The sequence below is a fragment of the Larimichthys crocea genome, chromosome I (genome assembly GCF_000972845.2).
Source record: "Larimichthys crocea isolate SSNF chromosome I, L_crocea_2.0, whole genome shotgun sequence".
NCBI classification, from domain to species: Eukaryota; Metazoa; Chordata; class Actinopteri; family Sciaenidae; genus Larimichthys; species Larimichthys crocea.
In genome coordinates, this window is record NC_040011.1 from 3610465 (window position 1) to 3682553 (window position 72089).

The 72089-nt window shown below is 43.2% G+C and overlaps 2 protein-coding genes across 4 annotated transcripts; both read left to right on the forward strand.

Annotated features, from left to right (window-relative positions):
* Positions 1-6251: 6251 nt before the first annotated feature.
* Positions 6252-15977, forward strand: arglu1a (arginine and glutamate rich 1a). Of its 2 annotated transcripts, none has more exons than XM_010756963.3 (4): positions 6252-7033; positions 10061-10337; positions 13127-13210; positions 14257-15977. In XM_010756963.3, the coding sequence occupies exons 1-4, from the start codon at positions 6702-6704 to the stop codon at positions 14419-14421; spliced, it is 858 nt and encodes a 285-aa protein (XP_010755265.1). In that variant the 5' UTR covers positions 6252-6701; the 3' UTR covers positions 14422-15977. The 2 variants fall into 2 exon arrangements, with proteins under 2 accessions (XP_010755265.1, XP_010755266.1); XM_010756964.3 differs by having other exon boundaries at positions 6257-7033; positions 10112-10337.
* Positions 15978-18783: 2806 nt separating this feature from the next.
* Positions 18784-45800, forward strand: efnb2a (ephrin-B2a). Of its 2 annotated transcripts, XM_027281046.1 has the most exons (6): positions 18784-18943; positions 19068-19737; positions 30047-30330; positions 38376-38468; positions 39658-39765; positions 41630-42033. In XM_027281046.1, the coding sequence occupies exons 2-6, from the start codon at positions 19625-19627 to the stop codon at positions 42031-42033; spliced, it is 1002 nt and encodes a 333-aa protein (XP_027136847.1). In that variant the 5' UTR covers positions 18784-18943; positions 19068-19624. The 2 variants fall into 2 exon arrangements, with proteins under 2 accessions (XP_027136847.1, XP_027136844.1); XM_027281043.1 differs by having other exon boundaries at positions 18784-19737; positions 41630-45800.
* The last annotated feature ends 26289 nt before the right edge of the window (positions 45801-72089 follow it).

Here is a 72089-nt window from a genome sequence, read left to right on the forward strand (position 1 = left end):
TAAAGACAGTTTGCGGAGTGTCTTCTAAAGGATGTTGTGATGTGTTACAACACTAACTTCCTCTCTCTCAGAAATGTCTTGAGGGAAATCACAAAAAGAAAGTGCAGCTTTACAAAAAAACTTTATGGTTATGTCGTGATACTAGACTTCTTATTTTCATTTTGCCTTCCAGCAACTTTCTGTAGTTCTGACAGCAAAAGATGTCCTTTGAACATTTTGAACCTCCTGTACACCAGCTGCATTTGATGCTTTGTTGCTTGGTCTTAAATGTGATGGTGCTTGCAGTGTAAGTGGTACAAACAGGCACACTGGTAGAAATATGTGCCATAATATGGATATATGAAACCAACTGCTCATTCTTGAATGTCAATTTTGATTGCCAGTCCACATTGACACCAACCAGTGCAGCTATTACTCCTTGGACTGGTTCCTTCTCATACATGTGTAAAAGCCAAAATCAATATGACCTGCACTTTAACAATACTCATGCATACAGATGTTGGTCCCCAAAGATAGAGCAGATTTAGCAGTAAAAGCTTTTGAATACAATGCTCCTTCCTAAAAGGCCTAAAACTGTCAGTGAAACTTACCTGGTTAAATAAATTATATACATTGACAGGTCTGTTTCATATTCGGTTTGAACCCAATCCAAAGGGGAACTGTGGAAAAGCTTCCAAAACCCAACATGCATCATTTAATTTTCAAAAGAAGACCCAATCCAAAAAGCACCTGAGGACTCAAACCTGAGACAAATACACTCAAGAATAGACCATATCCAAAATGGTCCAACCTGAAATGACCCATTTAAAAAGACAACGCATTTTGTCAGCCACACCAGTTTTTCTACACGTCACAATTCCTACTTTGTGTCTCGACTCAACCCACCCCCAAAAAACACCCAATGCCTTACACATATTGCTTATTGCTGAACCAGTGTTTATGCTACCATATTGGCCAAGTCACTCTTAAAAGACTTTTACCCAAATCCCACATGCATTAATTCATTCTCACAAAGAGAGACCCAATCCTAAAGGGATAGGGTTAGGTTAGGGACCTGAGGACAAACCTGAGCACAATAGACTCAAGAATACCTTATCAAAATGTCCCAAAATGACCCATTTAGAGTGACAGCACTGACAGCAACATGATGCTCCAAAAACTAAATCACACTGAATAAATTTGGATCCAGCTCAACACAGGTCCCAGGTCAAATCTTGGTTTGTAAGAACTGAGTCGACCAGCGAAGACCTTCAAACATTTATCCTGCATGTACTGCACTTGTCACGATAAAGTGTAGGAAACAGGAGAGATACATGCATGACTTTAGCTGTACAGTGTGATGAAGCTGTATGAAGCTCTGCTAAGTTATATACTTACAGTGGTTCATGGATAATTACTTTAACTTCAGACATTAAATACGTAATTGGTTCCCCAGAGACTTGTGTTCTGTTGGAATGAGGAAAAGTCATATACAGTGATTTATATCATTAGTCTGCAGTACAGACTAAAGGTGACTCAAGGAAAGTAATGAAAACTTTTAATAAGTCAGTAATGATCGGTGCAGAGAGGGCGGACCAGGGAGACTAAACTTCCCCCTCCCTCCTTTCCTTCACATCCTCAATCTCTTCCCTCTTCTAAAATCTCCACCTCCACCGTCCTCCCCTTTTGTCTCCTTCTCCTCCTCACCTCTCCCATACCCAGCCCGAGGTGAAAGAACTGTTCTCATTCAGGGCAGTGGAGGGGGAAAGCTTGCTTTCAGGTCCCCCTCCTCAATGGCTCTTTATACCAGGACCCCTGGGCCATCAACATGACAATGTGACAATGTGGCGGGGCTTTTTAAAAGAGATCCTGTGTTTGTTAAGTGTTTTTCCCCCTCAAGAGCAACCACGGGGCAGGGTCAGGAGACCTGAAAAGTGCCCATGAAAGAAGAGGGCCAACTTTGATCACACTATGTGAAAAGGATGGACTTTTTTGATTAACTTGAGCCGGCAGATCTGAGTTCTGTTTCTTCACGTTTTAGAGTGTAGTAAATCTGAGTTCTAAGGATAATCTGTAATTCAAAATTATTCAAGCTTAAATTTTAAATGATAAGAATCGTGTAAAAGTTAGACGTTCTTAGCGAGTCTTACCAAGACTGACTCACAGCGTGCTGAAAACGCTTTCATGGGATTTGGAATTGAGGGGAACTGTAATATTTTCCAGACTCATGAATGCCTTTTGAGCTGCTGTGTGCAGTTTGAAATTGTGTTGACTGGTGAGATTACTGAGGTTTATCTCAATTCATGTATGTCAATGGGATCAGTGGAAACTCCCCCCAGAAGTGGCAGCATATGCACCTCCTTTGTAAGCACTGTTTCCACCGTTGTAGTGGTGGGTGCATGTAAACAGGAAGTGTTGTAATCCTATTTAATAGTTCATAATGAAATTAGCTACTTTATAAATACCTAAATTACAGAACATAGTTTCTGTTCTGTGACCTTGGGAGAACATTCCCAAACTGCTGAGTGCTGTGGATTACATCAACCTTCCTCTGAGAGCTCCATTGTTGTACAGAACTTATTAAATATCACATCAGTGTCAGAGTGTTGCCATCGTTACCATTTAACTCACACAATGTAATTTATTTTAACCTGATCCCACACACACCGTCTGTGTGCTGCCCCAAATACTCACAAAAACACCAAATGTAGATTAATCCACATCAGAAAATAGTCCCTGAAATGCACTTTCTGCCAGTTGGATTAATAATATAATATAATATAATATAATAATAATATAATTAAGATATATAAATATATATAATATAATCACTATACCTATATACTATACTATACTAGACTACACTACACTATACTAGACTAGACTGCACCTACTTTACTATAGTAGTATGATGTAGCCTATACCAGACAATATTCGCCAAGGGTTGGGTTCAGTTACTTTAAAATGTAGTCAGTTACTGAATACAAATTACATGGTCATTTTTGTAGGTCGATTCTTTTTTTATTATTATTATTCTACTTTTAGATAACTTTAAAACAAAACCTTTTTTTTATTTTTTACTAAAAAACAGACACAGCCACAAAACCTTGAGTTCCATGAATATTCTTTTATTTACATGTAATCTATTACTACCCGATCATGCATTTGCCATATCGCATGACGCTATTGTCAGACAGTCAGAGAAGTAACGTGAGAAACCATTTTGGATTCGACACCACAGATAGAAAATTGTTGCTGTTTTCTGACTTTTAAGTCACAAATCACCTGTTGCACGTTGAGGCAGTGATGAATGGATGTCTTTAATGTAACTTGATGAATATTAACAAATTAGATGTTAATTCTCCTCAATTCAAACTAGATTTTATATTCATACCTCAGATTTTGACAGCTAATTTGACACTGATTAACACTAGCAATCAGTGAGACATTATGTGACCAAGTCAGTCACCATTTTGGTTCAAACGTCTCTAGTGACACATGCACCCTTAATCTTTGACTGACATGTGATTATTAGTGACATATCCAAATTGTTTCTCCTGAGATTACCTCTGCATGGCATCCTTTCAAATACGGATTAGAGAAATACGAAACCTGCTCTTTGAAACCCTCTCCATAACAAGCCCATCTTACTCGCTCATGTTATAACCTCTCCTTCGACATCCACCCCAAAAACCACCCAGGAGCAAAGCAGTCAAACTCTTCACTCTTTCATTTACACATCCACTGGTTCTCCAGTTCAGCTGCTTTTTCCCCATCAGAGCTGCACTGAAACTGTTTTCCTCTCCACCTCCATGAAACATTTTCTATTATTCATCAAAAGGGACTTTAAGCACTTTCTCGCTTTCCATTACATGAGCGAAGAACAAGACATCTCTGGCTCTTTTAATGCCGATTCCTCTCATCTCAGGGAACAGAATTTGCGGATCATTAAAATAAAACACAACCACAAGTTACAGAAAATTGATTCTTTGGCTTCGAGCAGAGGAATAAGAAAGAGAAGGAGGGAGGGCAGGCGGGGGGAAACTGTTCCTGGATGGATGAACTGAGACTTGCCCTCAATTTCTGGCAATAAAATCACATCATTTCTTTCTTTGCTTTAATTCTGAGGAAATGTGTGTTACTGTGGCGGTGCTCACACTCAGTCTGACAATACAGGCTCTTGGATGAATGCACATTACTCAACATAAAGGCCTTTTTCATCTGTGCGAGAAGACGAAAAGTGAGTCATCTGACAACCGTTATCAGCTCACAACAAGCAAAAGTAATCTTGATCCACAATCTGAGCTGCACACAGCGTGACTCCATGTGAACGGATCATCGTATTTCTACTAAAATTAGACGCAGAGACTCTGAAAGCTTCAGGTAATTAGAAAAAAAATTAGATGACAAAAACAAAATCCTTATGAAGCTGGAGCTTCTTTCATTGTGAGCTTGAGTGGTGTGACCTTTTTAAGCTGATTCACTGGGCTTTTGAGTTATGTGTTTTTAAATATAGTAATGCCAGTTTATTTCGAGCGCAGCACTCCGGGGAGAGTTATCACAATGGCCTCATTTTACCAGAGTGGCATGGCAATCTTTTAGTACAGGACTGTGTCATTGTCATGGGTTTTTTTTTTCTCTCCCTCGTTCTGTCTGTTGGTTGGTTATCTGATGTTCTTGTCACTATATTTACAAGCTCTGATAAAAGCGTCATTTTAGCCCCTGATAGTGCATGAAAACAACTTTTAAAAATGGACACAGCAAAGCTAAATATAGGTCAAAGAGGGACAAACATTGAAATCAGTGTAAAGTCTACTCTGCTGGCTGTCAAAAGAGGCACTTTACACTTCTGAGGCTCATCTTGCTCAAACGGCTAGAACTAGTTGGAGATTAAAGATGTTTCTCTCTTCATTTTGGATGATTTGCACGGCAGCAGGCCTGCCACGATATGGACATGACCTTGATCACTTCTGCTGACCTCAATGTTGCCCATTGTGTTTTACATGCATGTTTATTTACACAAGAATGTCACCAGATTTCAGCCAACTCAGCTCAAATAAACAGCCGGGTTTTCCTTACCACTGTAAGACTTCTGCTCAGTGCACAAGCGTTATATCAAAGCCGAACGAACAGAAAAGAAATTAGTTGAGACACAGCATTTTTTTACATTTTAATGTCAGAATATTCTAAAGAATTAATAGTTTGTTGCTCTTTTAAAAGGGTATACTTGTATTATTCTTCTTTTCATTTCATCAGTGAGATGTCAAAAATCTTGAAACTTCTTTGGCTGTCTTGCAGAGTTGGGGACTAACCTTAAGAACATTCCCAACGTTTACTGGTTCATATTGAGTAGGAGGGCTTAGATACAGTGTACAAAGGCTGGTGTAGTTACTCTATTACATGTGACTTCAGCAAATATACATGACAGATTTTGTGCCATTGACAAATGTATGGGATATATTTAAAGCAGCTACAAGGAACTTTGATTGAACCTGATTCTCGCGATACCTGTGGACAAAAGCGGTTCAACCCGGTTGCCGACATTAAGAATAACTAGATAGACATAGCCTGTTCTTTCACTACCACTACATTAAACATGATGATTAAACACGATTGACGCTGTTTACTTTGCACTGAAAAGGTTTATGTGCACTTCATAACAGCCAACGCTGACCAGTATCTGAAACAATGTCCAGTGTGGCACAGTGGTGGAAGAGCTGTGCAGTAAAATGAATAACAGTGTTACAAGTAAGTTCTGTATTCAAATTTTGACTTCAGTAAAAGTACACAATATCAGCGTCAACATATAGGCTTTTAAAGTACAAAAAGTACTCATGCAGAATGACTAATTTCAGAATAATGTGTATAATTGCGTTATAATGATTTATGTGTACATTACTTTAAGATAAGATAGGGACATTTTCCATATACGAAAGGCTGAGCCCTTCCTGCAGTGACCCGGTTACAACTCTGGATTAGGGGTTATGTTTTATTGTATATAATGCTGGGTAGCTTGTGAATTTGACTAAGAGATGAATAAAGTCTTATCTTTATTTATAATAACACACATCATCATTCATTTGCAGATCATATTTTATATTATTAATCTGAATGTGCAAAGTAAACATAGTGGAGTAAAGAGTAATATTTCCAGGAACAGTACATGAGTACTCCCCGTGTGCTCCTCTGTAACTGACCCGCAACAACCTGTAACTTCAGTTCCTACTACAGTTTACCCGCGTACAGTTAAAATGTTGTGTTACCTTTTAATTTTAATTACTGTTATGTTAATGTGTGCACACATTATTAATTTGAGAGCACATATTAAGTGCACAAAAGTGTAATTTGTATTGCACACGGATTTATCAATGCATTATTATTTTCCAAAGAAGTTTGCGAGCTTCGTGTTTAGCTCGTGGGTGTTTGGCTGGACAATCCCGAAGACTGCCGAGAAAAGCCGAAAGCCGCGGTGCCTTCTGGGAGACTACACACTCGTCAAACCGCCATCTTTCTTTATATCGAGTTGGTAGGGCAAAATAACAACCAGCTTTTAATGGTTATTTCTCCAAAAACAGAACCGCTGAGGCAACTCCACCTGGTCCGTTCTTGAAAATAACAAGTTTAAAGGGGAGCGAGTGGGGCTGAGTCACAGATACTGTTCACATATCAGCCATAAGACACAGTAGTTTGGTGTAAGCGCTCGCCTGGTGGAGGTGGTCAACATGGGCCGCTCTCGGAGCCGCAGCTCGTCCCGGTCCAAACACTCCAAAAGCAGCAAGCACAGCAAGAAACGAAGCCGGTCTCGGTCGCGGTCCAGAGACAGGGAGAGGTCCAAGAAGCGCTCAAAGTCCCGAGAGTCGAAGAGGAACCGCCGCAGAGAATCTCGCTCTCGTTCCCGGTCCACCACAGCCTCGTCCCGCAGAGAGAGAGCAGCCTCGCCGCCGGAGCGGATCGACATCTTCGGCAGGACGCTGAGCAAGAGAAACGCTCTGGACGAGAAGCAGAGGAAGGAGGAGGAGGAGAGACGGGCGGAGATGGAGAGACAGAGGAAGATGTGAGTATAATTTTTTTATTTAAAAGGACGCCTGTGAGGTTATGTAACGAGTCTGCAACGCGAGCTAAGCTACATGCTAGGCTAGCTGCGCTCAGTCGTGTATGGTGACGTTAGCTCGGGAGGCTAATGCTAACCAGCTAACGTCAGGCTGCACGCAGGGCCTGCACGCGCACACACGCACGCACACGCACACACACACACACACACAGCAGACAGCTGCACCGCAGGCACCAGCTCACCTGGATCCCACCATCAAGTTGTAGTTTAATTTCGTCGCCATTTAGATTGACTATAACGGATGCATTAAAATGATCAGTGCTTTAATTATGAGTTATGACTTCCCAAATGTGATGAGGGTGTGATCAGTTTGACCTTATAACCTGTAAACAACAAAGTAGTCAAAGTTATTTATCTGTTCGTTTGATTTCAAAGTGGTCAGTTATAATAATAATAATGACAATAATTAATTGTGCAGGTCGTTTATTGAGTAACTGTACCGATGTGCAGCCTCATAAAACAAACAATAAAACTCATAAATTGAACACCGAGGTTGTTCCAGGTCAATGCATGAATCAGTCTGGAAATAACAGTGGCATAGTCTTGCATACGCACAGGAAAATAATAATAATGCAATTTAAGTGCACTTATAATATCTAATCTGGTAAGTTAGCCTGTCGGACATGTACTCCGACTCATTTTTTTAAATGGTCGAGCGTCTGACTGAGCAGCAGTGGTCGGATCAGCTGCTGCAGTGACTACTCTGCATCTTAAAGCACTTCAGTGGTCGCCACACACAATGACCGCAGCCTGTTTATTGTCTGCTGGCAGGTTGTATCTGTTGGACAGGGAAGCCGCTATTGTGAAAGTGTGTGTGTTAGCCAGAGGCAGCGCAGACACCCGAGATCCGAGCCGCAGTCCCACACCTGGCCTTCTGAGTGTCTCTTTTTCTTTTTCGCTGCCTAATAGCCACAGGGCCACTTAACCAGGTATACAAATGTAAATGTCACGACACAGACACTCTGTAGATAAGGGGAAGAACCTGGACCTGGAGTCGGGGGTAAGGTCTCTGGTTTCCCAGTAGCTGACGGGATGAAATCAAATCCAGGGAGGGGAGTTTGTGTGTTTACAGTCGTGCCAGCAGCGCTGTGACAACACGCCTCCCAACTCTTAACGGCTTCCTGTTCCGAGTGCAGCCAAAGAGAGAGAGAGAGAGAGAGAAAAGAACAATTTAAAAGCATTTTCAGCAGGTAAACAGGATGACAGGTGACCTCCGGTCTGCTGCTGTGTTGGAAAGGCTCATTCATCCCTGCAGGGGTTGTAGGATGATAAAGTATCTGCAGTATGCAGTAAACCCGTGATTTGGCCGCGTCTTCACTGGGTGAATTATTACCAGTTCACTCAGATTTAATAATTACTGTTACTACTTCATTTTTTTAAGCTCCTCATCATTTTACATTTCTTTTAATATTTTGCACACTTTTGCTTCGAGACAGTTCGTTACAGTAACATCTCTGAAAATGTCACAATGAAGTGGTAAGTAAACACAGGTGTTACCAGTGATGCTAATTAAGGTTTGCTGCTGTGCATGTTGGGAATGCAACACAGTCTTAATTAGTGTCATTGGAAACACCTGTGCTGACCCTCAGAATGTTACAGTGACCCTTAAACAATTCAAACGTTTGATTCTAAGGCTACGTTTACACGTAGCCGGGTATGTTGAGAAACGAATATTTCCCTCCCTCCGTTTTCCAAAATAACATCGTGCACATAGCATCGTTTTCAAAAAGAGAATAATGCTTCCATGAGCATCGTCATAGCAACAAGTAAACATTGGTCGCACTTTTGGCGCATCCGCTGCCTAAAACTCTGTTTATCTCAGTTTCACACGCAAACACAAAACCGGAGTTTTCCAGAATCTACTCGGCGAGTTTTTAGAAAGATTCGTTTTCAGAGGCGAATTCACCGTTTGCGTGTAAAAGATAGGTACAAACGAAGGAAATGTTACAGTGACAATTCAAACATTTGATTCTAAATTCACCAAATATTATGTCCCTTTTTTTTTTAATTGACACCAATACTGTAGAATTCATACCATAGATGAGCAGTACATGTTTTCAGTCTTCATACCACAGTTTACCGCTGCCACACTGATGAGCAGCAGGTTTAGTTTGCATGCAGACTTTTCCGGTATCAACACACTCTGAAAAAACCTGCTCAGAATTCACACGTCGTCATGTTTGGCTCCGCTCGTCTCCATACAAATCATTTTTTATATGACAGGAGTTGGCTAACCCCGATGGCTTAATGCTTTGCGCCGCTCACTCGGGGTACATGTCTGATTTTAACTGAGCATTATTTACACCGTTTGTGCCCCCCTGAACACGCATCTGTCCGATAATATAATGCCACTTTACAAATAACACGACTTGCTCTTAGTTTGCTGTAGCTGCATAACGCACCCACACAGTCGACTTTTATACTCTGGAGCAGCTCAGGAGACCGGAAACAAGAACAAAGTGCGTTATTAAGGAGCTGCTGAACTACTGACAGCTTAATAAAGTGAAAGTTAAAAGTTAAAGTTAAAGTCTCCTTTGTGACCGCACATATTGAACCAATCATTTTGTCTTGAGGACAGATCTGGCCCAGGCCCTTCTCCTACGCAGGGCCTGACCGTGAGCTCTTTGACTCGATGGGGAGTGACCACAGTGACCTGGAATATTATGGCCCTGTGGTTAGCCCCGCTGTGAGGGCGAGCACGGAGACAACACTGTTTAAGTGCACTTTACCAAACCAGAGGAAAAAGTGCACCAGACTGACTGTAGACAAAAGTCCAACATGTTGTTTGTACTGACTCCACATGCAGACAGAGATCTTTAATGAAGAGACAGAACCTGAGCTGTAAGCGTCAAAGTCATACCTCCTTGATTTTGAGGTATGTTAGCGTCTGCATGCCTAACAGGATTTAAATAAAAGATCATCTCTGTGATAAATCATTCCATCCCCGATTTCCTATAAACTCTCCTCTAGTGTGTCAGCCATCTTCCCTCCTTTCATCTGTTCCCTTCCCCCGTCCTCCAGCCGGCAGCAGGAGATCGAGGAGAAGCTGATCGAGGAGGAGACGGCGCGGCGAGTGGAGGAACTGGTGGCCAAGCGGGTGGAGGAGGAGCTGGAGAAGCGGAAGGATGAGATCGAGCGCGAGGTGCTGCGGCGCGTGGAGGAAGCGAAGCGCATCATGGAGCGGCAGCTGCTGGAGGAGCTGGAGAGGCAGCGGCAGGCTGAGTTGGCGGCGCAGAAGGCCAGAGAGGTAACGCTCGGTCGTTTGGAACGCAGCCCCTCCTTCCCCTACATACCCCACCAACCCCTCACCCCCTTGTCCCCATCCCCAGTCACCTGCTTTGACAGGTGCTTTTCTACGGGACATAGTGGAGGGACCTCCCACCCCTCCTGATTTGCTTTTCAGAAGGCAGTCTTGCCATGGCACAAGTTTCACTGCAGGGAGGGTAGACGCAGAGCCTGGAAGTGGTCACGCTGCAGGGAAATGTGAGAAATAACGTGATCTATAGAGCAAGAGGAACCATCACATGTTGGTCTGTTTCATCAGTAGAACTGTGTCAGTATTTATCTGGTTATTTCTTAGAAATGTGTGAGTTGGTGTAAGTCCGTTACCTGGGAACGAGGCTGCAAATGAATCAGAATAAAAATAAATCTGCTTCCTTCTTTATTTTCTTGCAGCAGCTGAACGGGTTTTGCTCGAAGCTAAAAGTGCTGGAAATTTTCACAGCAGGAGTCTCGCTGGAAGTGAAGGGGCAGTTTAAGGATGGCGTCTGTCTCTGTTTCACATTTAAATGTGGAATGTAAATATTGCCTGACTTGCCAGTGAGAGTTTTGCCATGGCGAGGTTGCAAAAATTGACTGACTTCGTTCATTTTCCTAATATTTTTTTGTTCTCCTGGATCAGCTCTTGGTCTTTTGCTTTTTATATTTGTAAGCATCTCTGTTGATGTCTGTAATAAAGAGCTCTCTCTTTTTATTTAATTTTTTTTACATTCACAGTCTCTGTACATCACTGGCTGTCCCCCCCGCCCCTCCCTCCAAACGACTAAATCGATTTAGATTCTTCAGATTCAGACTGTAGTTCTGTTTTATGACAGCGTTTTTAAAGGAACCTTCTTGTTCTTTAAAGTACTAGTCGTTTTGCTTTTTTTGCTTTTGCATTTTAGAGAGTAAAAGTTTGACACCCGCCCAGGCGTCATTAAGGAAAGGTGTTTTGTTTACACTACAGTACTAATGTATTGTGAATGAGAGGCCCAGCTAAAGCCCAGTGACCCTGACTTGCACAGGGAGCAGCCAGTGGCTCGGTACTAATAGGGTGAGAAATGTAGTCTTTACCTACTTGGACTTATTGGGTCTCCTCTGTCCTGCTCTCCTCCTGCTCTGTCTATGCTACCCCACTTACTCTTTCTCAATCTCCCACCCACTCTCAGCCATAGACCCTGTTTACCAGCAGCAGCCGTAGAGCTAACAAGGTTCTTGTGGAATCCAAAAGGTCGAGGTCAGATTTAAAGTATTTAGCCGAGAAAGCCCGAGCCAGGCGCCGGTCCGCTCGTTCCTGTCTGTTACTCTGACGTTTGATGTGTAGAAATGTTTTATCACATTTGTTTGATTCACAGGCAGTTTGTCCTGCACAGATTTTCTTTACCACTCCACGCCCCCTCTTTGACCTTTTCTTTAACAAGCCTTGTTTTGAGAATCTTTTGCTCTGGGATTCATAATGATGGACCGCTACATGTCCTGTTTCCTGTTTGACACGGTTAACTATCTCTGGTCTAACCTCTATCTGTTGCTAAATATTTTTTCATGAGCTTTTTCTCCCTAGAAACGAACCAAAGCCAAATGTACTGTGTTCTGTACTCATGACTTGCTTCTCCTATAGGGTTGCTGCTAAGTTTTGATATTGTTATTTGTAAAACATATTTGTGTTGTTTTTTTTTATTTTTTATTTTTTGAAACACAACTCACCACCTTCCTAACTAGCACTTGACCTGAGCTGGCCTGCAGCCTTTCAGCTCACCTGTGACTTGTGTCCTGTTACTGTAAGTGTACCGTGGTCCGGCCCTCGTCGATCACATGCAGACACACCACTTTGTACTGTGCTCTCCTTCACTCTGCTATCGTCTCAATGGGGACTGAGCCACTGTAAAGAGAAGGAAACTTAAAAAAAACAATCAAGCGAACAAACAAAAGCAGAAAGAATGTGAGCTGTGGCTGCAGGCGCAGGTTAAGCAATACAGAGATCAGAGTTATAAAGAGGAATGCCGCGGGCGCGGTACGGCAGAATCCCCCCATACCTACCTACCCACCCACCCACCCCAGGAGCGCTTCTCTGTCTCTGCAGGGGCCACACAGTCCGGACGAGACAGTAAATATTCAACCGTTTAATGCCGAATGCTTTCACCAGTTGTGTAGGTACACAGGCAAGGAAAATGCGTAGGTATACGTGCATTGGTGAGCCAAAACTATTCCCTCCTTTATTTGTATCCTTTTTTTCTCTTGCTTATAATGATGTTAAAAAAAACAGCAATTGTATTTTCTTCTAGATTGTATTGTCTGTCATTTATATCTGTCTTCTACTGATGAATGTGATGAATGGGATTTTAAATTCTTGTGTTTTTTAAAATTTGAGTGCCCTAGGTGTGGCCTAGCTTACATTTTTTTCTAGGAGGGTATTAACAGCAGTCGAGGGAGGGAGACAAAAAACATAGCGGGTTCACCCCCCCCGCCCCCCCACACAGTTTCTTTAAGGCTTTTTGCCCCCCTCCCCCCCTTCCCTCTTTTTTTGTATTTTTAAAACAATTCAGGCTGACTGCAAAGAATGCCACAGTGTGGTCATGTGCGAGAGGCTAAACAAACTTCTCTGTGGTGTTATGAGTTAGAGGTGTGTGTGTGTGTGTGTGCTGGTGGTGAGCGTGTGACAATTAGAGGGCAAGCGCGTGTGTGTGTGCGTGTGTATGTGTGTGTGTGTATATGTCCATAAAAGTGCTTTGTGGCCGTAGCCTGTTCGTGCGCTAACATGGAGCCGTGTCACCCGTTTAGGAGGAAGAAAAATCTAAGCGGGAGGAGCTGGAAAAAATCCTGGAGGAGAATAACCGCAAGATCGCCGAGGCTCAGGCCAAACTGGTACGCCCTGCTCCGCTTTTCTGCCTGCTTCTGGATTCATTTCATAACCCTCAATTTCACCGCCTATTTTATTTATTTTTTGCACAATGCCCTGATCACACACGAAATGACTCGCAGTGTTCATCGTGTTTAACGCAACACTGAAATGATCGGCTCTATTTTTCCGTTATAACACAAGGATCCGCTTGTTTTCTTCTGCCATTCGCTTTTGCATTGTTTATATCTCAAATTAATTTTTGTCAAAAACGAACTTCAGGATACACTTAACATATAGAGGACTTGCATTTTTATAGTTCTGTTTAAAAAATGATAAATCTGCGCAGCTGTGGAAACATTCAGTCACACTTCACACAGGTTTTGTCCTAAAAAGTTTTGTAGATGTTTATGCAGAAATGAAATTACCGGTTATTCAAGCCATGTTGGCTGCAGAAATAAGCAAGCCAGCCACGGCTTTTTGTTTTTATCAGAAAATTATTTCATTTTTGAAGTTATTGGAACTTGTCAGCTAATCCATACAGTCTGTGCAGCACAGAAAGGATGTTTGATTTGGGTTCATTTCTGACCCTGTTCTTACATTAGATTAGTTTTTTCTACTCCAACATGTTACTACAGTAAGAAAACCAGACACACGTCTGGTTTATGTGCTTTTAATGTCACTTAATGTGTCTTTAATTACAAATATCTGTCCCCCACTGATTGAGACCTCAAGGCTCTCGCCGCAACATGACCAAACAACGTGAAATTCCTTTTGGCAAGAACCGCTGCTATTTTGAATTGATGCTTATCGGCCGCGGTTCACAATCCGGTGGCTTTCTGGCCCCAGTTGGCTATATGATCTGAAGTTTGACGGAGCTTCAGCTGAATCAAATAAACACCGCTTTACAAATTACACAGACAGCCGCACAGAAAAGAAAAGACAAGCAGACGCTGTATCGCTGCGTCCTCAGAGAGGGAGAGAGAGAGAGAAAAGGGCAGCTGGCTTTCAGGCCGTCGTTTCCTGTCCTGGTCTGACCTCATTGTGTTTCTCTGTGCGTTTTGTCCGACAGGCTGAGGAACAGTTGCGTATTGTGGAGGAGCAGAGAAAGATTCACGAGGAGCGCATGAAGCTGGAGCAGGACCGTCAGAGGCAGCAGAAGGAGGAGCAGAAAATCATCCTCGGCAAGGGCAAGTCCAGGCCCAAGCTCTCCTTCTCCCTCAAGGCCACCGAATGAGACTGCTCCCCCTTTCGTCCACATGTCGCGCCCTGCCTTCATTCCCCCCAACACCCCACCCCATCCAGCTCTCCCTCCTCACCGTTCGATCCCCGACTCCTCCTCTGTGGAGCGCTCGCTTCGTTTTGGAAGTGCTGAAGGAAGGCCGAGAGGGGGGGGGAAAAAAAGAGAGAGGGGCGCAACAACCTGGTGTGTTAACTCGCTCGTCCCTGTGAAGGCCCGTGGTGTCCCCTCCCGGCCTTGAAGAGGAGGCAGCTCTTCGCCCTCGAAGGACCTGACTGCTCCCTCCATCCTTCCTCATCCCCCTCCGCACAGATGACTCTTGTTTGTGCTTTTTTTTTTTTTTGTTTTGTTTTGTTTATCCTCCTCGGTTTTATTAACATTTTTAGGGAACTTGAACTTTTGATGTAGAATGCTATAACATGTCCCCTCGCCCCCCCTCACCCTGCAAGTCTTAACAGCGAGCAACTGTGCGCCTGTGTGCTCCTCTTACATGTCACAGCCAGCAAACTACAATAGAACGCCAGTCCCTGACATAGAAGAGTATGTGTGACTTTGTCTAGTCCGATCTTTAAAAAGCTCACGCGCAGCTTGGGAGTTGGCCTGTGGTTTTTTTCCGTTTTTTTTTTTTTCATTCTTGAAAATAAGGTTCCTAAAATGGCCGACGCAGTGGCAACAAATGACAGCACAGCGTTTTAAAAAGCACAGTTAACATCCCGTCCAGCTGACAGGTTTGTGTCTTCCACCCCCCCTTACTTCCTTTTTGCCCCATGACGCGCTCTCGCTCCATAAGAAATCCACGGCTTCTCTTCTCTCCGCCTCGGCTGTCTGCCATGTAAATATGTTTTTTTTTTCCTTTCTAAAGGACACAGCAGCACGTTGAGAGGAAATTGTAAAGCTCGTGTTAGATTTGAAGTTGCCGCGGCGTAGGTGATCTCAGCCTCGACTCCCAAGCTGCCCACGAGTGAACCGCGAACCTACACAAGGAAATCTGTGATTTTTTTGGGGGTGAGGGGGGTACTGTCGGTAACGAGAGAGAGAGAGAGAGAGAGAGAGAGAGAGAGGACATTTCCTGTGTGATGTAATGTTATTAGCCTTGCTGTGATGTCCTGACTCTCACTCCTACCCCGGGTTCAGATTGTGTTATGAAAATTGATCCACGATTTAGATGACAAAAAGTCGCAGTACTGGTAAACACTAGTTTTGGCTCTTTGTGGGGAAAATTGTACGAAAACCACCCGACCACACGGTCCATGTTCTGTCCACTGTTTGTAGTAAAGTAACTTGGTAAGGCGCCTGCCTCACTTGGTTGGTAAGTCTTGATTCGTAGAGGATGGACAAGTACAGGTAAGATCAGGTGTGAGGTCAGCAGCTGTGAGAGAGTGTGTATGAGTGTGCGTGAATGTGTGTGTGTGTGTGTGTGTTTGTGACTGACAGGCTGACCTCAGGTGGGTATAATGACTTTTTGTTACGTCTTGGGATTTCTGAATTTGTCTTGTAATTTCCCCCCCAAATTGTCAAGGGACTGAACAGTTGAATAAATCCATTGAATGCCTCCTCTGGTGTGTGTGTGCAGTTAATCCACTCATTCATTGTAACCTGAGCTCTGTCCACCAGGCCACAAACTCAACTCATGACCTGATCAATGACACATTTTATTGGCATTACTGGCACCTTATTGTGTTTTGTCAGCGGGTTATTGCACACTATACAATCCATTTCCTTACTCTTGAGTGTGTGCGGGTCCAATACATCAACGTCAAGTTAACGCAGCCCCTGTAATAACAGAGACTAATTAGTTGGCAGCTCCGGTTTGAGACTCGTTCAGCCGCTGCCAGCGTCCAAGCGTGTGAAAGCACGGCGTGACAAAGAGTGCAAACACAGCGGCCACGCCTCGGAACAAGTACACATGCATGCATCTGAAAAGTGTTCAAGTCTGATGAATCCAATTGTAGCTGTCGACCTCGTTTAAAGGCGCCGGTGAAGCGTTGATGGATGAACATATGAAATATTAATGGCATGAATAATAAACCATATTAGAGGACTTCATCTTTCTATCATGAACCTATGAATCCTGTGTGAACACGTGAAGCTGTACCGTCACTAAACATCCTGTCGATGAACGGAGGTTTGGCAGTCCCGGATCCCTCGGTCACCGCACCCGGAGCCCCGGTGCCCGACGCGCTCCAGCGCCCTCCTGAACAAACAGCTCCACGGCGGCCTGTGAGCTCTCTGTCAGCTCCGCACAGCTGAGTCAAGTCATTAAAACAAGCAGGAATCCAAGCTGGCTTTGGAAACTTTAGAAAGAAATGTAACCGAGCTGGCAATTTGGAAACGCTTTAAAAAAAAAAAGGTGTCATTGTGACTAAAGTTATTTATTTATTCATTATTTGTGAGGCTTCTCAAACACAAATCATCTGTCTGTCATCAGGAGACTTTAATCCACTTTTATCTGTGAACACTGCTGGAACAACAAAAGTTTAAGTCCTGTCCAAACTGTTTTTCCTGTTTGCAAGTGTCAACCACAAAGATCCCCAGATAAGTGTGTGTGTGAGAGAGTGTGTGTGAGAGAGAGAGAGAGCCCCGGGCTGATGTTCAGGAAAGACGCTCCGCAGACCATCATGAGCCCGACGGGTTGAGGAACTTGTTTTTTTTTTTTTTTTTTTAGCCGCACGGAGAAGCAGGAAGGAAAAGATTTAAAAATAAGGACACTCAAAACTTCCTCTGCGCGATCATCCACTGATTTGGACTAAAAATAAAACAAATAAATAAATACATTTAAGGAGACGACAAAAGTGTAAAACTTTATATGTAATAAAAAATGTGAGTGACAGTTAAACCAGAGAAAGGTCAGAGAAGGATTCAAAACATTTTTACGCATGAAACTCAAATACAAAAAGTCACAAGAGATCATTTCAATCTGTCACAAAACTTACTGTTCATATTGTAAGAACGTATAGAAATATAATAAAAACATTTTAGGGATTATTTTTCAGATAGTAAAAAAAACAAAACAATACACTTTAATATTTAGAAGGAGCTCCACAGCCTGTGCGCACACACGCCAGTCCCCTAATCTAATCCATTCATTAATCTACAATCCACGCTGCTGCAATAAACATCCAGCCTTGTGCCTCTTTTCTTTCTTTCTGTGTGTTTATTCCAGAGGCGAGGAAGAAGAAGAAGAAGAAGAAGTGAGATCGGACTCCTCAATTATCTGTCCGGTGTTATATGAGCCTGGTGATCAGCTAAAAACCAAACAGCCTCAATCCACAAAGAAAAAAGAAAGGGGGAAAAAAAAACTCCCTGATCGAATTAAGTCGTTAAAAAGTGTCAAAACTTCACACGTTAGAGTGTGTGTGTGTGTGTGTGTGTGTGTGTGCGTCAAATTAGAGGCCATTGACTGAAAACTTCAGTGTTTGCACAGAGTGTGAATGTGTGCCATTTAAATTAGACTCTGAAGGGACTGTAACGTTTACGTTAAAATAATGTTTTAATTGTAAGTACGCAGCACAATAAAAGCTCTAATAATGTGATTAATAATAAGTGAATTATTGTCCTCGTTTGGGCTAAAACAATAAATCTGTTTTAACTTTTTAAAAGTAAAAAAAAAACAAAACAAAAACGTGACTGTCTGTTTTAAACGTGCTCGCTGTTATGAAACAACGTCTGTTTCGAACACAACAATGTTTTGATTTGTATTATAAAAATGAATAAAGTCAGTGATTGTGTTTTCATATCTTTATTTTAGACTTCAAATCAAACATTGCTCGATCGTTTCTGACTTTGCTCTTCATATCTCTGAAGCGGATTTTCCGCTAGTGGGCGCTCTTGTCTTTCTAAAGAACTTGAGGTTGCACTCACATGCAGCGCTACAGCCCTGTAGTTCATATTTATTTATTTATTTATTTATTTATTTATTTATTTATGTATTTATATGTGAGCCTTATCGGAGCGCGTTCGTTGTTTTCATTATTCCACAGAAACAGAAACACGCGAGAAGTTATTCCTTATGCTTTCATACACTTCATTTAAATGCAGTCTGCTCTGTTTGCCTTAGAGCTGGTGTGAGTGCATCATCTTTACGTTCATTTTTTTTTTGTCTTATTAGATGAATTATATTTATGCAAATCACGTGTGATGTCATAATTAGACCATAAATAACATTAAATGTGCTCCATTCATCCACCTGTCCGTTTGACACAACTGTTAATTCCTCCTCATTTTTTTTTCTGCTCACCACTAGTCACCGTGCTGAACCAGTTGCCCTCCTTTTGACTGACAGCACAGCTCGCCCAGGGACCAATCAGCAACGACGGAGGGCGGGGCCTGAGCAAAACAAGCTACACCAAATGCCCAGTCGCGCTCTCTTGCAGTTACTTTCCATCCAGGTTTCGGAGCAGCCGCTGAGGCATCACCCCACTAACGTTTTGTGTGTGTGTGTGTGTGTGTGCGGGTGTTTTTTCGGGACGGATCTGCTAAAGGGAAGCCGCAGCCAGCTCGTCTTTGGGGATCCTCTTTAGTATGAGAACTTCCATTCCAGCTCCTTTGATTTCTTTCATTCTCATATTTGATCATTTTCTTCATTTTGACCATCCGACCTCATTGTTTCGCCCTTCTCATTTTTCTGCTGCTGTCACCCACAGTTTGTTGCTCACCACCACCTCCACCACCAGCACCAGCTGAAAGGGGAATATCTCACCATTCCACCTTCAGACATCACTCCTTTTTCTCTGCTGCTGCTGCTGCTGCTGCTGCTGTTCTGGATTTCGGCGTGCACTGCTGGACTATAACGCAGGGGGATTTATATTTGTATTGATTTCCATCTGCCGCCCGGTCCACAGCGGACACCAGCACTTTTTTTTTTTTCTCACTGAGGGATGTACTACAGCGGGGTGAAGTCTGCGCTCTGAACAGGGGAGAATATAAACGCACTGTCCGCTGAATGAACTGCTGCCGTGCGCCTTTGGTTTTTTGGAGCAGGTCTCTCATCTGGAGATGCTCTAGTACGTCTGGTTTGTGGTCCGTGCGCATCCCTACTGGATCGGGATATAAGGTGAAGAAATTGCCACCGTCAGCCCTTTCTGGAGCGCGTGTCCTCTGATTTATATATATATATATATATAATATTATTTTTTTGTGGACATTTTTGGTTATTTGTGAGAAGGATTGTGCACCCACACCGGAGGCGCGCAGGCTAACCATGGGGGACTCGATGTGGAGATATTATTTTGGAGTTTTGTTTATTGCCTTCAAAGTGGACTTGTGCCGGGCGCTCATCCTGGAGTCCATCTACTGGAACACAACAAATACCAAGTAAGTGGAGCACAAGCCGAGCTGATTACTGGCCCCCGTAGTGCCGTAGCGCTCTCCCGTGTGGAGACGATTTCATGCCAGACTCCGTTGAAAAATCAGGCGATTTTAATGTTGGCGTAAAATAAAACCAGATACACGTTTGGTAGTTTTTTAAAAAATATATATATATAGAAGCCACCTTTCAATTCAGCGTACACTGAGTGGAACAAAGAGCTCTCAGAGTAGCGTGATTTCAAATGTGAATTTATCTTCGGCTTATTTTTCCACGACAGTACACGGGTGGCGATGAACGCGTCTCCAAAGTAAGATCCAAATACACAAAGAAGCCTCACCATTCACTTAAAAAAAAAAATCCTCATTGTGTCTCCACCCGCTCTGCAGCTCAGTCACACATTTTCTTAACGGAGTTTGGTTTATTTTATCTCTGGGAAGTATCGGGGGTAAACCGCACGGGATGAAAAGCCGTGAACGATAAAGCTATCATCCATAAAATAGAAGAAAAAACAAAATAAGACACACACACACCTGTCAGGATAAAGTAACTGTATTTAGCTCTGCTCTCATCTTTGCTGCTCAGCTCACAGATTTACTGCTCGTGTCTTGTCACCGTTGGGGGAATATTTACGCGCAGTGGACAGCGAGGGCCGCGCTCGGCCGTGCGTCATGGTGGCGCTCGGCACACAAAACCCGCCTCAGAGAAACGGCTCAATGCTGACTGTGATTCATATTATTTGTTGTTTGTTGGCACATTATTGTTGAGTTACTCTGGTGGGTTTTTCTCGCGCGCTGGTTGTTTGGAGCCGAATGGAATTTCAAGGCAACTTTACGCTTCGCCTCGTCGCTCGATAATAACTTGTTCTGGGCTCGTTTTTGTAATTCATATGTGACTGTAACAGGTCCGAATCTGTTCTAAATAGCAGAAGCTTCAGAAGCTGCGCTCAGCTCATTAGCAGGCCAGTTTATTCCCTCGCAGACGTGTTTCCACGGGATCAAATATTGGATGTTATTTTTAATCCTCCGCTGTGGAAATAATATTAATGAGAGAAAACTGAAGAGGGATGAAACCCCTTGTTGTTGTGCTTAACATGACGAAGCGGAGGCTTCGTGGAGCTGGTGGGACGCCTTCCTCCGGGCCCTCTGATGCTCTGATTCGGTTGTTTGGATCAGAATTCAATAATTAACTGAAGAATGAGACACATTTTAGGGCGGATTATGTTGAAAATCTGCTCGATGTGATGAAAACTTTGAATAAACCGTCGTGCGCCTCCAACCGATTACCCTGCATCAGCCTGAACGTAAAGGCGTCACGGCCGGGGAGCTGGTTGTAGGATTTCAGGATGTCCCATGCAGTTGTGTGTATGCTGGTCTTGCTTTAGCTTTGACTACGGGGTTGGTGACTTATAGGAAATAGGGCGAACAAACGCAGGCCTGTTTGTGTGTCACCACCCTAACATCATCTATACCCTCCATTTGCCTCCTAAATATTCCTACAGGCCATAAAAGGCGGTTAAACTCTTTTCTCTGAATTTAAAAAAAAAAGGTGTCTTTCTCCTCCTCTACACCCCTGGTCTCAGCCCGGCGGGGGGCGCCCCCTCTTTGTGGCTCTTTCGTCACGGCCAAAACTCCCAACTCGCTCAATAATTCAGCGTTTACAGCCACAGAGAGGCACAGAGAGAGAGAGAGACCACTCTCCCCTCTCGTCTGTTGTTTCTCCCCTCAGTGAAACACACACAACGGACACGTCAAGATAGTCTAACAGGTGTCTATTGTTGCATTTGGTGATGTGCGTAACCGTGCGCTCTCGGGCCTTGTCTGCGTGTTGTTTCGTGTCTTTCACTGTACTCGGGAGATTTCTTTCTTTTTTTTTTTTTCTGCGTTGTTTGCGGGACAGAGCTCCGCTGTTCTACACGCAGCAGCCTCGGCCTTCTAGCCTTCTTTGACTGCCACGGCCATCTGTGTCCGTTTGGACGCAAGACTGTGACGCACTAACGTGTAGTTGCGCCTCATGTTAAGATAGATGAGCAGCAAAAAAAGTAAAAAATAAATAAATAAATTTAAAAAAGGCGCATTTTTAAAGGTCAATATGGGATGAGGTTGCATTTTGCACACATATATTTCAGCACAAAAGGTGCTGTGCCGTGATTGGGTTGAGTCACGTTTAGGTCACTGCGTATTTTGTGCCATTTGGTGTCTAAAAATGGTTCTAGCAGCAGCAGCAAATGTCAGCAAACATATATGAAATATCGTTTTCATATAACTTTCTCTGTATAGACACACTTCTGGGAAATCTTTCCTTCTATAAAGAGATCACCCAACAAGTTATTTTGTGCTTTTTTTTAAAAATACCCTCCTCATAGAGCCAGAACATAATGAAACCTCCTCCATTTTGGAGCTGGAGCTCTTGCAAATTAGTATGTCATTTCACTTGGCGCGTCAGTTCTGATTTTGAAAAGAGAGAAAAGAAAAAAGGAAATGTGCCTCCAACCCTTCAGGAGCAAGTATAGACCTTTGGGGTTGCCACAAATGTAGCGGGCATTCCGGGAATTAGTGTGAGCTGCATTCTTTGCGTTTTGTCTGGGTGAGGAGTTCAGAGGTAAAAGGCCAGAGAGTGATATGATGTGTGTGACCGGACACCCCTTTGTTTTTTTGTTTTGTTTTTTTTGAGGGGCTGTAAATCCCCCCCCTTTGTGAGTCAAGATAGAACAGTTTGTAGATGAAGTTCTGTGGCTGAAATCGACCCATGCAAACTGATTTATGCCCAGATCTCTCCTCTTTTTTTATTGATTCTGGAGAAACTGACGATCAGACAAGTTCATTTCTAAACTTCTGAGATAAGTTTTCGCACAGCTCCTCTCTGACAAATAACTTGTGTCAGACACACAAACTTTATGCATTTGTTATTATTTGACTAATTCTTCTCGCAGCTTCTTGAAAGTCTTCCTCCTCGGTAACAGAGAACCCCAAAGCGTGAATATCTTTATTCAGCAGGTCAGCAATATGCTCAACAGCCCAAGTTTGTCCCCTGCCTCTGCCGTCTCTCTTTTAGTTCGTGTTAGTCCTCCTCTTTGACTATTCAAGGGAGGATGAATGTTAGAAATGTGAAGGCTGCGGGCCAGTCTAATGCCTTTGTGTGTGTGTGTGTAGGCCGGGGGAGAGTATAAAGAAACAGCTAGCCTCTCTCTCTCTCACTGTGCGTGTGTGTGTGTGTGTGTGTGTGTGTGTGTGCACTAAGTGTGTGTGCATCTATCCGAAAAAAAAAAAAAAAAAAAAATCCCTCCACAGGGCCCACGGCTGTGTCGATTAAACCTCATTGTTGTTTTGCGCTTTACTACTTTACTGCCCTTATGCATGAACCTCCGAAGAAAAAAAACAAGAGAATTACATCCCCCCCTCCTCACCACCACCACCACCACCAACACATTGACACATCACATCACACACACCTCCTTCTTCTGGTAATCCATTTTGTAGTTGGGAGGGAGAAACAAAAGAGAGGCCTGCTTTACATGGTTTATGTAAAAGGAGCGCTCCCTCTCCTCCAATGCAGTTCATTAAGAGATTACATAGAAGCCCAAAGACCCTTTGTGACCGGGCAGTGACGGGGGCACCTCTGTGGGTCCTTTTGTGAATGTAGGAGGGGGTTACAGAGAGAGAGAGAGAGAGAGAGAGAGAGGAGGGGGAGGCATAGAGATGCAGGTCCATCATGAATGACTGACGAGGCCTTGTGCTGAATGTCGTAACGTTGCCCTCCCTCTTCCTCCAACCATCCCTCAATCCAAAATCCCCTGCCGTGCCTCTGATTTTTTTTTTCTCTTTCTTCTCTTTCAGACAGAGAGAAAGATCAGTTGTTTTAATTTAGCTACATCGACCGGGCAGCGAGGGCGAAGGGAGGGGTGGAATGGTAAGGAGAGAGAAAATGTTGGACACAAGAGTTCACGGCGGCGGGGTGACGGAGGTGGACGTTTTTTCTGGGTTTTTTTTTTAATGATTACAGCCAAGAGAAAAGTTTGACGATTAAGATATCGGGCATAAAAGAACAGGGGGGGAAAAAGTGAGAGAAATGAAAGAGAGAGGGGAGAGAAGAAAGCATCAGGACCCCCTTGGGGGTAAGGAGGGTAATTATGTCTAGGCCTGCTTGGATCCCATAGGCATGGATTACTGGATGAAAGGTAGGGCCGAAGGCACGGAGCACAGACAGAACCGGAGAGAGAGAGAGGACGAGGGGGGTTAGGGTGACGGTCAGGCGTAAAGACCTCTGTTCCCTCGGCCGACAGAGGGCGAAAGCTGGGGCGCTGCAAAGAATCATGGGTGGATTAACCCCTCACTATGCCTCGGCTTGGCCTCTTTGTCTGCTGCCTTAATGAATCCTTGCATTGCAGCTGGGATTCAGAGTCAAACAGTTGCTCTTGATCTGCAGTAAATATTCACCCTGCCCTCGTCTCGCTTTGTTTTTCTCATAACCTAAGGGCCACAGGAAGAGAACGGAGGGGAGGGGATTAGGCCGGGGTGGCCACCGCGGACTGTGTTTTGTCGCACACAAATCCAACAGGTTTAAACAGAAAGTCTGAAAGAGGAGAAACGAGGGAGGGGGAAGAGGAGCGGAGGGGGGCTCACATGGAGATGTGCAGTGAGACAGACAGAAAGGTTAGAGACTCACAGATGAGTTGTTTTACTGGCGACAGATGCGGCGGTCATAACCTCTCAGGAAGTAGATCTACAGTCCTCCTCCTTTTTTTTCCCCCTTCTTTCCTCTTGCTCCTTTTGCCCCCAAACACTTCCTCTCCCCTCCTCCACACACACACACACACACACACACACACACACACACACACACACACTAAAAAAAGACAACAAACTTAAAGGTGGTTGGAAGATGAAGAGAACAGATGTCACCCTGCAAATCTACTCTCCAGTGTCACCCACCTGTGCGTCTGAATCAGCAGGGTCCGTCACGTGTGGAAGAAATGTGGATTTCACTTTCACTCGGTTTAGAAAAGTACCTTCAGCTTCAGATCTACGGCTCCACATTTCACCGAAAAACAGAAAATGTGTTTTTTAGTCTCTTTCCAGCCTTCACAAAGCAAAAGTACGGACGGCTTTAAAAGAAAATTCATGAGGGCTTTTTGTTAGTCGACAATTGCGGCTGTCTGATTTTGCCATTTCATTATGAAAACCTTCTCAGTGTTATAAAAGCCAACCTCTAACCCCCCCCCCTCTGGTCCACCCCGCTCCCTCGTCTAACTCTGACACAGACGTTGGGATTGTGCGGAGAGAGACTTCAGGCACCTGTAGCTGTTCTCACCTTCCCACCAAATGTCCTGACAGCGCCGTTAGGGAGACGAGAGAAATGAGGCCGGCAGATCGAGCCGACAGCTCCGCTCAGCCTTCTCTGTTAGCTCCTCTGCCGGCTTTGTCGGAGCAGTTGGTGCGTTTGTTTGTAGGGGAGGTGGAGGAGGAGGATAAACAGTGATGAGAGAGGGGAGAAGAGGAGTGCCACTGCGACTTCTCTCTCCCGCTTTCTCCCCTCGCTCCTCTCCCCCCGCCGTGCTCTCGTCACCTCCTCTGATTATGCATTCTGCGGGGTTACACTTTTCCAGGAGAACTGTGGGAGGACAAATGGTGCGTGACAGGACAGAAAACTGTAAAAAAACAAAACAAAAGACAGCAGCAACTCGCAACGATTTTATGACTTTTTAATCTGTGTTTTTTCAAGTAGTCGATTAATTGCCACAGTCAAACATCTTGTTCTGTTCGACAGTGCAAAGGAATTCAATTTGAAATGATGCAAAACAGAGAAAAACAACATTTGAGGAGCCAACTCTGGCAGATGCTTGTCATTTTTCAGTCATAAAGAGTCATAAACTCGTACATGAATGTTTTTGTCTTTTAAATTCGCAGGAATCAGCTGTTGCTTTCTTTGTTTTGGCTTATTTAATGCTTTCTTTACATGCACACACTTTTTATCTAATTATTAATCGATTAGTTGTCAACTGTTGAACGGATCACCAACTATTTTTTATAATCGATTAATCGTCTTTTTGTTTTTCATGTCCAAACGTTTTGATTTCAGCCTCTCAGACGTGAATATTTTCGAGTTTCTTTGTTTCTGGACACAACACAGACATTTGACGTCATTTTCTGACACCAAACAACTCATAGATTAATCAAAAAAATTAGCTCATTAATGAAAACAATCATTAATTACAGCCCTTATCAGAGTTGCTGATATATGTCAAGTCCAGTATATGCAGATATTTCACGTTCAGTCATCTCTCAGACAGATTATTTTTGATGAACGCATTTTCACATTCATGTAACTTCTCACAGCACTAGAAGCAGTCCATTAAAGCGGTACATGCTGCAGCAGTGGGTGTTAAAAGGTTAAATCTATTTAATGAAACAATCAATACTGTAAAAATGACCCTAATGTGTTTAACTGCTCACATTCAAGGAACGGAGAGCTCTGTGATAAAATGCTCTTTGGTTCAGGAATATTTACGGTGTAGGGGGGTGTGGGGCTTTTTAGTTTGTGGAGGAGGGCTGAGGAACAGGAGGGGTGAAGGGGACAAGTGTGCCTCAGAGCAGGCTGGTGGGGGCGACTAGAGGCTTTGGGGGTCAAATGCATTTACAATCATGAGATGGCGGGGCAAGCTTTTATTTGTTTTCCGCCCCGCCCTTCCTTTATTCACCCTGCACGAGCTGAATCGGGCTCCTCAGACGGTCTTGCGTGACCTCGTGTACCTGGTGTTTTGTTGTAATGGCTGCCATTGAGCCAGGTGTCTGGTATCAGACACACTCATTTACCCACGGCGCTGAGAGGGAGGCGCAGAACAAATGAACGAGCGCCCAACTCGACAATCTCTCTGTCTCCATCTCTCCCTCTCCTCCCTCGCCATTTCCCCGTCTCGTTTTGTGTGTGTGTGTGTGTGTGTGTGTGTTTTTTTTTTTCTTTCCCTCTCTGAGAGACAGTCCAGAGTAGCTCATATTTGCCCCCTAATCAGCGTCTTGGCAGCTTATCTTTAAGAAACCACATTTAAACAGTTTGATTCTTCTTTGTCAGCGATTATTGAGTGCCTTCATTACACAGCACTTTGCTGTATATCAGCTGGCTGGCTTAGATACAAGAGTGTAATAGAGAGGAAGGTGTGTGTGTGTGGTTCTTGTTTTGTTTTTTTTTGCCTCTGGCTAAGGCAGATCTCGTTTTTTTTTTTTTGGAATTGTAAAGACAGTGAAAGAAGAGGATGCAGCCATTATGACACAGTATCTCGTATTGTGTTAGGAAAACATGTTCATATTGTGTTTGCATATGTGAGGAGCAGGTGACAGAAAGAGACGGGGGCCGCGTTTCCCTTCGGCTCTTTACCTGTGTGTTGCGTAGGTTTAGTTATGTTTGTTCTCCACTTCCTGCACAGATAGCATTCATGCTGGCGGGGCCAGGAGTTCCGACGCCCCCGGGTCGATAGCATTGTCAGAACCGTGTCGATGTAATTTGTCATCAGGAAATGAAGTGATTCACCTGTTCGCCTACGAGCAGTAGGTGCGCCTGTTTGTGCACGACTAAACTTTCCAACGAAAATCGGTGCCAGCTGTCTTAATTTTAAGGAGACACTTTGGGAAATGAGTTTCTTTCAGAGGGCGGGATGAGAAGATTGAGAGCCGCCTCATGTCTTTGCTGGCATGTGTTTAGCCTAGCTTAGCAGAAAGACAGGGAGCAGTGGAAAAAAAAAAAAGCACCATAAAGCGGTTTAATCTGTTATTTCTTTATTTGTTTAACTTGCAAACGGATATAAATATAGAAACAACACTTTGCGGTCTTATGTTGGAATGATCCACTGCTTGTGTGCGGCGATAGCGTGGGTACTTCCAGCTCATAGCTGCCTTTAAAACCCCCCCCAAATTTACTCATGTATACATTTCTGTTTGTGTACGGGTAAACAAACACGCTACAACATATCATTACGTCAGGTTTAGAACTGTTGGCTTCAGCCCGTGTGCTGCAGCCAGGTTCCTGACTTCAGCTTCCGCACAGACTGGTATCAGTTTTAACAGGATGGAAGAGTCAAAACACACGCAGTCTTTAACAGTGATAACATCCTGAAGCGGAGCACGAAGGCAGTCAGGGATCTGTTGTTTGCCTCATTATAGAAGCTGGACTGAAACACCGCTTTGGATAAATAATGGCCGTCACACACACACACACACACACACACACACACAGTAGCGTGCACACAAAATAAGCACACACATGCATGCTTTCACTCCTGTATAAACACACGTGACCACGCGTGAATGGACGCTACCAACACACACATAAGGTTAATGCACACACATAATCATTGCACAGTGTTTGTAGACCCCCGAAGGCTTCATGAAGGACCTTTCCACTCTGTGTGCTCTACTTCTCCCCTCTCATCCCCTCCTTCCTTCCTCCACACACACACACACACACACACAGATGATGCCAGATGGCGCTGCAATGCATAGATGTACATACCCTTCCTCTCTCTCTCTCTCTCTCTCTCTCTGTCCGTCACTGGACACACTGTACCACCGCTGAGTGTGTCTCCAGGGGGCATAAAAAATATTCGCTCGGCCTAGTTAGCTGCTGCGTGCGCATGTGTGTGTGTGTGTGTGCTGATGCCGAAAGCGAAAGAGATGATGCGCACTGTTGGAAAAGGGAAAGAGAAATAATGTACGTGTCTGTATCTGCACGTTTCAAAGACTAAGAGTATGTGTGTGACAGAGATAGAAAGAGGAAAGGCGATTTTTCGTTTGTTCTGCAAAAGCTGGCAGCCATAATGTTTATATATTTATATATATGTATATATATAACTGATTATACTAGGAATTTTTCTCCCCTCCTCACTATTTCATTTAGCGCTCTTTGTTAATTATGAATCGACAGTGCCTTGCCACCGGTCCCCCGTGTGAAGGCTCCCCTGCTGCCCTGCGGTGGCTCTTTGTAGTCAGAAAAAAAAAAACAGTCAAAGCCTGACGCTGGTGCTCAGTCCTCACTGTGAGAGCAGAGAGAGAGGGTTTCAGTCTCATTGCTTTTCAATCTCAGCCTTTACCTTCCTCGAGGAATTGAGGTCAAAGTTCACTTGGAGATGCTGTGTCTGCCCGCGGTTGTATTTACAGTAGATACACTTACAGAGCAGGTCTGGACAACGTTATATACAGAGGCTCAAGAATTCACACCATGAACAAGCACTTGGTGACAGTGGCAAGAAAAAAACGTCCTTATTAGTGGTTTAATTAATGGTTTATGAAATGTTACAGTGGTGATAAATGTCCCCCAAAATCCAGGCTGACATCATTGAATATCCTGTTTAATCCAAAGACGACACGCACAAACACCATACCACAAAATGCACACATGATCAACGTGTCAAACGGTCCCACTAGATCTTCCCGTCATTTTCATTAGCCTGGCATCTGCAGCGCGTTCCCGTCTTATTTACTCGCACCAGTATTCACAGCGTGCCATAAAAAGCCTCCTGGGCATCCGTGGTTAACATTTCAAATTGTATTCAAGCGTGGGGGCAAATTCGTTTAGCAGATAAATACAAGGTTTCACCTCCCAACTCAAGCTCCAACTGTGAGTGTGTGAGAGTGTGCGCAATCACAGGAATGCTGCAGGGGCTCTGAGTACTTGGAGACTAAATGTAACATTATTTTACTTTTGGGAAGAATTTAGGGAAATTCAACTACACTCCCAGACAAACCCCCTTCAGGCTCTGCGTCTATGTGTGTGTGTGTGTGTGTGTGTGCTTCTGCTGCTCCGCCATGTTACGATTGTGCTGGGATTTTATTTTGTGTTTTTTTTTGTTGTTTTTTTTATTATTGTATTTTTTTTTATTTTCTGTTTTGTATGCCAAACTTAGTTCTGCCATTTTCCTTCGCACCCGGGAAGTGCGGCGCCTTCTCCTCGTTTATCCGCTTAATTGTTCTTCCTTTTTCTGTCGCTGCCACAGCGCAGAAGAAAAGCTCCGTGATTTCATCTTCAGATATTTGGGGGTCATTTGGCACCCAGCACACGCACACACATGCATACATCACTCACACACACACACACACTCCGCCATTATCCTTCATCATCTAAAATTAATGGACACAATCAGTAATTACCACATCAATAATTAAGCTGGCTTCTCTCTCTCTCTCTCTTTTTTTTTTTTTGCAAGAGATGGAGAGGCTCGATGGCAAACACTCCAATCCGAAATGCATAATGAATGACTTATCATCGGTTTTTCTGCAGCTAACTCATGTCCTTCCTTCTCTGCCCCTCTTCCATTGTCTCTTCTTTCAGATTCGTGCCAGGCCATGGCGTGGTATTGTACCCCCAGATCGGGGATAAGTTGGACATTGTGTGCCCCCGCGTGGACGGCGGGGTGCTCGATGGCGTAGAGTATTACAAGGTGTACATGGTGCCCAGGGAGCAGCTGGAGAGCTGCACCATAACCAAGGCCGACACGCCGCTCCTCAACTGCGTCAAGCCCGACCAGGACGTCAAGTTCACCCTCAAGTTTCAGGAGTTCAGCCCAAATCTATGGGGCTTGGAGTTCTTCAGGGGGAGAGACTACTACATCATCTGTAAGTACTTGTCCCTCCCCGAAGGGATAATAAATTAGAAATTGCATTATTTAAGGGGGGAAAACAGCCATAAACAGTTTCAGTGAGGTTTAAGAACCAGCTGTTGGTGAGATATCTCGCATTTCTCATACAGAGAAGCTGAGTTGTTGTGCTGACATCAATTTGGCGGTATCATTCTTTCAAAACTCACCCTTTTGTGCAATTGCTCATACTTTACATTCAATATTTCATTCACCGTTGCTCTCTCCGCCTACGTACAGTTCAGTGCAAGTTCATACACCTTCCACAGATGTTGCTGGTGGACACTCGGGAGATATGCAGGAATTAAACTCAAGGAGTTGAAGCTGGGGAAAGGTTGAGGGGAAAGTTGATGGCACTTCACCGGCAGATCGCTCTGAGAATTCCTTGAACATCACGGATTGAGGCTATCCAAATGATGATTTGTCTCTTGAGATATAAGTAAACATATTAGGTCCATTTGAAGTTATGCTAAAAGTCCATCCAATGGAATCTGTAGTGTTTTCAAAGACTCTCCCGGTGGGATTTGCTTCTTGTAGAAATCGAGCCTCTGGCAAGATTCAAATGAGAAGATGATCTTAACATTCATAGTTGTAGGAAAACTGCTAGGAGTAGTTCTGATGTTTAAAGACCTCGATATCCTTAAATGAAGTCCTTGTCATATCAGGAAACTACATCTGAAGCCCCCTCATCCCACACCATCCTGATACTCAACCTTTATACATGTTCAGACAACCATTAATAGAACGCTCAGCTATGAGACCCTTTCATGCTTTTGGCTTAGAAATGACTCATCATCCAGTCTCATGGTGCAGGTGTGGCCACTCCGCTCTGCTGATTGCCTGTGATGTACTAACGCCATCCTGGGAGGAAGTTCTGATGGGGTTTAGTGACGGCCCCCTGGTTTGAAACATGGGAGGTGGACTGAACCATCTGTGTGGCGCTGATGGGGGGTGCGCCGCAGATAGGACCATCTGTGAGGCTCTGCCATAGCCATCTGTGAGCTGTCACAGTAGTGGAAGGCCATATTTCTGACTGAGTACAAGGAAGGGGAAGAAAGGGGAGTGAGGAGAGGAGGAAAGACGAGAAGGAAATAGCGCTTCTTATCCAAACGCTATGGGAGAGGAAGTTGAATTTTGCAAAACAAATGTGCAAGGTAACAACGCACTGTACTGTATAAATCCCACTTCAAACCGCCTGCAGTAGACGACTCCTGCGAATTTAAATTTTCCTCTAAGCTCCACAGCACTGCGAAGTCCCGCAGAGAGATCTGTCAGGCAGCTGTTTCAGAAAAACAGGTTCAGCGACACAATATGCTCATTCAGTTCTATTTAAGTTACCCTAACGCCAAACAGGCAACAGTGACTGCCCTGTCACCTAAGTGTCATGGCTGCAGGATATTTGCATGGGGGGAGGCTGCGTTTGAGTCTAACAGGTACTTTTGTGGTCCTGCAGGTGCATGTATTCTGGCAGGTTAAAAGGCTCGACAGTGGCTCATAGACAAAACTACACTAATGTTTGGTGACAAATAAAGTACCTGCACGTACAAATACGCCTGCGCAAACCTCCACGGAAGCCGCTCTAGGTTTGTGTCGGCGTGTGTGGAAGGACTACAAAGGCTTCTGGATGAAGAGGCGCAGACACGATCGCCCTCCCCGTGTCTCCACCTCCACCCCCCCCCGCCTCCATATTCACCCAAACGCAGCTGTTAATTATTGATGAGGCGGTGCTGGTGTTTACTTACCCCGGTTCTCCCGGTGCTCTGCCTGCACTCCCTGCTGCTGATCACATCGTGGTGGATCAGAATCAGAAGAGAAGAGAGGGTTAAGTCCAGGTTAATGAAGGAGCGCGGATAAGAAAGCGCAGCCGCCGAGAGCATTGTAGGAACATGCGGACGCGAGAGAGGCAGGCAGGAAGAAACATGCTGATAATGCAAACATAAGACACCGAGCGTCCCTCAGGAGTCTTGAGCTGCATGCTCGGAGCAGCTTCTCTATGCACACACACAGCCACATACATCCTAGTGACAACACTCCTCACTTTATCCGTCTATCTATAATATGTATTTCTCTGTGGGGCCCTCTATCACAGCCTGAGCAGACGAGAATATTCAATTTCCCCCACTAAAAGCTCTCCCCTTCATCGGCCTGCCGAGTCGACAAGTTGGAACAGAAAGAGCGGTGGGAAAGTTCAATTCGCAACTTTAAAAAGAGGGTTTGGAAAATCCAATTTTGCAGTTCTTGCAAATTCCCTTTCCACCGACATCCCTACTCCTCTAACTCCCCCCCTCCTCCTCCTCCTCCTCCTCCTCCTCGTCCTCCTCCTACCCCCTCCCTCTTGCCGCCTCCCTTTACAGCTACCCAAAATGCTAATGTGTAGCCTAAAGAGGGCAGAGAGGGAGCTGTTTCTCCATTGGAGTGTGTCTCGTTTTTTTTTTTTTTTTTTTTTTTTTGCTGTTAATTGCCTCTTCTTGGCTAGCTCTGTCCTCCGGTTCTGCAGCTTTAACAGCCCGCTGCAGTTGCATTGTGGCGATATACGTCGTTGTGTACTTAGTGCCGTTCCCTCTCTGTTTTTGTTTTTGAATCGGCCCGCTTGGAGAAGCTCCAGCCTTGCATGGGTAAACACCAGGAGCGAAGCACAAACAAACAAACAAACAAAAAAAAAAACGTGACAGAATGCACAGAGAGGTGTGCGTTGGTGGAGTCAGATTCACGGTTGTTTATGCCGTGCAGAGATGGAGGGAGCCAACATGAGTGAGTCTTTGCTTGTGTTGGGGCGGATAGCATATGGGAATAAATAGATAGGCCACATTAAGGCTTGACTTCCACCCCGGTGTGAAAGCATCTCCATCTTGTTATCTGTGCCTGCGTGTGTGTCCGACCCCCCCACCCATCCCTCCTTCCCTCCAGCAGCGCTGTCCAAGATCCATCGGAGTGTGACACCGCCTCAGAAAGTTCACCGCGAGGATTTCATTAGTCTTTTGGAGTGAGCACTCGATACGTAATTAATTAACCGGCGTTTAATCCTCCATTTCTTCTCACAATTGCCAAGGCCCCCACATCAATGCTACGGATCTCAACCAATTGGATTAGCACTGCCTTGTATTGAGTATTGTGCCAAGGCTAGACCTAGATTAGATGGGTATGCTCGAAACCTCCATCCTCCCACCCACCCCACTCCGACTTGAAAACCACCTCTTTAGATTCAAACTGTGACATCAGCATCGAGCGTCTGACTGTCTCATCCTGTCCTCTCCTGGCGGTCAGATCTGTTTCCTGTGCACGAGTCGAAAAAAAAGAAGAAGAAAAAAAAAGGCCTGCTCGTACATGTGTGTGTGTGTGTGTGTGTGTGTGTGTGTGTGTGTGTGTGTGTGACTGCGTGTGTGCGCGTTTTAAAGCGGCCGCGCACAATGCTGCTCCAGTTGAAAGCAGATGAGTCTGATGTGATTGTTTGCGGCAGCATGGCCTGCAGCCCGAGAACCTAGTGGGCTAGATGATTACATGAGCTAAAGAGGGAGAGAGAGAGAGAGAGAGATGAATAAGGAGGGAAAGGGGGCAGAAAGAGTGACGAAAGCAAAAGAGAGAGAGAACGAGACAAGAGAGGAGAGAAATGGAGCTAAAGGGAATGGGGTCATAGCGAGAGACAGAACGAGAGAGATGAGCTAAAGAGGACAGGAGAAGGACAGGGTTGAATTTACAGTCAGAGCAGACATGCACAGAGAAATTTCATCAGGACTTTAATCACCGCTCGCCTTAGTCACAACAGAAAATAGTCCCGTCGTCGCCTCCCTGCAATGTGAGCTCTGAGAGGGAAAAATTCATCGTATTAAATTTGACACCGATTGAAAATTGCACTTTCAGGTTTCTGTCTTTGCCTGATTGAGACTTTATTCACCCCCCCGATACATCCAGGATCATGGTTTGAAACAGGTGGTGGCGTTATTATCACATTATGAAAATGGGTGGCAGCATTAATCAGCAATAATCAATGCTGCTGTCTGTCTGCGTGGGAAATATGAGTGTCAAACTGTGCCCGAAATTGTAATTAAAGCACTTATCTTATAAGTGCTTTAATTAATAGATTTTATTTATTTATTTTAGACAGCTTTGGGTATTCGCGGTGACCCAGCTTTGCCCTGACCCGTTTCCGAACGGTCACCCTAAATGGAAAGGCGCCCCCTGTCACGGGCGATTAGGGCACTCGGCGGGTGACGGGTATTAACCAGCCCGTAACCCCGACGCTGTGATGATGGCTTCACGCTCCACAGCAACCCCCGACGGATGGCAATGACGCTCGGAGTTTAGATCATAGCTTTGTGTTTGTCTTTCTTCTTCTTCTCTTTCTGTCATCATTCTCTCCATCCATTCATTCTCTTAATTGCGCTGTGTTTTCTCTGTCTCTGTGAGATGTTGTCTCTTGTTTGGCTGGCCACTGTCTTTCAGGGCAACGCATCGTGCTTTAATTATACAGACAACAGAATTTTTCGCTCTAGCCTAAACCACCAACTCTAAAACGAGTCCTTCTGCAATATTGGAGCCTTCTGCTGCTATGTGCCGGTCGCATTAGGAGAAAGCAGGAAACGGAGATAAGAGCTCGCAGCCTTTATCTGGATTGCAGCTCACAATTGACTGTCTCGTTAAACACAGGGTGATTTTCCACTCGCTTGATTTGATAAACAGGAGAAAATTCAGTTAAGGAGAGTAAATTAAGTTAAGGAGAGTAAATTAAGTTATGGAGGGGGGGGTGGGGGGGCCGGGTGAGGGAGGATGGTCGGTGGGTGGGGGTGACTCGCAATGTGTTTACAGAGCGTGGGGGGGGGGGGATTGCGGTTGGAGGGCTAAAGTGTTAATTTTCACAGGTGGCGCTGACACTCACAAACACAGGCAGACAATCAAAGTGACCACACATCCCTGACACACTTCTATAACATTTGCTTGAGCCTGCATGTGACTTGAAGGTGTGTATGTGTGTGTGTGTGTGTGTGTGTGTGTGTGTGTACTGGAACATTTCGTGCAAGCCCACTCAAGCTGTCACTTTGGTCTCAAGCGGTACTTTGTCACAGCCGGTGAGTGATTTTTCCTGATGGCCCTTTTCCCCTGTTGCGGAGCCTGTTTTTGCATGTGTGTGTGTGTGTGTGTGTGTGTGTGTGCGTGTGTGCGTGTGTGTGCATGGAGCTCCCCCTCCCCAGGCCATCGCCTCCCCTCCATCTTAACCACATCGGCAGTTCGAGAAGCAGTGAGAAAATAGACTCTGTAATTCACAGTCGAGATGGAGAGAACGGTGAAAGAAATTCAGACGTAGCTGTTCTTTTTTCTTGTCCTTTCTCCTCCATTTATTGTTTCTCTCTGGGTCCGTGCTGAAGGTCACACACAGGCTGAAGTAATCTTTCTGCACTCCCTCCCACCAGCACCACCAGCACCACCTCTCTATCTGTCTTTGAGTCTTATCTGGGTGCTGTAATGCCAGTGGTAGTTGGTGACTAAATCCATTTGTGAGGGTTTTGTATGAATCAGGTCTATCCCACCACCAAATGTGTCCCCCTCACCCCACAGAATTACGGATTAGCCGGTTAACTCTAGCCGGTTAGTCCATCAGCCCGGCCTTGTCTGGCCCGGTCTGAGGAGGGCCGAGTCATTCAACCAGCCTTAGCCGATTCAACAATCACATTCTGTTTAAATCCAAGTCAGGCTTTCCTGGACTGCAGCCTTGGCATAGCGAGTGTGTTTTACTCGGCATTTAAAGGAGAAGAAGACTTTAAAGTTTAAAATGACTCCAGATTGAAGGATTTATTTTCTTTTTTTTTTATTTCTTTCTTTTAAATGTCAAGAAAAATGTTGCGGCCAAGTTTCAAAGAAGAGTTGTTTTTGGAGGCTTGACACGGAGGATGTTCTTGTTTTTTTTTCTTATCCTCGCTGTCGATGGGTGCTGATGTGTTAAATCATTTAATAGGGCAAAGGGAAAGAGGTATAGGGGAGCGGACGAAGGAAGGAAGCGACACGAGTGGCGAAATGTGTGGCAGATGAGAGCTAAAAACACCGCCCCGTGAACTCTGACCTCTCTCCCCATCCGCATCCACCTCGACCCCACTACCCCCCCCAAAACACACCTGCACACAGACGCCATCCTGCCAATCACCCCACAAAGTAAACAAGTGTTAAGATGGTTAATGACATCCTGCAGGATTGTGATATTCATGTGTGTTGTGCTAAAAGGTTTATGAAATGAACGCATGAGCGTACACACACACACACACACACACATACAGGAGCACAAGCCTTTAAGGAGCTTTGTCTGTAATGTGCTTTTCGGCCTCCACTGGAAAGCCATAGGTCAGTTAGAGAAGGAGACGAGAGAGGGGGGTGGGTGGGAAGGAGGGGAGGGAGTCCTTGTTAACATGCTCTTTGTGTCCGCTCCCATCACCGTCTTATTGAAGCAAGGGGATTCGGATCAAGATGATTGGTAGCAAGGAGGGCGGGGGGGAAAAAAAAGGAAGTGAGAGAGAGAGAGAGAGAGGGGAAGAAAGAGAGGGACTTGGAGGAGGAGAAATAGGAAGTAGCAGACTATGCGCGCCGTCGTTTTTCAAAGCTATTGCAATCTGAATCACGACCCGAGCACCTGCCACCTGCGCTCGACGGAAAAGCTTCGACTGCAGCAGGACCGAGGGCCGGGGGCGGGGAGGGGTACGAGCGTGTTAAGAGAGGGGTAAAAGAGTTCAGGGGAAGAAGGGAGGAAGGTAGGGACTAGCATGCATGGTGGCCACCCTAGAGGAGGAGGAAACTGGGGGGGATGATGGGGTGTTGTTCAAGGGAGGGGTGAGAGGAAGCGGGGGGGGGGCAGTCGTAGTGAATGCGGGCCACTGCACACTGGCGGGAAGCCAAGCCGCTAAGCCCTGGCAGCTCGTTAGCCTCTGTGTTACTGACCTGATAGACCACAAGCCCGACTCCCCCCCATCTCACCCCTTCCCCCCTCCTTTTTTTCCCCCTTCTCCCTGTCCCGCTCATCATGAGCCACGCTCGCTGCACTTCTGCCCAGCGGCCTCCAGGGGCAGTGCAGATAAAAGCAACACGGCTCATGGGCTTGAAAGCATTCAGCTGATTGAGCTGTGTGGCACAAGTTCCACACAAGTTTTTTTTTTTTGATCAAAGTGCAGTCCCTCTTTTTAAAAAGGCCCTCACAGCATCTGCTTACAGGGCCCGTTTTGTTCCTCCTGTCACACGTGGAACTTCTTGCACCGCCCATCCAGATTCCTCTCTCAACATCTGCTCCCGTCCCTTAAACACAGTGTTTAGCGGTGCACTTCTGTTTTCTCCTGTGTTTAAATGTTGTTTTTTTTTTTAGATCCTTCAAGCTCTTTTCATTTAAGTGCCATGGAGGTGTTTATCACCTCCCTCTGTTCCCTTAATTTCACCGCCTCTCCTGGAAAAAAAGCCCTATTTTTTTTTTATTTTTCTCATCCCTCCTGTTGACATCCCTTAAAATTGTTTTTCATCTTGTCGTCTGCAGATCTCTCTTCTCTCTTCTTCTTTAAGCCTGGCAGCAAGTTTGGCTTTCAGATGTGAACATTTGAATCCTTTTAAAAAAATCCAAAAGTGTGTCCTTTAATAACTGGCTACCTCGTTAGCGGTAATGCCGAATGCCCCCCCCCCCCCTCCCCTCCTCTCCTCACATCCCTTAACTGCATCCTTCACAAGGCCCATCAGCACAGTTAGAGATATTACAGTCACAATTACTCAAGCTAATTGACTTTGGGGATGTGAAATATTCCGCCGGAGTGGAGTGGCTGAGGTGATGAACGGGTGAATTGTGATTTTATTAACGGGGGTATGACTCATATCCCTCCTCAGGAAGGCTTTTAGTGCCTCTGTTGTTGTTTTTTGGGAACTGGCTGTTTTTCCGAGATAGGCTTAAGGCGTATATATACACAACACAATGCTCATCTTCTCTGTAGCAGATGCTCGCAGTGACAGTTAATTCTAACCATGTCCCTCTCTCTCTCTCTCTCTCTCTCTCTCTCTCCGTCTCTGTAGCTACATCTAATGGTACCATGGAGGGCATCGACAACCAGGAGGGGGGAGTGTGCAAGACCAAGTCCATGAAGATAATCATGAAAGTGGGACAAAGTGAGTATTGTGTTATTGAATTATGAGCGCCCGCGAGGCATGAGCGGGCCCGTCACGACGCGGCGTCCGTACATTCTGTTAAAATTGTGTGAGACTGTGAAAATGCCCCTAATAAGGTCAGAGGAGGATGTGCAGCACGCAGCTCCATCGTCTCCATGACACCTGGGGCTGCGAAGGGGGCAGGAGATGTAATCTAGCGGAAGTCCTAACGCACTGAAACACACACACACACACACACACACACGATTGCATACGCTTGCACGCACACGTGCACCTGAGGCATCTGCTGTTACACACTCTTTCAACCGCAAGGCTTTCTACACGTGCAAGGTGCACACAGACACGTAATGCTTATGAATTATCTACACGCTCCATCTGAAGCACACACACACACACAGCAGATAGCCCAGGCCCTATTCTTAATTATAGCGATAATTATTCATAAATAAGTTGCCCGGCTGCCACCCATGGTGGTAATTTCCCGGGGTCGACCCTCTCGTCAACACCAGCTTCAGAGCTGTTCAGAATCCCCTGAACGTCGGGGAATTAAATCGAAAGCTGCTGCACCCCGAGGAAGAAGAGAACAGGTGCGGAACGCGGGCCTGGAAATTAGCTCTGCCGCTTAATAGTTCTGAAAATCAGCTCCGGTGTGTTGAGAGGAGTTGCTCACAAATTAGTGGATTTATTAAATAAAATGCTGTATTAAGCGTAGCTGAGCTTGACAAGTGCACAGTTCAACCTGAGCAGTCTTTATAACAGCAGATGCTCGGTGAATTAGAGCACAGAAAGAAGAGAGACAGCATCTTTTGCCTTTTTTTTTTTTTTTATGTGAATCCAGTTGAAGAAGAAGTCAAGGGAAATGTTTCTGTTGAAGGAAGCTCGGAGGAAACGACTATGAAATAATCAATGGTAGCTTGAAGGGGATCTGTTTCAGTACAATACTCACATGCTCGTGTGTACGTTCAAAGAGTTATTGACCGCTGTAATTGTTCCACCGCTCCATTCTTATAAAACCAAGACAACTCATGTCAGGTGAAATTCATGCCTGTATGAGGCTCAGGAACTTGGAACTGTTGCAGTCATCAGGAAATACCCACCTGAGTGACTCTAAACACGAGCGTAAACAACATGGACGTACACTGTCGCGGAAAAGAACTCCCTGTTAACTCTGTTGTGCATTTTCTTTCAGATCCCTCTGACCCTTCTCCACCCAAAGACAAGCCCACCAAACTACCCTTCCCTCCCAAGAACGACGGCAAGGAAAGCTACAACCCTAATGAAGTCCTGGAGAAACCAGGTGAGTTCACCTATCTGCACCTTAAATCCTGGGAAAAGTGGCCGTTGAGCTTGAGGATTTACTGAAACAATTTGGCATTTGTACGGCCAGCTAAGAGCTGATAACGCTAAGTAAACCGCGCGCGCACGTCTGTGTGTTTTTGTGAGAATCACTGAGGTGTGTGTGTGTGTGAAAGTGAAGGAAAGAAAGGTCAGCGATTCATCAGCCAGTAATTGAATGTTGCCCATAAAACTGATAGGCATCTCCGGCCTCTCAAGGACTTATAAGGTATCTCCACGCTGGCATTGTTCCAGCTTTACCCCGCCGCTTAAGTGACATTTTCAGGAAAATGATCTGATCGCTGTCTGCCATCTCTTTTAACGACCTGTTCTGAGTACAGACACACACTTGTTTCTGCGTCGAATCACAACTCGGGCAGGCGTGCGTCTACGTGCACAGCGGCCTTATCTCTTAGCTCTAATGCTGCAGTTGAAAATCTCCCAAGGAGAAAATCCTGACCGGCAATTTCCGCAATGAATTGCTTTCAGAAAAGAGAAACAGGAAGGGCCTCAAGAACAAAAACAAGCTGACCTATATATTACCGGTCTTCCAGTCCTTCACCCTTGTTCGCTGAGGGCGTGGCCTCACCTGACACCTTTCTGTTTTCACTTCCAAATCCGCCCGACGTACAGCATGCAAATCTGACATCCCGCCCGTTAAATCCATGCTGGCACCGTTCTCTGCAGACATCAGCATCTTTCTTGTCCTCTCTCGTGCTTTTTTAATGTCTCATCCCTCCATCCCGGCCGCTAGCACGAACATATGGACGTCAGAGTGCTATGGGCAGAGCGTCTGAGGCAGCATAATCCCCTTGTAAAACAACGGAAGGGTCCTTGCTTTGGGCTGCTTGCCATCTCGTATCCGCTCCCCACCACACCACAGCAAAAGCACTTTTTACGCCCTCGGGAGAACAGCGGCAGACGGGCGGAGACACGGTAATCCTGCCTGCGCTGGGGACTACGCTCTCTCCCGGAGACAGAACGCACAGGCCCTTGAGTGTTGGATGTGAACCAGAATGTCCATCGCTGGGAGTCAGAGCACAGCTTGGCTTTCATAATTGATGTCTCATGATGACATCAAATATTTCTTTCTTTATTTTCTTCCCTCTGGGGTTGTTAGTTAGAAAATTAAGTTACTTTTTTATGTCTTTTCAAGATGCAATCTATCTAAGTGCAATGTGCCCGTATCTACCCCCAGCCATTGTATCTCCTATCGGGCTGCTCATGCCCTAGTTTCAAGGTTGCAGTCTTCACCGGCTGAATTTGAATAGCCACCGATCGAACGTGACCTTTACACAAAAGCCTTCTATAGGCCACTGTGCTGCCGGCCTCCTCCCTGCACCTTCACTGTGATGTGATGAAAAGATAGTGAGGAAAAGACACAGTGAGTCTGCCTCCCAGTCTTTCCTCAACCACCTAAACCCACACCTTCCAGATGCCAGAATTGCGGACGCTGTCAGAAGCACATTTTTATAACCTTCCAAAACTCAAAATTGCAACCAAAAAAAATCACACCCACTTCACACAGCGATCCGATTTCCGTCAATTTTTGTGCCTTCAAGGAAAGTTTCCAAAAGTGCGAGCTGTCATCCTTTTTCGGATGATTATCGTATCCATAATGGCAGGTTTTTCCCGCTGCACAGTGTCGCCTTCAGACGTGCTCGGATGTCACAAAAAAAACGAGTTTGTTATGAGCAAACCGCGACTTCACCAGCTCAATCTGTATTTCTGATGATCCAAGTGACAGGTCCTCACAAGTATAATTAGAGCCAAACACAGAACTCATTTTGTCATCATACTCACTTCTGTTTCTTTCTGTCTTTCAGGTGTAGCACCCAGAGAAAGCGAGAACGAGAACGGCGGAAAGTCTTCAAGCGCCATCGGCTCCGAGGTGGCCATCTTCGTCGGCATCGCTTCGGGCAGCGTCATTTTCATCATCATCATCATCATGCTGGTGCTGCTGCTGCTCAAATACAGGCGGCGGCACCGTAAGCACTCGCCACAGCACGCGGCCACGCTGTCTCTAAGCACCTTGGCCACGCCCAAACGGAGCGGAGGCGGCGGGAACAATAACGGCTCGGAGCCCAGCGACATCATCATCCCGCTCAGGACTGCTGACAGCGTCTTCTGCCCGCACTATGAGAAGGTCAGCGGCGACTACGGCCACCCGGTCTACATAGTTCAGGAGATGCCGCCTCAGAGCCCGGCCAACATCTATTACAAAGTCTGAGGTTGGAACTTTTTAAACGCAAGAGACAAACTGGAACAAACCTGGGGCAGCGGGTTTTTGGTTTTCGCCTGGCGCCGCCAGCATGCCCGCAAACGCTCTCGCTGTTTCTCTCTCTGTCTCTCTCACTCTTGTCGACTCCTCCTCCTCTCCTCTGATGTTTTGTCACTATTTTTTTTTTCTTTTTCCTTTCTCGAAGTTTTGCTGATACCTTGTCGCTCTGGTTTGGTCACAGTTGTTGTGGACGGGGTGGGTTAGGAGGGCCGGAGAGAAAGCTGCTGCTGCCCACTGCTGCTGCTCTCTGGGGAAACAAAGAGGACGATCTCTTCTTTCCCCCCAAATGTTGCTCCCTTGTTTTGTCTCGTGCACTGCGGCCAGCATTTTAGGGGGAACTGAATGTCGAGGGATCAGAAAGTTAGACAGATGCACATTTTTGTTTTGTTTTTTTTCTCGGATTTGATGGACAGACGGATGTATGGACGTGAAGGTTTCCTGGCCAGAGAGGAGGGGAAGGAATTTTTTTTTTTTTTTTTGGCCTCACCTTAAAGAGAGACTACTGCTTGGAAAAAGAGAGGGAAAGAGACAAAAAAAAAGACGAGTGAGGAGGAGAGGTAAAAGGAGAATATGGGCTGACCCATGAACTCACAAAATGGCTGCCCCTCCCTTGATGCTTACTAGCCAGAGAGACTCTGTGGATTTACCAGCTGGACGAGGAAAAAGGAGAGAGATTCTCACGCCGATCCTCTCTGGGACTTTCCTGACTGACTCACGGAGATCACCCATTCACCCGTGCCACCCACATCCTCACCATCACATATACACACATTCACCCACACGCACAGACACACCGTCTCACCGGTCAATGTGAACTGTTTGGGTTTAAGTGTGGATTTCTCCTCATTCCCAGATATGGTTTCACTTCTTTCAGATGTTACTTGAAGGTTTTGAGGTTCTTTTTTTTTTTTTTGTACTGTCAACATTTACTGATCTTGTTTTTGGCCGTATCTGGTTTTCATATCCTGGTGTCCTTCAAATGCATAGACTTTCTTTTCCTTTAGTGACATATCGTATGTGACGTTCAAACACACAACAGTGGCTAAGAGTGGCGAGAGTGTGAAAAAGAAGGAGTGAGGTTTTTTGTTTTTATTTTATTTCATTTTTCAAATTTTGCGCCCTCTCGTAAAGGGAACGGGGGCGGGGGTGGAGGGGGGGGGGGCATGTCAGGTCTGCCCAGGTGGCTCCTGGGAAGAGTGGAGGACTTTCATATACATAGAGCAGCACTTTTAACCCCCATTTTTGGTACCTCCACTCTTCACAGCAGTCAGAGAGAGACACAGTGATAGCTAGACATGGGAGAGCGGCTGTATCCCGTCAGATGTAGTAATGAGGGCTCGCCTCAACTTCTCCAGAACCTGGGCTTTTCACACGGGCAGATGTTTTGGGGCAATAAGAAATCCGACTCGCCTTACTGCCGCTTTTCGCATCAGGTGAAGAAGAGGCCCAAGATCTAGTTGAGGTTAGCATAGCTGGCTGAAACAGCTCTAGGTACTGTAACGTTTACCCCTAGGGGTCCAGTGATGATTAAGGGTGCCCTAAGGCACCAAAATCACCGTGACCGGTGCTCTCCTATTCTTGTTTTTCAAAAAAAAAAAAAAAAAAAAAAAGCACAGGGACATCTACTTACATTGTCACTGTTTCTCAATCTCCATTAGCATTTCCATATTGTGATTCTTTCATTTACTTTTTTTTTTTTTTTTTTTACAAAATAGATGTACATTTAAAAAAAAGGACATTACAAAGATGAAAAATTAAAAAAAAAAGCAGAATTTATTTATGATAGACACATAGAGCACAGGTGTTGTCAGGCGGTATGGAGAGGAAGAAGAAGAAGAAGTAATGTTAATATATTATGGTATAAGTGCACATTATGCAATCTAGGTTTTTGATTATTTGATATCTCTCGACCCACTGAGTCACGAGCTCTCGTCCACAGGCGCAGGGCTCAGTCCTGGGAAGAAGGAACCAGGGGAGGGCAGCCTGGGCCCCGGCCCCCGAGGGGAGTAGAGTTATCTGACCCAAAATAGCTCACATTGGTGTACACAAGGGCAGAGTAGCTGTGTCTCCCACACTCACTCAGTGTAGCATCTCCCAAAGGATAATTCCCATAAACACCCCAGTGCCCCCCGATTCTCCTCATCCACACCCTTCATGTTCTCTGTGCATGTGTGTGTACGTGTGCGTGTGTTGAGCAAGTCTATATTTCAGTGACTTCACATTCATTAATATCTTTGGCTTAGGATCATAATCGTGACTTAAGCAGCCCCCTCCCCTGAGCATGTATCAGCCCATTGTTAACATTTGTCATTTGTTCATAAAGAACATCAAATTTCACCGAAAAAGCCAAGCCTTGTATGATCTGAGGTTTGTGCCTCTAAGAGGCTACAAAATCTGCAAATATGCAATTCTTATTTATTTTTTTAATCAATTCTGAGAAAAAAAAAACACCTATGGAAAGTGTTCTTAACCACTGAAAGATGTAACAACAAACAAATGACACAATACTAGCAAAGTACGTCACACAAGCCTGCTGTTAGTTTCTTTTTTCCTTTCCTGCATTATTTGTAGTATCCTTTGAACCTTTTTCTGTTTTTAACTATGTGCCGTAGTACAAAGGTAAACTGTGAAAAACAAAACCATGAAAAAGCATATATATATCACACCTCAACAGGTATTTAAGAAAAGATGAAAAAAAGACACACACGTACAACAAAGAAATGGCTGTTTAGTTGCTGTCTGTCTGCGGCAGAATATGACAATCTTATTAGTTTCTTTGAATCTGACGTCCTTTTCTTAGCTGCCACTCCACTAACTCTCTCCCAACATTGACCGGGTTCGGCTCAACCTGTTCTGAAATGTCGTAGCGATGCTGTGAGAGTCTTAGCACACGGGCTAGGAGAAGCACCTCAGGCTACTGTAAAATGCCTTGCTCGTATGGTCAGCCCTTGGTCACTTGACTCAGTAATTTTGCACCGTACTTCTGTAGGTAAGAAACTGTAAATACATTAATGTTTGTATTGTATATGGATCCTGGGTTGTTACAATAGCCTTATTCACCTTTTTAGGAAAGTAAATGGAAAAAAAAAGTACAGAAAAAATGGAATACACTTCAGTAAAACAGAGCATACTACTTTTTTGGTAAATAGCTTATGTAAATATTGACCAGAACCCAATAAAACATTTTTTTATAAACTCTTAAAGTAAGATGTTTTGTATAAAATTTGAATTTTTTGCTATGTATTTTAGCTAGCGCTCAATGGAAAGCCCGTGTCCTCCCCACTCCCTCCCCTTTTGCACTGTTTCCATGGTAATTTGGTTTAAAAAAAAAAAAAAAGAGAGAAAAGTTGCCAAACCGACTGCTGCATATTTGTGCCATAAGTGTGTACCATAAATATTTATTGAATTAGTTTTTTCTTTTTTCTTTTTTTTGTTTTGTTTATGATTTAATTTCAGTCCAGTTTGTAAGTAACACAGTATTATATTTGCATTGTTTGTTCGTCTACCCCTGGTTTTCTTTAGTCATGTCATGGTTACCGGGTGGCTGTAGCCCTGTTCTCTCCCTTTCCTTGCAGTATGAGATGGCCAGGCTGTGAAAAAAAAAGGTTTTAACATTCAAAAATTTAAAACAAGTTCAAAGTGAGGATAAATGACACACATTCCACCAGTCTGTTACAAACTGAAAATGTTTTTCAATAAAATGTTTTTCCTATGGACGCGCTGTCTGCCTGTGTTGCTTTGTTGTTTTGGTTTCATGCTGCATGAATAAATAATGTCCATTTCTTATTGTTTCACACAACTTGACAGCAAACGAGCTGATATGACAGTTTCATTTACTTATTTTAGATGTTATTTATCTCAGTGTGAAATCACTCCTCGGTACAGACTTTATATAATCCACTACGTTGGTTCTGGCGTTGCCATCATATATTTTCAGAAAGTGTTTGAAATCCTATTTGCAGGATCTGAAATAAGAAACCAACCAGAAAATATACCACACTGACAAACATATAAAGATACCTAAAATATTAAATCCATATGTTATAATTCTGGTTTCAGTATTTCCACCACATGTTGAACTTGCTGCAGGGTTTTGCTTTAATTCAGCCACAACAGCTTTACAACACTAACAGCGATGTCGGGCAATAAAGTCTGGCTCACCGTCAGAGTTACAGTTCAACCCTAAGGGTGTTGGTTGGGGTTGAGGTCAGGACTCTAAGCAGGCCAGACAAGTTCTTCCAAACTGGGAAAACCATTTTGTTTATGGAAGTGGCTTTGGGTAATTTTTTGTTGAAACAGTAGAAGACTTCCTCAAGCTGTTGCCACAATTTTAGAAATACACTGTTGTCTAAATTAGAATTGTTTGCTGTAGCCTTTTAGGGAAACTGCAGCATATTTAGTATCCAAGATCTGACCCCCTTCCAATTGTCTTGGAATTTTTAAATGCAAGTTTAATGGCCACCAAAAAAACCCCAACGTGACTTACCGGAAACAGTACTTTCCCCTGATTCTCCCTCCTGACGGCTAATTGTTTCCACCCAGTTTAACAACGAAAGCTGGGAAATTGTCCTTAATCTCTGTTGAGCGAAGCATTTAGAGCCTGAATTGTGAGTTTAAATGGGTTGTAACAAAGAGTTGGATCACGTGTTGGGTTTAGGCTGGGGTTTTTTTTGCATTTTGCCCTCTTTTGTCCACATGTATCATGTGTTGTGTGCATTGCCCAGAGGGAAGAGTGGGTGAGTTAGCATTCAGTCACAGATGACATGATGACATTCTTGGGTTAAAATCACGTCTCAGATTTGGCAGCACCAGTCAGGGTCTTAGAGTCTTAAGTATGAAGTGTCCTGATAGCCTGAGAGTTTAAAATGTTGATGATGTGCCCAGAATGAGTCCACCTGGGGGTCTCTGTTGCACTCTCTGTTTCTTGTCAGGTCTATGATTGAAAAGACACAACAATGCCCTAAAAATGTTGGGTTTGGGTTTCAGTTTTACGTCCATGCAGATAGGAGAGGAGGATAGGCGATAGGAGGCATAGTCTACAAGACAACCCCAATGACATTATCATCAAAACATTATCATGTTGTCACACCACATGATGAGTAAACTGAATTGATGCACCTTTAAGTGATACTAAGGGCCGAAACTGGTAGCTACCTTAAAACCATAGGACGGTGGTGTCCACATAGTTTTGACCATATATTGCTCAATGCAACTTATGAAGTCTTACAACAGAAGGAGTATCGAGGGCACAGAGTAATGAAGGTGTCTGCTGTGTGTAGTCTTGCCCACTCATTGTTGATGTAATATGGAGCCAGTGATTAAGGGATCCTGTTTCCTATCAGTGGGATGATGGTTGCTCTCTGAAACGGAACCAGTACAGGGCCAAATTGTCACTAAGCCGGTGAGTCAGTCTTGTTTTGTCAGCCAATATATCCAGGCAACTAGCCTGGATAACCAGCTATTCTGCCAGTGAGTCAAGAGAAGAACCTGCCAAAATATAGCCAGGCAGAGACACAGCCATTGCATCCCAGACATCTCTTCCACTATAGGTTGCTGGTGCCAACCAGCCACCAAATCAGCTCTTATAGCCCATAAGCTTGCCACCATAACTCTCTGTTCAGCCAATGAGCCTGCAAGCCAGGATATCGAGCAACAGGCAAGATTATATCCGTGACAGCCAAGCATCGAGCTAGCCAGCACTCTTGGCCAAGTCCAGATTAGGGTGGTCAGAGTCTTGGCTTTATTTTAGCATCAACACTAGGTCACTGGGTCTGTGTTTGCTTTCTAAAAAAGATAGAACAACACTGAATTTGATATTCAAACCTTGCAACAAAGATTGGGGGTATCGGCCAATCAGAAGAGGTGTTTTCATAAGAAGTTTTCTTTGCTTTTTAGTATGGCTTTTAGGCTCTACGCCATTCTTCTTCTGTTTGCTGCTAATGTGACTATAATCAGCATTGGGTGATTAGGATGGGATCAATTTCAATAACTTTATGGATGACTAAACTGAGCAGTGAACCTTGCAAAGAGAGCGGGAAAGGAGCCAACAAAATAACAGAAACAGCTGTAATGTAATCCCATACATAAGTCCTCTGATTCTCTTGTGAGAAGCAGTCAGTATGATTTAAACAAAGTGCTTGTTGGCTTCACATATCTGATAACATGTGAACTAGTTAGTTTCAAGCATACCCTGGCTTAAAAATAGCAGTTTACCAGACATGTTTTGAGAGTTAAATGAGAAAGTGACAACACTTTCATGTCTCTATAGCCAGCATACATTTAGCTTAGCTTAGCACAAACACTGGAAGCAGGGGGAAACAGCTAGCCTCACTCAAAGATACAGCTGTGCAAATGTGCAGTCTTGGAGGGGTATGACTGGTCTGATCGTCCGATTGGCCACCTTAGCGTGACGCTGGGTTGCATTTCTCCGAAAGTTAAATCTGACTCAATTTATTTGAGTTTTTTTCAGTCAGTGCCTGGATACGGCCTCGGCCATTAGGGGGTTTCTTTGACACCTGCATTGCATTGGTGGATGGCTGCATTGCAGGTCTTCCTGTCACTTTGGGGACCCAAGTATTTGACATTCAGTACCTCCAAATGATGAGTTCATAACTGTAAAATTCTGCCTTGTTAGTCCTAAGAGAAGAATTATAGATACAAACTGCAGTTAAAAATTCCTAATGGAGCAAAAACAACCTCAGAGTACCCAGCGTCTTTTTTCTTCTTTTTCATCATTATCTAATACCGTTCTATTCTTTGCCACATCCATGGCGAGTATTAAAGATATTAAAGCCACTGGCTATATATTCATCATTTTTAATCATGTTGTCTTCACAGCCCTCTGTTTATGAGGCTGTGGCTGAAAATGAAAATATCTTCTCTGTACTGGAGCTCAGCTCTTCACTGTTTATCAGGAAGAAAAAAGAAAAAAAGCCAGAGAAGCCGAGATGAAACAGAAATGCAGGAAACAAAAAGAGAAAACAAAATGTGAGCTTCCCATCGTTCTCTTTCTCTCCCTCTCCTTCTCTCATGGTGGTCCGTCATCTCCTCGCATCTTGCTCGCACACTTTGACGAAGAAGAGGAGAGAGGGAGGGAGGAGAGGGAGAAAACTTTCTGATGTTTTTCCTATTTAATGTTTTCGTTTTATCTCCAACGCTTTCATGCCTTGGACTGCGGAGTGGTGTTGAGAGGCGATGAGGCGTTGCGGGTGTTTAATGGGTTTTTCGTTTTGAGGAGGCTCAAGAGTTTATCATCGGGGAGTAGTCAGGTTTCTAGGCCCTTAACCTCTCTCCACATGTCTGTCATTTAACATTGTTCAAAACTCGGCAAGGAAAGTGTCTTTAATACCGCGGAGGTTCCTGTGTCAACGTTGATTATGTCTTAAGACAACTATTGGGAATCTCTTTGGAGGCTGCTTTCAATGCAGACCTGTGTGTGTCAACATACTGTACATATCTTGAATACATTGACTTGAGAGTGCTGCACCTTTATGCTCACTAACCCGCCTTAAAAACATTATGTACTCATGAAGGAGGTTCCTGTGGGATCTATGATGCGCTTGATGTTGTTCTGCAGCATTCGTGGGCAGAGAGAAACGATGTGAAGCGCTGGACTCATCTGCACAGAAACTACTACTCTGCTGAGTAAGTTAATTACTCAGTCATGCGCACGGTTGTGTCAGATGAATGCGGAATCCCATCCTAGTTTCTAATATGTGCACGGAGTAAACAAATGAGCCATCAGCATGCATCAATCGCATATTAAGAAGATAATCCGCACAGAAACTCTTGATTCCTGCTGTGTGACTCACCCAGGAATATAGATTCCACTAGTGGGTGTGCTTGGATGGGAGATATTCATCATATAAACGAGGATTTTACACTAATTCTAGAAGAATAATAGATTGCAGTCCTCAGGCTGCTCATATTATACACGTATCACTCATTCTTTCATGTTTACCAGCCTCTTAAAATACAAAATGGAGTTTAAAAAGAGCTTTTACAGGGACAGAGGATGTTTTACACCTTCAGGGCTGCATTTATTGATTTTTGGAAAGACAATTTTGACATGTTATCACCATTTAGATTAAACTTCACACATCCAGTAGATACAGAGCAACATTAGCATTTGTTTGGAGTACTCTTTGTATCATCCTGATGGGCGTTAAGTCTAATATTCACTTCTCTTTTAACCCTTTCGATCCCAGGGTGACCATATTTTCAACCCCCCAACACGGGACGTGTCGAAGACCACATGTATGTGCATAAACGTGCGGTAGCATACTGACTGGTCCTGGTCAGACAGAGCCACACGATGCTTGCATATCATAGCGACCGCTTCGATGACCCACTAATTAAGTGACACACATACAGACAAATCAACTGGGTTAATGAGTGGGACGGATTAAGATAAATATCTCTGTAAGTCCTGAAAACAAGTTATTTTAATTGTGGTGAAAACTGGGACAGATTAGTGTTTTACAGATATCTGTCAGGACTCGGGACACCCAGCCTGAAACCGGGACAATCCTGGACAAACCAGGACGTCTAGGCACCGTATCCCAGAGGGAAATATCTGTCTCTTTTAAATGCTCCATTATGTTAGTTGCTAATTTTATCTGTTGTTTGATGCAAGGTAGTGTACAGTGGGTTTATCAGGATTATTTTTTTTTGTTGTTGTTGAAAGAAAACAACTTCTAGCTGCAGCTAGAAATCAGGGTTGATATTGTTACAGAACTAAAATTGTAATGTTGTGGACCCTAAAACCAAAATAATTAGCTAAAAGAGGCTAAAATGCTACATATTTTTGAGGAGAGCTGCAGAGTCAGGCAGTAATTCTCTGTGGGTTCATCACTAGTTTGCTGTTTTACCAAGGTCAAAAAGTAAAGTTTTTTTAATTTGTAAATAAAGAATGTGCAACACACACACACCTTCACCTTTTAATGTTAATCTGTTTTTACTACAGGTGTCATGTTCAATAGGTTTGGCCAACGATGCTCTATAACACAGAGAAGTAAAATATATCAGGTATTGGATATAATAGAGAAGGAGGAATTTAGCTCTAGCTGAACTCAGAGTTAAAGAACATGAGTAATTTTTTTAGTATTAGTGATGTATATGAAGCATCATAATCCATACATGCCAAACAGAGAGTTTCGGTTTCAGTAGTAAGTCACTTGGAGTGTAACGTCTGGGTGGTGACTTTGTTGACATGCCACAGAGGTGTGTAAATACGGCCAACACCTTCAGCTAATCGGTGTGCGGCCCACCGCACATGTACACACACTTCTCAAAAATGTGTTGATTCCCTGCGTGGAGAGCCTCCCTCGCCTGTTGCTCTGCTCTGGTATCATACAGACAGCCGGCTCCACCCCTCGCCTTTGTGTGGATGAATGGAAGGTGTTAGCATCTGTGGCTCACAGTGTTACGTGTAGCAAAGCAAACAAAAGAAAAAGGTTTGGAATCACTTAATCCCTTCAGCATGCCTCTTAAACTGGCTTTACTTCTTCCCAGCCTGTTTTGTTGTTATTTTTCTCCTTGATTCTCCCAATACATGTGTATGACATAATGAAACTTGACAAAAGGTTGCCCTCCCACATTACCCAGAATGTTTTGACTGCGATGTTAGTCAATAATAGCAACGTCTATTGCGAGATCATCTATTAGTGGCTAAATATGAACCATGAACTCACTCACACTAGGATTTCATCTCACTCAGGTATAATAATGCAGTCAGTTTAATTTGATGCTGAATTGTGTAAATTAATTAAATAAATAAATGCAATTTTATGTGAGCGACAAGCAAGTCAGCTTTTTCTTGTTTGTGTGTGTTCTTTTCAGATGTCTCAGATTTCTGTGTCAACTAAAACAGTGGAGATGAATGTCATGTCATTTGTGTGACTGTTCAAAGCAGCTCTGTGTAGAATTTTTTTATTTTTATTTCTGCAATTTAGTTCCTCTAATTTTATAGTCCAGAGAAGCTGCTGAGCCCGGTTATATTGACCGCCTGCTCAGCTCCAGTTCTGGCACTACACCTACTCTACTCCCCGTCAGCATTCCCAGATGCCCCAGGCCTTAAAATCTCCTCTTCCCAGTGGTCCAAAACATCTGTAGTACAAACTCTGGTGCTCTCAGCTCACAGTCTGGGGAGCCCAGCTAACAAACTGAGCTAACATTAGCTAACAGCAGCTAAAGTTGGCAGCAGTTTACTGTCCATCAGGAAAATCTGAAAACATTTTCTCTACAGCCCAGTCTGATCTGACACTACCTCTTTGAGCCTGACCACAGTTCAGCAGTTTGGTCCGGACCATACTCCAGGGGAGTATGGTTTGGATCAAATCAAGAAGTCTAAAAGTTCAGACCAAGTGAGGCACGTGTAAATAGACCCTAAGATGCGTTAGCCTGAAATTGGATTTGACAAAGACTGTGTATTCCTCTAGTTCTCATCCCATGTCCATTTTATTGTTTAATTAAACCACATCCTCTGCTGTCTGAATTTCAGTCAACTTTTCTTTTATACTTTTACTTTTTTAGACATCTGAGTGAAGAAAATTATTATCTGAGAGAAAACAACATCACAGTAAGTTTCAACGTTTCTATGTAATGACACGCCGTCAGCATCAACTGAGGATTTCTGAGACAGGTGATGAGAAAAGAATCGGAAAAAAGTAGGTGGTAAAAAGGAGAGAGGGAGAGGTGTGGGGAGATTTCTTTTGTCTCAAAGTAGCAGAAGAGTTGAAAGGATATTATTATATGTGGAAAGGTTAGCATGAGGTACTTTTTGAAGAGATGACTTTTCAGCCTTGGATGAAAGAATGGGGAATGACACAGTGATGCTGACTGCAGTAAGAAGGCCAATCCACTTTTGGAAAATGAGGGTGAGAAGGGAAAGCTGGGAAGTAAAAGCTTAATAGTCGGGGGTCGCGTCTTCGAATACCATTCCTCCTTTCTCCATGCTGTGAGATGATCCTCAACGAGTTGATGGAGATTAGTTTTGAAATAGTGATGGGGGTGAGGAGCTATTTCACACACTGCTATGGCACATTCAATTTTAAAAACACCGGTGCCCGAGAAGCAGCTTACAGAAAGGCTCTGAATAATGCCATCACACATACACTGACATTCAAATTTTCCTCCACTGCCTCGAAAAGGAAATCACATCAATGGTACAATGCATCTAGATTGAACTCAACATTTTTTTTTTCAGTTAATTCCAGGTGTTTTAGCCCATTAAGTCTAAATCATGCTTGGGAAATTACTGCAGACCATTTCCTACTTCTCAGGCAGCCGTCAGTTTTCCATTCATGCGAAGAACAATTTGAAAATCAACTTCTATGTACTATGTAAAAAAAAAAAAAAAAAACTACCACTGTGAACATACATTTCATGATAAAAGTACATTACTGTTTCCAAGACTGGATTACCATCTCAGAAAAAATGCCCAAGGGAGCCTAAAGGTGAGGTGTATGCCATTTGCTTAATTGCATCATTAATCAACCGTCAACATGTTGAGAAGTGTGCTCATTTGTTTTCTTATCGCGAGTTAGATGAGATCATAAGATGGATAAGATCGATAGCTAAAATTTGCTTAGAATAACAACAAGGGAAGACAGCTAGGTCAAACAGAATTATCGTGTTACGTCTTGTTCGTTTAAACTGCATCTGTGGTTTCATGGGGAGTGGCGCAATGGCTCAGTTCTCACTCAGTTCAATGACTTCCCAGAGTTTTGTCGTTACTGTGACGTTGCCAGGTAACTGGCAAAAAAGATTTGAAATGGCACTCAACAAAAATACAAATGCAACACTTGAGTTGAGAAATCCGATATCTAAGACGTCTTGTCTTCTCACACACAAAAGGTTTGTTTCCTTAAATTTCACAAATGTGTTCAAATCTGTTAGCGAGCAAGATTGTTCATCCACTTGGCAGGTGCGACATATCAACATGCTGATTAAACAGCATGACTATTGGTGTGTACAAGTGTGTTTTGGAGTGCCGTACCTACTCGTAAAGTTTGTTGGACTATCAGGTTATACCAATAAGCGGCACGCCTGTGTCGTAGTCATGCCGTTTAATCAGCATGTTGGTATGCCACACCTGTCGGGTGGGTGGATTATCTTGCTCACCTACTTAGATTTGAACAAATCTGTGAACAAAATTTGAAATTAACCTTTTGTGTGCAGAGAAGAAGTCTATCTTTTCTACAGCTCATGAAATGGAGCATAAAGTGTTAGGTAATGGTTAGAACGGAATAAATATGAATCAGCTTGTGTCTTTAAATGTGTCGGTATCTACCCCTGTGTCTTGCTCAGTCATTGTATTCTGAACTCATCTATTGAGATTCAAAAAGGTGTCAAGATAAAGAGTTTTCTCAAAGAAATAAAAAATCTCCCTCCCTGCAACATAAACATAAAAATCTCCAAAACATCAACAGCAATGTGAGCGTGAGTCTGAGTTTGTTTCACCACTGGGACAGCAGCAGAGCGCTGGCAACTTCAAACAGTGCACTGGCTCCTCAGGGGTCTATTAAGGTGGCACTGATACGGTTCTAATGATGCTGATGTGACTCTGCCAACAAAGGTAGCTGTGCAGTTCAAGGCTAGGAGAGTCCCATGACAACAGTGATGACTGACAGCTCCTGGGTCGTCGCGGACAGCGGGAGGTAGGGATTCCTGCACCGATGCACCCCTTGATTTGTTGTCAGTGAGCTTGATTGACGTGTGATGGTGACATGGCTTCAACTCGGCTTATATCAACGTTCCTCTCTCAGCTGATAGAACCACGAGATCAGACACTCAATTGTCTTTTGGTTAAGCTATTCTTTAATAATAATAGGGTCGGTCCATGGTTCTATGGCAGTATATTTTTCTGTATGCTCAAAAACCTCAATAATTTGACAGCAATATATTTCCACACATAACGAGTTAGTCCACAGACCTGCCAGGCTTTGCTATTTTTTTATTGGAACTACATGCAGGTCTTTGAAAGCATGATAATCAGAGTCTCAGGAGCCTTTTTTTTTCCATTTCACCATTACAGAAGGAGGGCGAGGTGGATTGGTTGGGTCAACAAAGCATCTCATTTTCGTTTTTTTTTTTTTAATAGTTGGTGGCACTATCTGGAGTTAAGTGCCAGAAAAGTGTGATTAGAAGAGTGAACACTCAAACTATTGAAATACATGGTAAAACATGATGAAACAACACTCAAACTATTGAAATACATGGTAAAACATGATGAAACTATGGCATTTATGCTATTTTTATATTACTTTTAGAACAGCTTCATCACTCCATACAAATCTGACATTTTCAGTCATTTCAACTAAGACTAAAGAGTGATAAAATTAATAGATTTGATGTGTGCTCATGACAAACGGCAATGACAATGTCAAATAAATAAGTAAATCATTGTAACCTGCTGAATCAACACATTCAAAACTGAAGAAAATGAGTTCCACAACATTAAGAATATAAAAAAGATAATTTGGAGAAAACAACTACCCATCGTTCATCCGAGTGAAGGAGAAATGATTAGTCTGGCCTTTGGGACAAAAAGTTACTGAGTTATCTTTGTCAAAACAGAGCACTGAACTTTTTAAGTAAAAGTCATAAATTAACTTGTATCCTCATTAAAGGTCTCAGCAGTCTCTTCTGTCACGTCTGTGTTTCAGAAGTTTTTATTTCCACAACCCAAAAAACAATTTTGGTGTTAAATCAGTCTCACCTTGTCCCTGTTTTCTCTCAGCCCACCTATTTCTGGCTACAGCAGTGATGTCTGTGTCCCTGACGCTTAGATCATGGACCTCCTTTGTCAGTCTTATCAGCTCACAGTGGTTTTATTATTTCCTAATGTTCGGTGGCGCATAACTATAGCACAAAGGTTTCAGATCCACATCTATCTGAGGTGTTTGGGGGATACAAAAAACAAAAAACAGAAAGAAATTAACAAAGCAACTCAATTTCATTTGCATTGTTTTAATGACATTGTGGAAAGGGTTTTGCATTCATAAATATAAATGGATGAATTAGCTCTTTTGGCTCAGAGAGAAAGCGTCAGCATCAGGTTTGGTCCATTGTGGAGGAGATGGAAAAAGGATGAGCGAGTCCAAAAAAAAAAAAAAAAAAAAAGGAAAAAAAAGAAAGAAAAACAATAGCTTGCTTTTCTTTCCTCGCGCTTCAGCCGGATCATCGGCACTGATCCGTATGATTGGCTGAAGATGAGGTGTCTGACACGCACACACATGCACGACGAGCTGGGGTACAGCGCTAATCACAAGCAGGGTGACAGACAATTGGATATTATTGTGGAATAATGAGAGAATTCGAAGATGGGAGATGAGGTAGAATAGGAAAAAGAAATCTGAAGAGAGCTGAGATGGAGTATGGATAACTTGTAATGTAAAAAAAAAACAGCATTATCGGATCAACTTATTAGTGCATCCCTGGGCAAAGGATGTTTGTCACCTTTGTACTCTGTGTATGTGCGTTGTCAGAGTGACAGAGTAGTAATGTGGATGCTTGGGAGAAATCCCAGTAACAGTTTCATATCGATTACAGTGTGACGCTGAGATTTCTCTGTTTCTCACGGAAACTCCTAAAATGGTACCTGTAGTCTGAACATTGCTGCCAAGTACGACAGTATGCCACGTAATGTGCTGAGGAAGGAATGCTGACAAAATACTGATTGAGGTGAAATCAAGTTCACCAAAGTTAAAGTCAACATCCACTGGTTGCTACCATGCCAACTCAACTGTCAAGCTTATGTTAGGCTACACCTCACCTACAGCTAGCTGTTTAACAATCACACTGTATGAAAAAGTCAAAGCATCCTTTAAAAAGGAAAAGAGAGAGACAGAGAAGGTTTTGTAAAACACCAGGCCTCAACCTTCAAGTCCCAAAAACTGCAGTTCCTCGAAGTCTGGCTCCAGAAGTGAATTAGTCTCCATAAGTTCCCATGTTAAAACTTCACAGCAGAAATAAACATGTTTACAGCCTGGTACAAAAAACTGTTTTAGTCTCTATAGCATTTTTTAAATTTATTTAACTCATCTGTTCAAATTATATTAAGGCTTAAAGTTATTCATAATTAAGAGCGTGGCCGCTTTTATTGACAGGTGGGTGCCGTCACATGTGGCTTGTTTCTGCAACCAGGTGTCATTCAGCCCGCCTCTGGTCCAACCACGCTCCATGTCTATTCCCAGTTTTGGATTAGTCGTTGCCTGGCAGAGGTCAGGACTGCCAAGATGGCACCAATAGAGCCACCACACTGAGCTTTTACAATGGCTCTTCAGAAACCTGAGACCACTGAACTACACACTCATGTTTAAAATAGAGTTTCTGATTACAAACAGTGTGACTTCCAAATCCAGTTACAAGTTGAAGTTAGATCTATTTTAGGAACTCAGTCTTCAGTTGAATTGTTTTTGTTGTTCTGGAGTGAAATCAAATAAAGATTTGTCGTTTAATTATTGTGCGACAAATGGCCTTCTTTAAAACAAAGCCTAGGGAAATAATGCACTACCAGCCTCAATTGATACTGTACTTTAATCACTCAAATTTATGAACAGATCTGCAATTATATCAAGTTACGTAGACCATTGTCTTCTGAGTAAAGCTAAGGCTTTTGTGTTCCCTGCAGTTCCCTTTTTGTGGTTGATAATCCAGCCTTGACAGAGAAAAAGAAAAGCAGAAATAAGGAAATCCAACAAGCGTAACAACCAAAGGATACGACAGAACGCTACAACAAGCAAAATAAAAGACTGCAGAGGACAAAGAAGGAGAGCGTGAGATGGAGTTTCATGTCTTTATCACATTGCGTACATTCATTATGTATAAATAACTTTACATACAGCTCAGTCGCCAGTGCCCGAGGCTGTATCTTCTCCGATGTGTACTTAAAAAGGTACAGCCATGAAATTATACAGTCATATATGTAGCTGACTATAAATATCATCCCCTGTGTTGTGTTGCCCATCTTAGTGAATGTAATCCCATATATAACATGTGAGAATCCCAGGAGCCTGTGCAATGAGAATCACTTCACCCTGACTGTGCTACATTAAAGGGAAAATAATCCAGGCTAAAACTGGGTTCGCATACATTACTCTGTTGAGCTCAGTCCTTTATTAAGTACATAAACAACTCAAGCTCCAGTCTGCAGAACCAAAAGTTCATTTGTGATGTCACCCACGAGATGAAACGTTGAGCTGCTCCTCTGAGAATAATTTAGAGGCAGACTGGAGAGTTATGGTGCGTTTACACCAAGGATGTTGGGGTTTAATCAAACCCCAAAGCTCGTCCAAAAAACCGCACCCAGACGGCTGCAAATGCGGGTTTTAGTCGTCTTCCAAGGAAAGCTGTGAGAGTTTTATCCAAGCCAATGAGAACAAGCAATGCCAGACAAATAAGGGTCGATGCTTAAAAAGGAGACAGATGATGGAGGGATGACAGGTTATCAACACTGCCTGATAAACAAATAGTGTCAGAGTTGTGTTTCTAAGTTCCGGCATTTGCTTCAAATTGCACATAGCAGATTCTAGTCAGAAAATGTGCCTGGATTAAAAATAAAATACCTCCGGGCAGTGCCACAGCAAACAAAGTCTGATTGACTGAGAAGAGCAGATTGAGGATTTATCCTGGGATGGCACCTGCCAGAAACACTCTATGGTTTATTTCAACTTGGGTTTATTTGTCAAACTTGTGCTCTATCGATTGTCATAACTCAGTACTCGCTAAAGTAATTATGAGGTCTGGGAATGCAGCGACATTGATAAAAATAGATCTAATAGGGCAGCCAGAGGTTAGTAAGTTTAAATTTAGCAGTAGAACAAGTAAACATTATCATATTATAACCATATAAAGTTGTGAGAATCAAACAGTTATTTACACATCCAGCAGTTACGTAGCAACATGATCAGTCATGTTTGTGCAACCTGGTGAAGTCCAATGTTCACTCTCTTTTAGCTCCGTTTTGGGTCTCCACCATAGACCGTATAAAACATGGACATCTCTTTGGGACGTCACGTCTGAATGAAGTAATGTCCACCAGTAATGGCACCCACCTGTCAATCAAAGCGTCCATGTTGTAAACCATGCATAATTTTGAGGGTTAATATAATATGAACAGGTGGGTTCATATTAAAATTTCACCCTCAGTACAGTTGTCATGAATGGGGAATTTAGCTATAGAGACCAAAACAGATGTTTGTACCAGGCTGTAAACATGTTTATTTCTGCTGTGAAGTTGGACATTTTAACATGGGGGCTGATGAAGACTCACTTCTAGAGCCAGCCTCAAGTGGTCGTTTTGAGGAACTGCAGTTTTTGGCACTTTTCACCATGGTCTCATTTTACAGCCACATAGGTTGCCACTTGGTCTCCACCAACTCTTGAGGGAAATATCTGGCTCATTAATAAAAAATCTCCTGTTCACCGGCAATAATGCTTGCCGTGGTTGAAAAGCTTAATGAAAGCGATGAGAGTGACCCCAAACAGTCCAACTGCGAGCATGGGTGGACTGGGACAAAAAATCGGCCCTGGCATTTTTGGCCCACATTGCCCGTCGGTAAGCCAAAAGTGTGTTTGGGGTGTGTGATCTACTTGTTAAATATATATGTATTGGGACTTGTCGGCTCAAATACCACGTCGGCCCACGGGCAAATGCACGTTATGCCAGATTGCCAGTCCGTCCATGACTGCGAGCCTAAACAATGAGCTGAAAGGTGCTAAACTGCTTATGAAACTGCTTATGATTGACATCTTTCACGTTACACATTGATCCTTATTAACACATATTAATTAAGCTATAATCTTCTGCTCAGAGACAATTCATGACAATATGCTGCTGGTACTGGTATATTCATATTAAATTAAACGGTTTCTCACAGTGGCATTTCTCAGAATGTATCTCATGCATGTTTTATCTTCTTTCTTTTTTTGTGTGATTCATTGGAAACTATAGGTGATAGGTTTACTTCCATGTCTGGATACTGTGGGCAGATATGCATAGAAATTGGATTATACAACATCCACTCAATGCAGACTTCTATAATGTTCATAAAATGATGTGCACTTAGCTATTAGACCCACAGACGGTGGTCTGTGTCAACCTGAAGCACTCCTGTTAATTGTACATCTGTTCCCTTTTTCCTGATGCGAGGCAGAAGCACATCTTACTGTAATCTGTGTCTCACTGCAAGTGCAAAGTCAATTTGAGTTTAGCCTAGTTTTTTGGCTCATTTGCACAGTGGAAAAAAAAAATACTGAAATAACATCAAAATAAGGAAAAAAATACACCACACAGAGAGAGAAGGCAAGTTTTAAACTTGATTAAAAGATTAAAATACCCCAGGTGATAACGAAGACACTTGCACAAAAACAAGCTGCACAACACAAGAACAAACATTCAGATGAATGATGAAAAATGTTCCCAGATGTGGATTCTACCTGTGACAGATGCAGATTATCACCTGTCTTTCTAGCACACTCATTCTGGCAATGTCTGTATTGGAGTCTAATCTTCAAAACACTGTCAGATGTTTTCAAAATGGCTATTTAGCCAGATCCCATGACAGCCTGCATATCTGGCATAGCAGGAGAGAACAGCACTAATCTCACTGTAACTAAACTCGAAGTAACACAATTTATCACTTTGTTAGAGATTAATCCTTCTCCAATGGAAGACTCATCAGGTCTCAGTGAACGATGGAGCTGTTGCAACATCTTAATTCAAGATTGTGTTACTTTAAAAATAGAATCTGTAGCTGCTGTTAGCTCAGTTTGTTAGCTGGATTGCTTGGACTGTGAACTCAGAGCACTGGGGGAGTGTACAACAGGCGTTTTGGTTGACGTTGCTTGATATTTGGCTGTTCGATCGTTTTTAAAGATTATTTTTTTGGCCTTTTATGATAGGACAGCTGAAGATAGACAGGAAGCAGTGACACGCAGTAAATGGCCGTCCGATAGGGGATTAGAAACCGGGGCCAGCTGCAGCGAGGACTGTAGCCTCCACACACGGGGTGGCCACTTAACCCACTATGCTACCGACCGCCCCTCGATCGTTTTTTGATCATAAGTAATGTAGGATTACACTGACACTGGGGGCGCTAAATTGCAAAAATATCTATTTCGACGTGATGCTGCTTTAAACTTGAGAAATTCAAACATGGTTCCTCTGATAACTTTTACAGAATTTGGAAACAGCGCATTCTCAAATTTCTCATTTTGGTCATGCAGTCTTCTGAAAAGGCTAAGCCTGAATTCTGTGTGTGTGTGTGTGTGTGTGTGTGTGTGTGTGTGTGTGTGTGTGTGTGTGTGTGTGTGTGTGTGTGTGTGTATAGTGGAGCCCGCCCCACCTGAAAACACCAGTCTATCCGTCGGGTGTCAGACAGTCAGCGGCCATGGCTGACTGAGCTCTACCACTGATTGTCTCTCTACTCCTGACCAGGCCTGGCACATTCTAATCTATGCTAGACACACACTTTCCAACCGAGACCACGTACTGGGACAGACTGATGTGAAGTGTGTTATGTGTGTGTGTGTGTGTGTGTGAGAGAGCGAGCCGTCCGTCTGGCCTCACAGACAGCTCAGCATGATTACAGGACCTCCTCACCTCTAATGCCTTGACTTTGACTTTGCTCTCGTGGAATTGGTTCAGTCACCTGTCAGTCATCCTGCAGGAGTCCCACACAGACAGTTTGTTGTCGGCTTGTTCGCAGCCATGTCTTGTGATAAAATGAAAGGCAAAGTGTCACATGTCTGAAAGTAGTGTCACATAACACTTAATTTCTGCAAATATTTGCTTTATTTCCCCAATATCATCATATCATATCATAGTCCACACCGGGTAAGAATACTGAAAAATGTTTTCTGGTTAACTCAGAGTCACAGATCAAAATACATTTTTGTTCAGCTCTACCCACAGTCAATCTCAGAATCCATCAGCTATCATTTGATGACAGATAAAGGATACCCGGACCATTTCTGCTAAACTCAATAAACAGACAACTGCCTGTGAATTCAGATGAAAATAGAAATGGTCATTAGACGATAGTGGATGAGTTCCGACCATAAACAGTGATAAACATGGTTGTAGTCTCCATGATGTCACCTACAAGTTTTTGAAGAGCCGTTGTCAGTTGGGCAGCTACCATCTTATTAGTCCTCCCCTGGCTCCCCACTGATCAAACTATGGGCATAGGTGGAGCGTGATCTTGAGCTGAGGAGGGCTGATTGAAGCCTGCGTGCTCAAACAAGCCACCTGTAACAGCCACACTTTTAATTATGCATAACTTTAAGCCTTAATATAATTTGAACAGGTGAGTTGTATGAAAATTCACACTCAGTACAGTTGTCATGAACAAGGAAATTTTGGACAGAGGGCTAAAGTACCATAATTCCTCTTTTTGTTCAAATGGTTACAGGAACAATCCAACTACAGGAACCAAAACAGGAACTAGAAGTACAGTTTGTGCATTCCACCAAAGTGGTCCAATAAAACAAAGGCTTTGTTTGTGACTCACTTCTCACTCGTGATGAAATAATACCGTGTGACTGTGTTGTTCCTTGTTGTTTACTGCTGGAGTGAGTTAGCAGAAAAAAACTTCATGGTTCCTTGACTATCAGAGAGTATTATCCCCAGAGCAGAGATCTTTTGGGGATCAAGGACTATATAAAAGATAGTGCCCCCTGGCATACACATTACTATCTGCTAAAAAATCTATACATTTTTAGAGTTAAAAATGAAGAAACAAACAGTGAATGAGTGAATTATAGGGATGATTTTAAATCAGTAAATTCAGACCCCGAGTCGTCTGGTCTGAACGCAGGTAGACTTCCGGACTTCCTGCAAAGGTTTGTGGTTCCTGCCGTTTAACTTTGTTTACACTGTCATACAAGTTTTTTTTTATTAAGGGTGGGACCTAAATATGACACAAATTTGAGCTGACATTGATGTTGAAAAGATGTGCTTGGACAGGAACTATAACAAAACAAAACATTTTTTTCAGTGTATTCATGTTTTGGTATGTGTATGGTGTTCTGGTATGTAGAATTAATGCTAATGCCGGTCCAGCCAAGCTGCTGTCTGTGCAAAGGTTGTGACCATCATTGTACCATGATCAATATTTTGTGCTGCTGTGAATACATAGCCTGCATTAACATTTTTAATACTTAAACTTGAGCCCACACAAACAACTGCAGTTTTGTCTGGCATGTACTTTCCTAACCTGGATTTTATCCATTCACACAGAATCATGAATTAAAGCCAGAGTGATAGAAATAAATAAATCCAGCTCATGACTAGAGACTAAAGCAAGTTAAACAATTTAGATTATTAGAGTGTGTCTGTAAAAGTGTGTTTTAAGAAGTGATCTAATAGATTACGCTGATATCTGAAGCTGATCTTGGCATTAGTCACTCATTCCCATTCAGATCTTGTTCCAGTCGAGGGGATATCGATCATTCTTTGAGCTGTAAAGCAGTCCAGCATTAACATCTGCCTTATGTTAATACTCGCGAGTAGAATGAGAACATTCCTGGAATAATTTCGATATACACACACGAGTGTAACAAGCTGGCGAACACAGAGACATGCAAATCCCAGAACAAAGTGTTCCTGTTTTCTTTTTTTTCTTTTTTATTCTTTTAATAGATGCGTGTGAGGTCTAATAAGTAAGATCATTTCTCATAGTGACAGGTTTTCGCAGATATTAGCCCAGTATAACCCAGTTTAAATATGAATTTGAATAGGCTCTCTGGGAGGTGTAACGCGACCCGGTTGTGTACACTCATACATATAGATAATGTGCATCAAAGAGGAGGTGGGAGAGAGAGCCTGAGACGGAGGGAGAGAGAGGGGATATTAACACTACGAGGCTCATAACTTAAGTTACTTATAGGCCAAGAAATCTCTGTTTGATAGTAATGTATGCAGGCTGTAAGAGGAAGATGAATCCGCCAGCCGATTTATATATTGCGCACTCTCAAACACAAACGCCACCAAAAAAGGGGAACTCCACCAGTTTTACGTGTCAAAGTCACGATGATACTGCACGTCTAATGTAGCACTGAAATGTGTTTTGTGGCTCCAGAAGAGCTTTATCATGTCTGACGAAATAACCCTGGTTTTTGTAGACAATCCATTTTGACAAATATATTTTATGAGCCTTTGTTTTTACACAAACTAAACAAAAAAAAACAAAAAAATAAGCAAAACAAACCAGAAAAACATCTTATAAAAGCCTAAATTGTGGGAAATAGTATCCATGGTTTTTGGAGGTTAACTCCAAGATATCTATGTGGCTTTTACTGTGGCCGTTCTTTAAAAAAAAAATCTCTGTCTCCGCTAATCTGAAGTCCTCTAGCTCACCCTGTTTCAGAGAAATAACATTTATATACAACAAATATGCAATACTCAAATACTCTCTGACAAGACATTTTATCGTTTCGTTGTCCATCTAACCATCCACTCACAGTGACAACAGTATTATTAAAACTGAACTGAAATTATGATCTTTCCCTAACTTAAAACGAACCAGAGACCAGAGGCTGGATGTGAACCTGGGACTTTGGTGTCACAGTCCTGCACTTTGTCTGCCCAGCATCCACCCCACATAAACCCCCACCAACTACAGCACATTACATAAATGTTGTCTGTGTTGTCAGTCCAAGAATTCAGGCAGGAATTACACAGCCACAACCTAATTATAAAAACTATTTTATAACATACAAATCCATTTTGAAGGAGACGCAGCTGTCCAGTGCAATACAACATGGTCTGGTCTGCCCTTTATAATAGACAAACTATATGAAAGTTCACTGATTGAGAAGCTGTCATTGGGTTTGAAATTTGTGTTGTGCAGTAGTTGCAGGATAAAGCTGCCAATATTTTTCACATTGACAACAGATATTATGAAAAGGCCCAATACAACAATACATGTGTTGTATTGCAGGTATCATAATTTACATGGACTTAATCCTACATACACCATCCTGCTGCTAGAAATACTCACAAGAGAACCAAATGTGTGTTAATCCACTGCTCGAAATAGTCCCAGCAAAAAAAAAAAAGGTTCTCTCCTGTTTGAGTATCGTTTGCTGAAAACTAGTGTCCAAATGTCTTAAGAAAGTATTGAATCTTTTTATTTAAAAAAAAAATGAAACTACATGTTTGCGAGCTGTTTTTAAAGATTTACGCCTTCAGTAGGAACCAGTGGACCTGAGGATACCTACTACAGACAAGGCGAGAGAGGTCAGGTTGAAAATGGGCAGAAACAAAGTACAGTACTGAAAGATGGATGAACACTTTTGATCTTTTCAAGTTAATAAATCCCATATGATTTGTTAACTTGAAATCTTGTGAACTTGAAATCATTTAAAGTTGTGGAACATTGTAAAAGTGGATATTTTGTTCTTCATTGTGGCCAAAACGTGCATGTCATGAGTCAGGTTTTATATGTAGCAGGAGGATTTCTTAAAATTTATTTAATTTGACTGCATACTGCCTAGGTAAGTTTGGGCGTAAGGTTTTAATCATATAAAAAAGCACCTGTTACCACTTTTAATGCACAAAAATTTGAAAGAAAGAAAATAACTTGGAGGCGTATGTCTTTTTCTTCACTTTACCCCCCGAATTAGGCGTTAAGTTTGAGCACCTGAGTGTGGTTTTGATGAAACGGGTAAAAAGATGTCGGCTAAATCTGGTAATAAAGTGATTACATATGATGTTTCCTTCAACCACATTTAATATTTCAGCATGTAGCAAAATCTGTATGAACAAAACTAGTTAAGTGTTCTACATAAACCAAGTCTGAATCAGTCAATACACAGAGGAGTGGTAAAGCTAAAAATAATGGATTTCTCCCTCTCTGTCTTTGATGATTTTATAATGAATAGATAAACAAAGACAGAGGACACCATCACTACTTTTTTTTTCTTTCTTTGCTGTATACTAAAGTGATTCTTTCTATCCACTGGTCATGTTTGGGCCAGTTTATTTGGACTGTGGAGTGTTTATTTTTTAGTGCAGTTTGTTTGGCCCACGGAGACAATGACATTTGAATCGAAGTGGCTTCATATAACAAAAAAAAGAAAAAAGAAAAGAAATGAAAAAGTCTCCTGTGAGGAGGATGTGGTACAGCTTGTTAGAAGTGACAGAATAGATAGAGGGCAAAAGTTCATGTGAGGTTTCCCACTGTGGCCCTGATATAAATTTCCTCGACTTCTCCATAACTTCCCATAACTAAATACAAATGCCTCAAAGGTGAAGTAAGCATACATTCTCTGCCTTTGTAAATCTCGCTTTATTTTCCTCCGACTTCCCCCTGGGAATTTTTCTGAAAACTGCTGATTTTCTCTGTCTTGATTTACACCTCTCATTATTCCATGTTTCAGAAATTCCATGAGCAACGGGAAACCTGGCAAATGAGCGCAGCGAAAACAGAGGAGAGAGTCGGAGGAAGAAAACAAAGCCAGGCCTGTGCAGAGAGCGATGATAGCATCACCGCCCCAGTCAAAGACCCGGTCTGTCTGCCCCCCAACTCTCAGAAGCCCGGCCAGCGAGAGAGAGAGATAGAGAGAGAGTGACGGAGAAGAGAGAGAGAAAGAGGGAGTGACGGGCAAAAGAAAACACAGAGCAGAGAGAGATGAGACAGAGGGAGTCCACATTCTGTCCTCTCGGACATGATGGTGATGACATGTAGACCTCATTAATTTTCATTTGATTTGGATGTGATCTCAGCTGTTTGGCTCCCAAATTGACGAGCTGTCTTCATCTCTGCTGTGTGCTTATGAGCTAATGTTAGCCATGAGCTAACAAGATGTTATTGGCAGTAATTATTGCTAATATGCTACCATAGAGTTATGGTCAATTCAGTTTTCTTCATATCACGCCAAATCATACCAGATGTTATCTCGTGACACTTTCCATACAGAGCAGGTCTGGACTCTACTCTTTCCGACATTGGAAAGTAGAACAGTTGAAAGGAAAACCTTCCTTTTAAGAGAGACAAAATATTGAGTAAATTAAGTTCAGTATTCACTATTTTTGTCTCTGCTTTGGTCTCCATCAACTCCTAAATATTTAGCTCTTTAGCTTCTAGGGTGCTTCACGTACTGTAGGGGCTAAAACACACTATTTCCATAGATCTGGATCCAGTTTGGAGTACCACAGTAGAGAAATGTAATGGAAATTCAAAAAGGCTTTCTCAGTTTTGCAGAAAGGTTTTCGCTTCTAAAAAGAGTTGATCCTCTTCAACAGGAGATGCAGACACTTTTTTTCAAGTCAAGTGTTAACATCCAACACTTTTCTCTTCGCCATGATGTGCTCCATACAGTCCCGGCCCTGATCAATTCGGCGCCCTAGGCAAGATTTAAACACACTTTAGACAATATGAACTGTAACACAACAACCAGCCTTGCCGCTCTGATATATGAAGGTGTGGAGAAGGAATAACATTTTGACTGACTATTAAAAGCAGAGCAAACGTTAGATAACCACATGTCTATAAAAATGTAGACAGATGTATAACACCTGCTGAACAGATCTAATCTTTACAAATCACCCTGAGAAATGAACTAACGTTAAAACAAGCTTACGCTATTTATTGATTATCAAACTGTGTTAGGCTGAAAGTTACTATCATTCAGCAGCAGACAAATAAATGCATGACATCATCTTTACTGTACCTCTGTCTTTGGCGTGTTTTTCCTCCTCTTCTTTTCTTTTCTTTTGGTCGTTTTTACTTTATTATTGTCAATAACGTCAGAAAACTGAGAGCAGGTACAGTCTAATCAGTCAGAGGAGGGTGGGGGGGGGGGGGTGGGCTTAGTATTATGGCTCCATACAGATCTGATGAAACCTTCCCGAAATAAAAACATAAATAAAAAACAATTTAAAAAATCCTGTTTGTTTTTCACCGGTTGACATCATCTTGTTGCACCCTCTTCTTCTGGTTTTCTGCCAGAATAATTGCCACCATCTCATCCCATAAACCTAACTCCTAATATTCACACAACGCTAGTGTCAGGAAACAGGTTTACTTGAAATTCACTTCAAATCTGGATAGAAGCACAACCACTGTATTGCTTTCCCTCAGTCATTCAGTATATTTAATACATCAACTTTAAGTAAAAGTGGAACAAACATGATTATCAGCATACATACACTTTAACCTCCATTAATTGACCTTTTTGGTCACTTGTGGGAAGTGTAACAAGCAATAGCTGTTTTTTGGTCTGTACCAACGCCTGAGGGTTTCACTCTTTAGCTGATAAATGTTCCATTATGCTCTTTAGTTAGGCGCTAACGTTGCCGTTCAGTGGTTTTCTCAGAGCTTTTTTCACAGCAACAATGCCTGGAGTTTGTGCTCCGTAAAACCAAGGCAGTGACATGGAAGACACTAAAAATCTCTGCCGAGCATGAGGTTTACCACCATGACCAACTTTCACATTACACATCGTCATTTGATTTATTAATGTAAAAACACTGATCAGTGCAGCTTTAAAACGTTACCGCGTGTGATTCACTACTTAAACAGTTAGGTAAATTCATTACCAATTATAGAATATTCTCAACCTTTAAACTCCACCACCACATATCAGCCTTTATGGCCGTATCTATTATTAACAGATGTTGCACATATTCACTTGAGGTTTTACAAAATTGGAAAACAAAATCTGCTTTCAGTGAAAGACTGAAAGACAATGAAGATTGTGAGGATTCAGAACTGATTCTGAGCTGGGGCAAAATAACATTGCAATTCAGTGCTGCATTGATCTCTTAGCTTTCTGCTTCACTTCCCTATAGTTTGACAGAATCATTTTGTCAGATAAAAGAAAAGAATAAGTATTTACTGTTTACCTATTGATTTGCTTGATTTGGCTCCATTGTTCGTACTTTGTTTTTTTCGACTTTGTTTGTATGTAGTCTGTAGATGTCTGAGTTGGGAAATCTGTTTATATAAAACACCTTTGGTTCATTTTTTTCCCCACTAAGTGAACACTTTTTCTCGGTGTGGGGTGTAAAATGGTCCCACTCCACTCCAAACAACTCCACACTGAGCTGCCAAGAAAATTCTCCTCCTGAAGACAAACCTTTTTGAAGCAGGAATTAGCCACCGGTATCTTAATTGTTTTTGCCTCAGCGTGAGTCACACTGCTGCCGAACAAATGGAGCTCCATTTGACAATCGCTGCTCTGTCATCTTCGACGTTAGCAGACAATGGAATCTGTTTATCCTCGTCAAAATGTGCGCTTTCTGCAAAACCAATTAAAAGCCCATTTACTCAATTGCTACGACAATGTACACCCACAGACTATGCATGCACAAATGTATGCCCGCATGCACTGAACAATTTGTTTAAATACTCTATAGCAGATGATGGCCATTTCCTGTCTACAGTCACATGAGGAAAGTAATTTCTGCTTTCAGGGGGAATCCCATACTTTACCATACCATCTGCTGCAATCCTCTGCCACTTAAACCAGACTCAGTGGGAATTTCTCCAAAATGAGTTAATTGAATTGCAACCATATTAAATATCTAGGCTCACAAACATGAGGAAATACCAAATAATTTATCAATCAATGTGAGAACTATGTATTCCTTCCAAATTCCTGCAACCAGGCCTTGGAAACCCTGTTTTTGTGTGCATGGATCTAGTTTGAGTCCATCTGATAGAGTTATTGGCACATTTCTCTCCACACTGTCTGATTCCTTTTGGCCACAGTGTTAACCCTGATATACTGTCTGTATTCTTACCTGGCTGCTGCAGGGCTCTGAGGGACAATAAGGAAGAATAATCCCTGTAATTAACTTTAAGCTGATAGAAACTCCAGTAAAGAGGTCTCGCACACCGTCATTCCGTCATTCGTCAAACACTCACGAGCACAGGCGAAAGTGTGCATACGCGCCCTTATGGGCTTGAAGTGGGGTGTGCAGTCAGGGTGACCTATCCAATCACCCCAACCTCCTCCAAGTGTGGACTTTTAGGCTTTTTATACTACGTCACTTTTTTAAATTCGCTTGTAAAATGACGCACTGCCATGCCATCATAACTCAGTAGTCACTGGCATAAAATGACACATGAAAGGCAAAGAATACTTTGTGATAACACGCAAAATGACATGGCTCATTAGTTTTACCCATTGGCATGTTATTCATACACAATTTGGTTTTGGATAGCATTTCCTGTAGAAGAACTGGCTTTGTAAAACAAACTTTTCTAACCAATTTTTTACTGGATTTTTTAAAGGAGAGGGTTGATTTAAACCAACTTTCATTTTTAATTTTGCATTCTACAAAATTTGTGCTTGACAATTACAGCATGGTTAAAGGATATATAATTGGTATATTGGTGAACATATTGGAGCATTTATCGGCTAACGAGCCAGATGTTTCTCTTTTAGGAATTGGTAGAGACCAAACTCAGAGCTGAAAGAGAGTAAATAAGGACTTACATTCATTCAGACATGACTCCAGATGCCTGAAGATTGCTACATAACTGCTGGATGTGTAAAATATCACCTAATATAACACTAAAAGTTGGGATTGGACCAGATCCTGAGGTGTGGATTCGTTTAATATGACTTGAATGAATTTGGTTGGAGTTACCGTAGGGACTTTTTTTTGGCTGCTCAGCAATGGTGACCGTTGGTAGCCATGCTACTTGTTAGTTTTGCTCAGTTTATCCCGATTTGCTCATGGACTTTCCTTACACACTCAAAATGGCAGTCTATGTTAAAACAGGCCAAAGATCCATGGCCATTTATAGGAGTAATGGGGTTTCTGTTTGGCTTCTTACATGTACACTCGTGCATGCAGGGAGAGCATCTCTGGGACAGCAGCGTGGGCTAAAGCAGTGGTTCCCAAACTGTGGTACGCGTACCCCCAGGGGTACGTCACGTGACATAGGGGGTACGCGAAAAAAAAAAAAAAGTTTGCAATGAGCCGTTGCCTGCCTCCCGGCTAACCGACCAAGATGGATAAATGGCTAAAAAAGATAAATTGCCCTTCCAGAGGGACATCCCCTGCTTCCACCAGTCAGGTAGTCAGGTACCCACATTATTCTTCACCTTCAACGTCGTCTACCTTTGACCGGGATGCTAGCGGATCGCTAGCATCCCCTCTTGGCGGATCGCTAGCATCCCAGGTGGGCGGTCAAGCGGAGAGCATAGCCACAGACAGTGGGGAGGAGTCCGATGCACCTGATGCGGGAAAGCATGCAGCCACAGCGGGCAGAGGAACAACCTCTTCAAAAAGGAGAAAATATGATGAAAACTATATTGCTTTGGGGTTCACTCAGATAAATACTGGTGGATTTACTCGGCCACAATGTGTTATATGTGCAAAAGTACTGTCTCACAACTCAATGAAACCGTCACTGTTGCGCAGACATTTAGAAACAAAACATGCTCATTTGAGAAATAAGCCACGGGAGTTTTTTGAGCGAGAACTGAGAGGACTTTCTACCAGTAAGACTTGCATAAGGGAGACAGATACTGTTAATAGGAGCGGGCTACAAGCATCTTACATGGTGAGTTACCGAGTGGCTAAAAGTGGCAAACCACACACTATTGTTGAGGATTTAATTGTCCCTGCTGCCACGGATATGGTCGGGACGATGCTGGGGGAAAAAGCCAAAAAAACTATACAGACCATGCCTTCATCAAACAACACAGTTTCTCGGCGCATCGGGGACATGGCAGAGGACGTTTTAAAACAGCTACTACAACGTGTACGAGCCAGTGAATTTTACTCACTACAGCTGGATGAGTCAACAGATGTGGCCGGCCTGGCTCATGTCCTGGTATATGTGAGATACATTCACGAAGGGACAATTAAGGAGGACATGCTTTTCTGCAAAACTCTGGAAAAAGGGGCAACTGGAGAGGACATTTTCAAAATGCTGGACACCTTTGTGACATCAAACGGACTTATGTGGACACAATGTGTTGGCATCTGTACCGATGGCGCACGGGCTATGACAGGGAGACACAGCGGAGTAGTGACG

Excerpts from the sequence above, each read along its gene's own strand:
- arglu1a (XM_010756963.3), top strand. The coding sequence starts at position 6,702 with ATGGGCCGCTCTCGGAGCCGCAGCTCGTCCCGGTCCAAACACTCCAAA. Across the intron at positions 7,034-10,060 it reads ATGGAGAGACAGAGGAAGAT|TGTGTCAGCCATCTTCCCTC; the intron begins GTGAGTATAATT and ends ACTCTCCTCTAG. Across the intron at positions 13,211-14,256 it reads CCGAGGCTCAGGCCAAACTG|GCTGAGGAACAGTTGCGTAT; the intron begins GTACGCCCTGCT and ends TTTGTCCGACAG.
- efnb2a (XM_027281043.1), top strand. The coding sequence starts at position 19,625 with ATGGGGGACTCGATGTGGAGATATTATTTTGGAGTTTTGTTTATTGCC. Across the intron at positions 19,738-30,046 it reads TGGAACACAACAAATACCAA|ATTCGTGCCAGGCCATGGCG; the intron begins GTAAGTGGAGCA and ends CTCTTCTTTCAG. Across the intron at positions 38,469-39,657 it reads AATCATGAAAGTGGGACAAA|ATCCCTCTGACCCTTCTCCA; the intron begins GTGAGTATTGTG and ends ATTTTCTTTCAG.